The 72,089-nt window shown below is 43.6% G+C and overlaps 1 protein-coding gene across 1 annotated transcript; it reads right to left on the reverse strand.

The window, feature by feature from the left end:
* Window positions 1-14,959: 14,959 nt before the first annotated feature.
* LOC149857115 (uncharacterized) lies at window positions 14,960-53,924 on the reverse strand. Its single transcript, XM_090063423.1, has 3 exons — window positions 53,798-53,924; window positions 25,697-25,760; window positions 14,960-17,627 (listed from the first exon to the last, which is right to left on the reverse strand). The coding sequence occupies exon 3, from the start codon at window positions 17,546-17,548 to the stop codon at window positions 15,923-15,925; it is 1,626 nt and encodes a 541-aa protein (XP_089919549.1). The 5' UTR covers window positions 17,549-17,627; window positions 25,697-25,760; window positions 53,798-53,924; the 3' UTR covers window positions 14,960-15,922.
* Window positions 53,925-72,089: the final 18,165 nt, after the last annotated feature.

A 72,089-nucleotide genomic window follows, 5' to 3' on the forward strand; every position in this document is an offset into this window, starting at 1 on the left:
CACTTTTTTTTTTATTTTAAGTTGCTTTTGCTGCTGTAAAAACATCGATTCTATCACCAAATTGCTGAATTGTTCGTGCTCGTATTTGACTTGATGATTAGATCTTTTAGTTAGTTTATCCCTGGAGATTTTATCATTAATATAACTTTATTGCTAACCCTTTAACTTGCTCCTTTCTGGGCTGCCTACTCTCTTATGGATTTATTCAATACACCGCTCACCTCACTTATTTCAAGGGCTATATTTTAGATTGAGTTATTTGTTTAGAGGGACAGATACCAAATTTCATTTTGTCAGTTTTGCTTGTCTGACTTCTAGTCAGTTTTCTGTAACTAGCCTTATATGAAAGATGAACTTGGAGTCCTCCTTCCACTCTCTTCCCCCAACACATTCACTTTTTCATCAAATTATATCTTAATATCATGCAGATGTTGTCACTCTGCAGAATATTCCATCTCCTCTCTATGACTGAGTGCTTGACCAGAGCAAATGAACACTGGCTGAAGCTAGCAAACTGTCCGGTGAGGCAGCCCTGGAATGGCAGCATAATGCAACCTACGTTGAAGCGTGATGAATATGGCACAGATATTCAAAAAAGCTCTCTAACCTAAAGCACTTTAGTCTAATACCACATCTATTAAGGGTTAACATAAAGCAGGATCTACCACTTTTAAAGTGCTTCTCCCCAGTATCCACACTCTACTGAAATTGGTGTAGTTAAGATGGGATGGCCACCTTTCAAGAATGCCCAACATTCACCTGCAGAAGAAAACCTTCAATGGCAAACTGTCAAATGGAGTACACCTTCGCAGCACACCAAAGAAGCAGTACAAGGACACCCTAAAGGTGTCCCTAAGGAGTTTTGGCGTTGACCTAGAGTCATGGGGGCAAATCACTCATGACCGTCCATCCTGGAGGTCATTGGTCCAGGAGCACTGGCCTTTGAGCAGTGGTGCACGTCAGAGACAGTGAAGAAGCACATGGGCAGGAAAATAAGGACTTCTCTTGACCAATCCTCATCACTTTCCTGCCCTGCAGCAGATTGTTCAGGGCAAAGATTGGGCTTACAAGTCACCTGCATATCCATGTGACCTAGCCTCCACCCCCCTCCTTTCCTCTCTTTCTCCCTTCTCCCTCTCTTTTTCTTTCTTGCTTCCTTTCTCTCTCCCTCCTCTCCCCCCTGCTGGATGCGGTTATCTTTTCTTGCAAAGGACAAACAATAGTGCCATAAAACACTGTTCTGTTATGACTTTAAAGCACTTTCTGTGCACTTAACACAGGTTAAGTGTAATGTCTGTACCTAGCCATAAATGTCATCATTCACAAATTCATTAATTTAATTGCCCACCAAGGTATCCCAGCTCAAAGTCCTCCATGACTCAGTGAGGGCTAGTTATCCTGCTGAACACATGGATACAATTAGCTTATGCTGAGCTCCATGCTACCATGGCTGGATTTCCAACGCCTGAACTACTCAGTTAAAGGTCATTGAAAGAAGTATTTCGACAGTATGCTACAGTTTCCAATGTAGTATACTCTGTTAAAGGGGCTGCCTCCATTTAGCCTTAAAGAATGTAGTTTAGCTGATAGAACTTTGGGAAAGTTTAGATTTGGAAAAATAAAAGATTTGGAGGCAGTTGGCAGCAGCATTGTCAAAGACACAAACTATATGAGATAAGGGAATCAGGAAGTATGGACACCTGCTACACTTGCAGAATTTCACAGCTGAATACATTTTTTTTTCCTGAAGTTCATTAGTATATGTTTAAAAGTTTGTTTTGGAACGCACTGAGAATAAATAATAAAGACGTGCAAAGGCCACGATCATGAAAGGTACATAGCCTCATTGAATGGGATTATTCACATGAATAAAGCTATTAATATGTGTAAGCATTTACAGAATCAGGAGCTCAGTATGCTACTTTGGCCAGTTTTCATCCAATAGGATAAGTGTAGGTTCTTAAGTCAATTTACTTGGTACAGCAGGCATATTAGTAAATAGGTATTTACTGAGCCAACAGTAACAACTGCCAACCAAATGAGGTTTGATTCCAAAGTTGCCAACTGGGTCTTCTAAAGGTGACAAGATGATTTCTGTATTTCACGTTGGGGTTGTATTGCCACAAAGCCGTAAGGATTTAAGATGCTAAGCACTGTTTATTGCATTGTTGTGAAAAACAGCTCTGTTTTATAAAGGGAACTGCTAGGAAATCCTTTGGAACTTTATGCAATATTCTCTGAATAAGCTCCAGTGAGGAAAGATCTTGAATTTTCAATGTCTGGACCTAAGTTTACATAGATGAGTTGGCAGAACTGTGAAGTCTACTAGTAGCTGAATTGGGTCTGAAAGCTAACATTTTGCAATACAAGCAACCACTAATAAAATCTAATATAAATAAAACAACGTTCAGAGGCAGATTGCTAAAATTTACTTATGACATCCAGCGCGTGCGCGCGCACACACACACAAAAAAATGGGAATGGCAGAAACATTTAAATTGACAAAAAATGTGCTTCAGTTTAGTTTCCCTTAAAAAAAAAAATTAAGCACTTATTCAATAAAAACTATTTGTCTGATTTTCAGAGAACCTCTTTTTCAGGCAGCCTATTTTTCAGGCAGTCATTCTATGCTAGTATACAGACATTTTATGGATTAAGACAGCATAGTGACATTTCCAGAAATAAAACATCAAGATAAAGCTCATTTCTGGCTCTCATTAAGGATTTGAACAGAATGAGTCAAAGAAATTCCTAGCAACTGTACTACGGGTGTGCCTTGTGGGAAACAACGTAGAGGAACAAGTCTCCATTTAAAAGGCACTGGCCATCCTTATATTCTGCTGACTTTGTGAGCTGAAGTCTCAGTTTGTTCCAATCCATTATTTATTCTATCACCCCTGGGAAAAAATTGATTACAAAAATCCTTAACAGTTCTGGGACGGAGTAAACTGCCTTTTGACTTCACTTTTACCTATACAAACAAGGGTAGGACTTTGCCCTGTTGTTAACATTTTGTTATTTCAAAGCCAGAGCCCCTACCTCTTCCTCCCCTAACATTTAGGGAGAGCATGGGTTAATGGGCAGGATGTGCAGTTGAATTTGGCATGGTAGATTGCAAATCAAGCATATGGCAAGGAGTATTTGGCAGCTTAATTAATATTAATGATTGGGACTTTGTGTTGAACATGGTTATTTTAAGTTTTGTAAGAAGTAGGAACTTGCTCTGTAAAATCTAAATAAATCAATAAATAATGCAATCAGTTGGTATAATTCAGTCCAAATTATTAATTGTTCATTTAGAAGCCAAATTAAATACTGATCTGATAAAAAATACCTACTTCACTTGCCATGTTTAATGAATCCGCTAGTCGTACAAGTATTCGTGTGTGTGCATTTTTTTAACCAAATGTGATTTCTCAGAGTGTGTATGTCCTGCAAATCAAATTCTCTAAGCCTCTCTTTAATTTCAATTCCTTTTCTGTTATGCATAAGTATAACAATAATTCAAAAGCGACAATGCTTACATTATAAAAAACATTACATTTGCTTTAACCTGAATATTTGTTAATCAAGAAGTACTAGAATTGATTGAATGAATTTTAGCAAGTGCCTTTTTGATTTATGCATTTATTTTAATGCTAGTTCCTTAATAGAAAGTTTTAAGGGTAATTGGCTTAACACGCTTGCTTCTAAACACACTGATCCATCATACAGAAGGGTGAAAGTGGATCATGGGAAAACTGCAGTACTTGAAAAATAGTAGTGGTTCCTAATTCTGATTGCCCAACATATTCTATTGTCCTTGCAGGAAGAATAAAATCATATTAAGAATCCAGAAATCTTCAAGTATCTGACATCAGGCCTTGGTTAAACATCAAACTTCTGGAGAAATTCTAACAACATGTAATCACCCAAATGGTTTGGTGCTGCAATAGTCTGAAGCTCCCAACTTCCTGGTGGAGTCTAAACCTTTCCATTACACACTCAGTGTCGTAAACCCATTCTTGGGGTAACCCCAAGTTTCTCCCTACTGTCCTACTGCCCTTATATTGGACATCATAGTTGCAGCATGGGAAACTGCCTGGTCCACATGGCCTCCTCTAGCATTGATAGAGAATTTTAGGTCCCCCCTTTCATAGACTAGGTTAGCATGGAGTACCACTTGCCCAGAAACCACCCTTTACCACAGGTAATCAAAACAAAAGGATTTATTATAGATAAGAAAAGAATTATACAAGAAAAACTGCCCCCAAGTTCAAAAACAGAATAAAAAGACTAGTAAAATTTCTTACCTTCTCATCTAACTACCACGCAAGTCCTTCAGAGGGACTTGCCAGTATTTTCCAAGATCAGCCTTTCTGGTTATCCTGCCATCCCTGGCTCTTAGGGACCTGGACTCCTCCAAAGCCGGAGAAACTCCAAAAATCCTGTCCACTTCACAAAAAGCCCTTAAAATATCCAGAAGCTTGTACCATCCCCACCCCTATAAGTATTGATCTGATTCCTCCCGAGTATCAGAATCCTCTACAAATTTATCTCCCTGAGACACCTGGCATTCCTCTGGCTAATGAGCCATTTCACTCAGATGCCTTTGTTACCGTGTGGTTCCCCCCCCCCCCCCATTACAAGCATACAATAACTTGGATGTATCCCTCCATTCCTTTGGTTAAATCATGTCTAAAGTCATATACAGACAATGCAACAATCTATACAAGACAAAAAGTGATATATATAAATAAAGCATAACACGGGATTTTCAATGAGACCAGATATGCAACACACACTGATCCATCCTACAGAAGGGTGAAAGTGGACCACGGGAAAACTGCAGTGCTTGAAAAATACAAGTACAACAATACAAGTACAACAAACAGGAGAAAATCTTCATGATTCCCCATGAACCCCCGAAGACTTGGTGGAGTTCACAGCATTTAGGTTCTCAATACTGTGCATGGAGAAAGTTAGGTATCTATGCATGACACCCAAATTGTGTATGAAGAGAGGGAAACTATCTAATACATCCAATAAAAGACTTTGTTTTAGGAGGTATCATGTAGCCTCAGTCTTGGTTTCATGGAGATGTCTATGATAGATCAGGAGCTACAACACTGTACCTTCTGGGGTTAAGATGACCTCACTAGCTAGTTCTCACAAAACATCAGTAGAGGAGGACACTGAGATAGTGACAGCATCTTCCATTATGTCTAACAACTCAGCAGTCATCCAGGATGAAGTCTCTTTGATGGGATGAGAACCCAGAGTTCTCAGCTCCCAGGAGAAAGTGCCCTGACTGCCTGGCTACAGATGTTTTAAAAATGGGGATCCCTCCTGCTGAATCTGTTCAGTTTGTGAAATGGATTAGACCCAGCATGCAGTAACTCAGTGGTGTGGATTCGATGATCCTATATATTCCTATGAGCCCTCTGCATGGAATGATTAGCTATTCCTCAGAGAGAAAGAGACACTATAATTCCATTAACATACGGCGCTCACCTCTGTGGTTGGGTTAATCCCTTGCTTCAGTACCTAATGCATAGGAAACAAGGTTGTGGCACCACTAGGGACAGTTAAATTGAGTGGATGTTTTGAAGAACAGTTTTGGACTACAGGAGGTTTCGGGTCCCTTTAGGTACCTAGTATTCACTCATAAAAATTATCGCTGCCTCTTATGTACATGCACAAAATTCTTTACCCGTGTTAACTTTCACCAACTGAGATATGGTTCAATTGTATTTGTAATTTAGACTGGAAAACAATTATTTCAGTTAAACAGCAAACAACACCTTCATACACAAATGAATGCATAGTTATTTTCTGCTCTCTCATATAATTGTCTATGAAACGTTTTAAAACAAACCTGTAGCCAAGCTGAAATGAGATTCTGTTTGAAATTACTGTGCTTCAATTGCAATTGAAGCATTTCCAACTAAACAAAAGATTGCTTTCAATTAGTGTAATTTGACTTGTCAGATTCAAAGGGAGAAAGCATGGTCAAAAAGTGAAGTAAGCATGATACAGGTTAAAACTTAGGGACCAAATGCTATCCTTGTTTCATGGGGGGGGGGAGGGGGAGAAAGCACAAATGCGCACACATCTAGATTTAAGGCAATGACTTGCCTGTTGAAGGCTTTCAAAATTACAATGAATACTTTGACTAGCCAGGAGAAGAAAAAATTCTAAGAAATAAAAGCAATCTCTCTCTTTCTAAAAGACTTATAGCTCCTTGTTTAATAAGAAATGACAAAACAGTCTCTCTGTTTCATCAACAACCTTAATGTGACAAGAGAGAAGTTTTTTCTTCCATTATTGTAATACAACTCCATAAGACTAGCAAAGAACTAATAGTTTCTTGTTGCCATAACATATTGCAATTTCTGCTATGACAGTAAGAAGTATTAGAATACAACTTACATTGATTTGCTGTCAACGCTTGCATCACAGAGAGAACTAGAAAAATGTGATAGGTTATTAGCAATATGTGAACAGCAATTTCCATTGACATCAAGAATTAGGGTTTTGCATAACCACAGAGTCCAGTACAAAAGGAAGAACAGTACAGAAAATGATCAGCTTCATGAATAAGAGGGCTGCTGGTAACAGATGACATAGAAGTGCTAAGTAAGGTTTGGTTTCTTAGGAATAAATACACGATCCCAGGTGCTACCACTTTCTGGGCTGATGGATTTGTGGGAAGTGTGATGGCAAGAAGAAATCTCTTGTGCTAGTGTGAGGTGTATAAAAGTTTTTGGATTCCCCAAAGTGAAAATATCAAGTCTTACTTTTTGCTTATATCCTATCTTGGGATAGCCAGGCTTTCAGCTGTTGTGGACTGTTGATCAATATAACAATGCCCATTTCAGCAGAATCTGAATTATAACCTTTGTCATAACCACAAAAGATCAGACTGCATTTCTCAGTGAAACAGGAAACACAACAAGGCTTCCCCAGGCACCCCTAGCAGAGGTAGTCAACATTCCAGTCCATGCATTCAAAAGAGCACTACAAATGGGGCAAAGAATAAATGCTGGAATGATGAACTTCAGTTCTTCCCAGTGTTGAACACTGCATGACAAATAAGATGTGGCTAGGGCAATAGAGCCTTGTTTTATTCCTCAGCACAGAATAGGGTTAGCCTTAGCTTTCAAACTTAAGGTCCCAATTTCCTAGAGGGATCTTATTGATCCAGGTATTAACATGAACTTAATTGTGTACAGACTTCATCTTGCTGTTGTGAGGGACTTGTCTCACTCAGATTTCAGCACATAACCACCTTTAATGAGTTCAAGAGGCACATGGCTTTAGTATCATGTCAAACCAGTGCTTTAGTGACATCCTGGTTCCAACAGACTTTGGAGGATCCTGATACAATGTCATCTTTCAGTATAGTCCCTTTTACCACCTGGTAGGACTAAGTCATAGGGCTGTGCACAGCTTCAATTTGGCAGAGATTTGGCCAGATTCGGTGACTGAATTTCCAAATCCAGATCAAATCAGAGGGTCCTTTAATCTCTCTGAATCAAATCAGAACCCTCCAAATAACTTCAGAGAGATTCAAAGATTCAGACATAGAGACAGCTTTAAATGTTTTTTTCTATATACTTCTAGGTAGCAGGTGGCTCGTGAACACTGGTGCTGGGGCACGTGGAGCATCTCACAGAAGCGCGGGGGGCTCCCCAGCGCAGTCAGCAGCAGACCTGGAAGTGGACCAGAAGCACTTCCAATCCACTTCCAGGTCTTCCAGGGAGCGCAATGTGGGGTTCCCTGTGCCTCCCTAGCTTGGTGACTGGTGCCTGCTGGGTCTGGGGTGAGGCACTTGAGGTCCCCTTACAGCCACTCGCTGAGCCAGGGAGGCATGGGGGAGCCACCCAATGCACCCACTGGCAAACCCGGAAGTGGGCCAGAAGTATTTCCAGTCCACTTCTGGGATCGCCGCTGAGCACATGGAGGGCCCCCCCCCACTCCTTTAGGATGCTCCATGCACCCCACTATTGCAGGTATCACGAGCCACGCCCGCTACCCCAACATATGTAGAAAAAACTTTTAAAGCTGTGTCTATCTCCGAATCACTGATTCTCTGATTGAGCATGGAATCTTAGATATGGCCGAATCCAATCAGGGACAGTTATCTGAACTAATCGAATCACTGTCCCTGATTTGGGCCGAATCTGAATCAAACAGGGTCCACTTCACACATCCTGACTAATTTGGTATTGGACCTTTTGTCACCCTGAAGAATCTATCTTTTTTTTTTTTTTCCTTTAATCAGGAAAACTTTACGGAAATATACTTTATAAGCCAAAGTTATGAAATGTCATTTATTTATGGTACTAACATGGCTTCTATCAGACAGCTTATTGCAGAGCACTTAAAATAAGTACATTGTTTTAATTTTGTTTATATGCTCTCAAACAGATGCATAAACAAATTAGAGTAAGGGCTAAATGGAACAGAAAAAAATATTATCTTAACATTTTTAGTACACTGTACTCTATATATTCTGAGATTCTAAGATAATTAGAATTGCACATTGCCTTGAAAAAATCTGTTATCTGTAAAATTGCCCATAATGCATTATAAAGGAATAGTTTAATGTACCTTAATATTTTTCTTTCAACAAAAATCACTTCATAAACACTCATGTCCAATATTCAAATATGCAGATTGTTTTAATTACCATAACTAGCATATATATTAATATAGTAACCAACGAATGCGTTCACAAGTCATTTCTAAATGACACTCTCCAAATGTTAGAATCCTGTCAGGGTCTTACTCTATGTGAGCCTCCATGAATGCTAGAGAAATATCAGCTGTTTTGACTTTCACTTTGGCTATATATATATATATATATATATATATATATATATTTATTTCTGTTGGTGAATGACATGTCCATATTCCTTCCAGGCATGCACATCCACCCTCCACAAAATTAATGTTGGCAATAGCTCTCCTTCATCTCTATGCATAGTGCAGTCACACTGAGGTTGAAGTGATGTATTGTTCTCCAGGATCAATAAGTAATTTTTCACACCTCAAATAATACTTTGCTACTTAAGTCAGAACACTCCTGACCCTGTGCAGGGGCGGCTAGGCTGGTTCGCTTGGTGGCTATATTTATCATTGAGAATGACAAGATGAAAACAAAGATGAAATGCTTGAGGAACCACAAAGCTATACCACCTCAAGACTGTCTCAGGAAGGGCCATAAGTGGGTTCACAGAAATTATGCTGATCCTTTAGTTTGGAAATCCTTCAGGCCAGTGACTGTTATATTTCCATTCTGTACACTGCCTAGCACACGGGTGTCTCAGTTCCCATTTGGGTCTTTGGTTTTAGCAAAATCTAAATATTTAAACCATCATCATGAAGGGATGCAAATTTTCTGTTCCTGTCGTTTCAGCTAGTCTGTTGGAAAAAACAGTTATGAGTCTCCTGCAATCCAATTCCTTAAGCCTATGAGAAGCGGTAAATTTTGCTCTCTTAGCTACTCCAGGTTTCATTTGTACAAAGTTCAATTACTTACTATGTTGGTGAATCCAATGGCTGCAAGATCAGGGCCTACATTTTCAATATAATTACTTAACGCCTCATAGCAGAGGGCATATGGCATTCTTTAAAACTCTTCCTGTTAGTTGGTTCGTACTACTCATTTCTATCTGCAAGACAGACATTTGATGCTTTGTGCATAACCTATAAAGGCCTGCCCTTTATGCATATGAATGTTATAAATGAGAAACTAAGGTTATAAAACTAAATGCATTAACAATACTGCTAAAATGACAGTTAAATATTTTTTAAATGTCTAATTAACCTAAAAAGTGAACATATCTGGATAATATGAGAGCAAAATAGCATGTGGAATTTTCTAAGATCTGGATTCAAGTCCCAGCTGAGGTGACTTGGGGTGAGTGAGATAAGAAGCAAATCTTTGAGTAGGCAGGGACAGCGAAATGAGGCCTGCATTGGCGAGGTCAACCGGTGCTTATGCGTTGGTGCCGCCAGGCAGGCCTTGGGTTCCTTGATAATGACCCATGCTTTTGGGTAGGGGACTTGCTGGGGTGGGGTGGGCTTCACCTCTCTCCTAAAGGCAAGCATGTCTTCTCTTCCAGGTTGGCTGATCTTGTACGGCAAGCTTTAAGTTAGCATCGCCGGGGTAGGGGGCAGCAGGAAGATGAGGAGACACCACCTGAGCAAGACAGGTGACAAATCCAAGTGCCCAGGTACGAAATCCAAGTGCCCAAGTCCAAACAGTCTCCCGAATTGGGGGGTGGCACACGCAGCTAGGCAAGGCCTTAAATGCCTATATACCAATGCTCATAGTATGGGGAATAAACAGGAGGAACTTGCCCTCAGAATACCCAGTTCAGACCCAGCCATAATAGAGCTTACAGAAACTTGATGGGATTCATCCCATGACTGGGCAGTTAGCATTAGGGGCCATAGGCTTTACAGGTGGGATAGAGAACGAAGGAAAGGTGGGGGTCTGGCGCTCTATGTCAAGGAGCAATACATATCCTCTGCCAGCAAAATGGGATCAGAGGGGCAAGCTGAAGTGCTCTGGGTCAAGATACAAGGGGGCCATGGGGAGAGGGATCTAATGGCGGAGCTCTACTACAGACCCCCCCAACCAAGGGGAGGAGCTGGACCGGGAATTTTCAGGCTGATTTGCAGACGCGCTTAAGGCAAAGGATGTAGTCATCATGGGTGATTTAAATTACCCGGACATCTGCTGGGAGGAACAGTCAGCCAAGTCAAACTGTTCCAGAAGTTTCCTGGCTGAGATACAGGGCCTCCACTTCATTCAGGTGGTGCACAGTCCCACCAGAGGAAGTGCCCTGTTGGTCCTGGTCCTGGCCACAGGTGATGACTTGGTAAGGAGCCTCCAGTTCTTGACTACCTGGGTGATAGCGATCATTGCTTGCTGGAATTCACCATCCAGCACAGGGTGTCAAGGGCCTGCAGCAAGGCAGTAGCCCTAGACTTCAAGAGGGCCGACTTCAACTAGTTGAGATTAGTGGGAGAGGCGCTGGGGTTCTTGAGAGCAGAGGAGCTCAGCGCCCAAGATAAATGGTCATTCCTTAAGGAGACAATACTCAGGGCCCAAGGGGTGACCATCCCAACAAAAAGCAAGGGGGGGTAGGAGTGCCCAAAAGCCCCCCGGCTCACGAAGGGTGTACGGGAATGCCTGATTGCCAAAAGGGCGGCATACAACCGGTGGAAGGGGGGTGCTCTCTCCAAAGAGGAGTATACCTCCTCTGCTCGGGCCTGTAGGGGGGCTGTCAGGAAAGCCGAGACGGACATAGAGCTAGGACTTGCGTCCAAAATCAGAGATAAAAAAAGTCCTTTTTCAAATATATAGGGAGGATGAAGAAAGCAACAAAAAAAGTGGGGTCCCTGCAAGATCCTCTGGGCAATCTGGTGGTTGCGCCAGACGAGAAAGCAGACCTCTTTAACCAATTCTTCACCTCCGTTTTCTTGGGCAGAGACCAGGACTTCCCCACCATGATGCAAGATAGACTCAAGGGGAATGCCTCCAGACCTCAGGTTGGGGAGGACTGGGTTAGAGAGCTTCTGGAGGGGCTGGACGTTGAACACGGGAACAGCGGGAATCAGCGGGTTGAGATGCTTTCCACCCCAGGGTGTTGAGGGAGCTAGCGGGGGTTATTGCAGGGCCCTTGGCATAGCTTTACGAGCGCTCATGGTGCTCGGGTCAGGTGCCCGATGATTGGAAGATAGCCAACGGGGTCCCCATCTTTAAAAAAGGGAGGACCTGGGCAACTATAGGCCCGTCAGTCTTACCTCAATCCTAGGGAAACTCTTTGAGAAGGTCATCATGGAGCACATCTGCAATGGGCCAGCCTCAGGGATGATGCCCAAGAGCAACCAGCATGGTTTCATTAGGGGCAGGTCATGTCAGATCAACCTGATTGCCTTTTATGATCAAGTCACAAAAGCACTGGATGCACGTGTCACTGTGGATGAACTCTTTCTGGACTTCAGCAAGACACGGTCTTCCACCCCATCCTCATTAAAAATTGGGTGACTGTGGCATTAATGCCTACACAGTCAGATGGATTGCAGATTGGCTGAAGGGTCGTACTCAGAGGGTGGTGGTGGATGGGTCATATTCAACTTGGGGAGCAGTGGGCAGCGGAGTCCCCCAGGACTCGGTCCTTGGGCCCACGCTGTTCAATTTTTTTATCAGCAATTTGGACAATGGGGTGAAAAGCAACCTGTTTAAATTTGCTGATGATACCAAAATTTGGGGTGAGGTGAGCACACCAGTAGGAAAGGAAAGACTGCAGCAAGACCTGCATAGGTTGCAAGGGTGAGCTAACAAAAACAGGATGCGTTTCAATACTGACAAGTGCAGGGTGCTGCACTTGGGCAGTAGTAACCAGCAGCACACTTAGAAGATGAGAAACTCCCTTCTTGAGAGCATGGAGGAAGAAAGGGATCCTGGAGTCAATAATGACTCCAAGATGAACATGGGCCGACGATGAGAGGTCACGGTTGGCAGGGCTAACTGCACCTTGTCGTGCATCCACAGGTGCATCTCAAGCAGGGCCAAGGAGGTGATCCTCCCCTTCTACGCAACACTGGTCAGGCCACAGCTGGAATACTTTGTCCAGTTCTGTGTGCCCCACTTCAGGAGGGATGTGAACAACATGGAGAAGGTCCAGAGGAGGGCCACCTGCATGATCCGGCGACAACAGGGCAGACCCTACAATGAGAGACTGCAGGACCTGAACCTGTTCAGCCTTCACAAGAGAAGGCTAAGGGGGGGGACCTGGTGACCATCTATAAACTCACTCATAGGGACCAGAAGGGTTTGGGAGAGACCTTGTTTCCCCTAGTGTCCCCTGGCATAACAAGGAATAATGGCCATAAGTTGTTGGAGAGTAGGTTTACATTAGACATCCATAAGAACTACCTCACAGTCAGGCATTTGGAAATGTTCCAAAGTGCCAGCAGACCCGCTTGCATCTTTGAACCCATTTGCCCTATAAAACTTCATAAAAGCACTTGAAAACGCTCCAAAATAGCATCTCCTTACATGAAGTACTCTTGAACTATTTATTGGCAGGGAACACAGGACAGAAAGCAGAAAACAGAGCAGCAGATTGGGCAGGAGAATGGGATCTGGGTGGCATTTAAGGAGGGTGAAGTACTAATTTGTGGTGTGCCTGTTAAAAAGATGGCCCCCAATGATATAGACTGAGAGACAATCAAGTAAAATCACTTATTTTATAATACTGTAGTCCACAGAGTTGCTTGAAAACCTGGAGAGAAGGATTAAAACAAGTTTGCAAGGTTTTCCCTTCTCTTCCCATGGAAATTTTGAACCCTTGAATTTTAAAAAAAGCTTCCTCTTTGGCCCATCTAAAATTGTTGCTGAGGCCGACTTCAGTCCTCTATGGCCCTTGAAAAAGCAAGCTTTCTGTATAGGCAAAATGTCCATGAGGGTTGAGTCAGACTGAAGGAGTAGCCCCCTGGATATTAAGGTACAGTGCAGAGCTTCTTTTTCTTTAATGTTTTGTTGTTATATAGATTGTGAAGAAGGCCTGGCTAGGCAGAGATAATGCACTTCCCTATCTGATCTCTCTTCTAAGGCTGCTTCCTCTCCGGAGGGAATCAATCAGAGACACTAGACATGGAAAAGACCAAATAGGTCATTTAGTGCAGCTCCCTGGAATGTAAGAGACACAGACACGGACACTGAGTGAAATTAAATAGCCCGTGTAGTTTTGCAGCCAAGAGAGGAAAACAGGAACTAAAAATATTTACTTAGTTAAGCTTATTCTCCAATTTATAGAGAGTACCCAAAAGTTTAGTATCAATAACTCCTTAATAATGTAGTCTGTTTCATCATTTAGACTTATGCTAGTCCGTGCACGTGTTCATTATGAGGACCATTTCCTGCCTTTGATTTCTTTTGCAGAAGTCCCTGTTGATTTCAATGGGAATTTAAGCTTATGCAGATCAGTGAAAGGACACGGTCGTTGCTGGTGACAGTTGCTGAAATCAACAGGAAATAAGTAATGGACAGCTGATAGCAAACACATAAACAGGTGATGTGGGCACATATTATCTAAGTTTTTTAAGAATTCTGAAAAGCACTGTTTTGAAAAAGAGAGCCGTAATGTACATAGGGAGCCGGCAAGGAGAATAATAATATCGCCTGGGAAGAAATAAAGTAATAATTTTCCTGAGTAATCTTTCAAGTTGGCCACAGTTTCCTTGTGACTTTTATTTTTTAAGAACATACTAAAACTAAGTGGTATTTGGTGTTTTCCATCCACTGCCCATTAAGTTGTTGTTATAGGAAATTTTACATTAAACATCTGCTTTAGATGCTTCTACTAGATATAAACCATTTCCTATATCATTAAGTGACTACCCTATGCATCGAACCAACTCCGGAAAATTGGTTATTACAGAACTGGTTCCTGAACAGAGTGAGCTGCAAATTGATTGATATCCTCTATATCTGAACCAATAAAATTATCCACGTAGAATCCTATTAAAAGGAATGGCTGCTTTCTATACCTTCATCTCATAATCCCAGGATGCCCATAGAAACTGGATGTTGCATCTTTTCTAATGAAAATTTCTCTATCTCCTTGTTTAATAAAACAGAAGAATGAAAGTTTCTCACTTGTTTGATCCATTAAGCACTTTCTCCCTGCTACATGATCACAAGCAGCTATATAATATTGAGTTGTGACACTGAAAATACATTTTTATATCAGTATAACCTCTAAAGGAAAAAATATACATGTAAAAGTCACACGGTTGCTTGAGACCCGAATAATTATTTTGTCATGGTCAAACATTCTGTCGGGGAAAACCGAAGGATCGGGCCCCAAGGTCACGGTGGGCCGGGGTGGCAATCAGATACGGACAGGTGGGATTAGCGGCGTAGAGTCTGGAGATAGGGACTCGGAGCGGATTGAGAAAGACAGGTGAATTTATTTGACTTACGCTTCGGGCGTAGGCAGAAAGGTCTTCAGTTACAGTTGGAACACAAACAAACAATTAACAACAAAGGGGTCTGTTGGCCCACGAGGTTCAGTCCGAAGACCTAGTCCCAGGGCTGGTCAACAGCTCATAAATGGGGATTACACACAACGAAACAAACAATAAAACGAACTGTAACACGGTGATGATGAACCGCGTGACGCCAGTCCACAGCAATGGACGAATCGGGTGGTCGTATGAAAAGCCGAGGTCAGTAGCCAGAAGATGCAGCAGCGGAGACGTCAGTTGGAGGGATGAGCAGAGTCGTAGGTGGTGAAGGAAGCCGAGGTCGATGATCCAGAACCGGGTTAAACAAAGTCCAGAGGGTGATCCAAAATCGTAAGCCGTTAATCAGTTCGAAAGGTAAGTCAGGAAGCCAGATGATCGTAGTCAAAACCGAAATACAATAAGCAATAAGCCACCGAAGGAGGAGATCAATAGGCCCTGAAGCCTGACTGAGAGAACAGTCCCTGCAGCAGCAGCCTCTGTCTCTAGTCCACGCGATCTCTCCTCACACACCACCACACACACCACCACCACCACCACACACCACCCCGAGGGAGGGGCTCACAGAACTTTTATATCAATTTAGTAGCCAATCAGCGTGCTCTCCGCAGAGAAATTTCTAGTCCGATTACCTCATGTCAGGTTCTGACTGAGCATGCTCTCAGTCAGGAGCTGACACAATCTGAGCATGCGTCTGTGGGGAAAGTAGGTCAGCAATGATTGACAGCTCCGCAGGTCACCCAGGGGGCAAGGACTGGGTGAGCCTTGGAAATTTCCACTCACAGCTTCAAACCGCGCATGTCAGTTTAACCTCTTCTGTACTGGCAGCACATACTCAAAAAATTTCCATGACATGCCCCCTTGCTGTCAGCACAGAAGCTAGAAGGCCGAATTATACCTCCTCCCCCTCGGTGTTGTCGTCGTTCCGAAACTTATCGGGAGAGGGAACGATGGAATACACGTGTACAGACAAAGCTGAAACCTTCCGTGTCAGAATCTTAGAAATACAACTAACAATGAGAACGATAACTAAGAACACGAATAAAAACGATAACAATGGTGTTAACAAATTCGTTAGCCATGACGACACATTAAAGCCCAACCAATTGAATATTCTAGACAGCCATCCTTTTCCTATTCCCGCAATGGAATTGACCTCCTCTGCAATTTTTCGGATTTTGATGATTTGACCTTGTAGTGGGACGCTGACATTAGGGATGGCTATGCAGCACATATCGTGGGACAGATTCAAATACTGGCACAGTCCTCCCTGCTGGATGAGGAGTGCATCTAGCGCCAATCGGTTCTGCATAGTCATGCGCGACACTGCTTGTAGCTGTTGGTCTACGAGGTCAAAACCCGTGGCCGTATGATTTGCGAGTAACTCAACCTGCTCAGAAAGTTGTGCTAATGCTATCCGGGCTTTGGCGATCGCGAGTCCCCAGAAAAAGAGACCCTCAAAACCCCAACTGAGTCCCTGGGCAACTTTTTCCCCACTCGTTAAAGAACTCCACACCGGAGTACGAGATCTTTTATCTCGGTGTGACACAAGGGGACTCGGCGGGTGTGCCGTGGAAGCCTGTAGAGGTGGACAAAATAAAATCGAACTCAAGAAACACTGTACACCTGATAATGTAGCTGGTAGGGTGGTGTACAATCGCCCGTCCGAGCATGCCCATACCATTCCCAAAGGTGCTGGTGTACTCAATTCAGAGCATCGACCTGGGGCAGGAAAAGCATGCCTAGTCCTTTCCGGGGGGCCGGATTGTCTAATGGGTTGTTCCACACCATGGCAGAGAGCACTTACTAACACCGCTCGTAATATGGGGTAATAAAAACTAAACAATGAATTGTTCCCCCTGGGTCCTGGCTGAGTTAGATCAATTGTTAATGATTCGTTCCATACCACCAAGGGAGTAGTCTTTACGAGGGGTGAGAGAACGACCTCAGGGTCGGAAGTTTTCCTTCCCCTGGGAACGAGGGTGAGGTGCCAAGGTGGGATAATTGAGCGGGGGTCCCACTTTAGCGACATGTCTGGTCGAGACCAATCCTCACCTTCGGGGTGTATCCCCCATGGGATAGTGGAACAAGCGCACGGAGCTTCCCTTTCCCAGCACTCCTCACGAGGTGGTCGAGTGATTAGCGAGAGAGTGGTGAGATTAAATCCACGGGGCCAAGTGTAACTAGTCAGAATATAGCCTCCTCCCATCAAGGGGACAGAGATATTGATAACATTCTCCCCACTTTCTGAGACCTTGGTAAACCATGTTTCGATGTCAAACGGTACTGAATATGGGATGAGGACCGAATCCTCTACGGACAGAGGGATTTTAAGACACGCGGTCAATCCCTTACCATTCTCGTCGTCTCCCGTGGCATTAGCCCACATTGACAACAAGTACAGAACCGAATTTTGAGACCGCTCAGAATCTGAGATCGATACCGTAGATACAAAAGTAACATATTTACAACACATCAAAATCCAGAGTACTCCAAAGTCCTTTTGTCTTCTTGGCATCTTTGTAGCCTTGTCTGATTTAAGTTGTCACTCTAATTTCCAGGCTCCTCTCAAATCCTCTGAGGAATGATCCGATAACCTGAAACGACAAACATAAACAAAACAACAGAACGTGTCCTTTTTATCTATAGACCTCTTTCTCCTGTACCTTCCAGCACTTAATAAGGGACAAACAGTTGCCCCCTTGCTGGGAGGACAGGAGCTGTGACTTTAAGTAGTATCATTGGTATGGTTAACGTCTTGTGGTAGAATCGTTTCTGTATTAGAGCGTCTCGATAGCCAGTTGTGGTGGGTGAGTATGGTCCGTCCGCTATCTGTAAGGGTGACCAAGTAGGTGTTCGGATAGCTCTCTGCAGATTGTATTACGCCTTGCAAAACTTTAGGATGGCGATGGTTATGGTCTGGAAGGGAGACCCACACTAACTCGTTGTCTGCAAATTTCTTCTCCCATGGTTCGACTGGTTTTTCCGTAGATTGTTCCCACAAGGGTTTGGTCGCATTCAGATTAATTAGGATCTCATGATTACGGACTGTCCAATTTCGATAACTCCCATTTCCCGTTACTCGGAGCGCTTCTTTATAAAGTCCTATGGCCCGTTCCACAACCCCATTGGACTGGGGATGGTAAGGAAGATGATGATGCCATGTGATGTTATATGACCTAGCGAATTTTTCAACAGTGTTTGATGTAAAAGGTGGCCCACCATCCGATTGTATTGTGGTGGGAACTTGCCACATCGCGAAGACGGCGGTTAAGGCTGTAGTAACTGCTGCGGCGTGGGACTTCCGAAGGGGTACGACGGTCATTAGCCGAGAGCCGAGATCAATAACGAGTAGCCCCTTATTTGGGACTGAGGCTCCAGGTAATGGCCCAAAAAGGTCGACTTGCCAGGTTTGACCTGGGTTGAAATTTTCTTTTGCGAGGGCTCCTTGTGTGCTCCTCGTTGGATGTACTTTCTCCTTTGCACAGGCTGCGCAGGCTTGGACTACGCGCCTCCAGTCACGATGTAAGCCATACTGTGGCTTTTCTACTATGGTCTCACGCCATCGGGAGTAGCATGCCTTGGGGCCTGGATGACTCCATCGCTCGTGCAACCAAGTGAGGTAGGGGTCAATACAAATGGGTTCGCTCGTTTCGTCTAGGGTGAATACTTCATCATTAGTTACTAGTCGTGGCCTGGGTTCGCTCGTATCGTCTAAGGGGAGTACTTCATCAGTAGGTACTAGTCGTGGCGAGGGTTCGCTCGTATCGTCTAGGGGGAGTACTTCATCATTAGGTACTGGTCGTAGCAACTCATCGATTGTAGCGTGTACCGGGTCGGTGTCATTCCTATGGGAACGTGTGTGGCGGACTAGTGGTAGGATCGTGAACTGCGACAACAGTCGGTATGTGTCTTCCCAAATGTCAAGGTGTTCAGTCGGATTAGTCGTACCAGTTATTATCTCGTAGATGTAATGAGAATCAATAGCGATGATTGGGACAGGGAGAGTCGCGTCGTGGTTTTCTAAGCAGTGCTGTGTAACTGCACGGAATCCCAGGAGTTCATTACGTTGGGCTGACTCACAGCCGGGTTTGATATCGTGTATGCAGCATGGATGACAATAAAAACCATACTTCCCGCCTTCACGGGTGGAACCATCCGACGCCATCCAAGCCGGCTGGGTTGTTCCGTACAATGTGAGGTGTAGTGTTGTGTCAATGATCGGGGGCGGCGGTAGATCCTCGTACTTCCATGCATTCCAATGGTATAAGTGATTTAAGACTAAAGCACTCCATGTGGCTGGTTCTCCATGGAAACATGGATCGGGTCGGTCGTGAGCTAGGCGAGGTATCAAAGTTGCTCCTACTGCCTGCAATCGCCCTTGGCCGACAGCGAGTGGTTCTGCCAGCTGAGCGGCTAGGAGGGTTTTGCCTATGGCACCATATCGATGTTGGTTCGTGCGGATGGTACGATGAGCGAGAAATACTAAGTTTCCATCTGTATTCTTTACCGTGGTGAAAATGTGCTCTGTTGTAAATCCCACCGTGACCGTTAATGGCGAATCAAAATCAATCGCGTGAAGATTCGTTCCCCGAATAGATATTACGAGGTTGTGTAATGCTTTATCATCCTTTGGGGTCCAGGGGGTTTGGCGCCTGGACTTCTCTCGAATTTGCCTCTGAATCCGAGCTATAACTGGGAGATGATCAGGAGTGATGAAATGTCGGACCCAATTCAATCTTCCCAGCAGGGATTGAAAGTCTACCTTCTTTGATAATTCTTTGTTTTTCCATAAATCAAAGGAGAGATCATCATGGGCCACGCCTTTACGGAGGTCACGAGTAAAGGTAGTCCCTAAGAACGTGATCTCACTCGTCGGGTGCAGTTGAGATTTTTCTTTATTTACGATCCATCCTTCAGTAGTTAAATGTTGGATGAGATCGGTCGTGACTTGGATTACTTCGGTTGCGTTCCTCCCCATGATGGCGATGTCATCGAGGTAAGCCCAGATTCGGATGGACTTGGCGATTTCGTTGCTTTTGGTGAATCTGTCAAGGGTGTCATTCATAGCACTGGTGGCTAAGGCTGGAGCATTTCGATAGCCCTGCGGACATACGTTCCAGTGAAACATTTTCCCTCTGATGCACATGTTGAGGATACCCTCAGAGTCGTCGATAGGTATGGAATAGAACATGTTCTTCAGATCTATAGTCGTGCCCACCCAGTCATGGGCTTGATAATTGGCCATCTCATATAGGTTCTGTGGCAGCGTACTCGATGAAGGTTGGGTCAGTGCTACACAACGTCTATTAACCTCACGGTAATCCACAACGAGGCGTACGGCGTCTGGTCTTCCAGGCTTTGGTATCCCCCAACCTGGGGAAAGGTAAGTACTCGCCTGTATTCGCCTGATGGAGCCTTCACGGACCAAGTCGTCTAGCAAGGTGTCCAGAGGATCCTGAAGATGCATTTTCGTTGGTATCGGAGTATACCGCCATAGGGAGTGGATTTTTAGCGAGGGTGTATGCCACTCTGGTCTAGGTACAGTCATGATAGGTAGGACTTCTGACACCTTATGTTTCAGTTCCAAAGTGCGAATGCCAGGGATTCCTAAAATGTTCACGTTCCCGAGGACCGCATCCAGTCGTTTGGGATGGCCCTTGACGGTAAATTTCACACGAGCTGTTGCAGTAGCAGCATTGAGGCCTTGAACCATCATTACCTTGTTGGTACGATGATGTGGGATCGACGGTTTGATGACATTAACCTGGGCCCCTGTATCTAGTAGGAATCTTGCCGTAGTGATGTCGTGTGGATCATCGGGGTTCTGTATCTCTATTGAGGCGTACGGTCGAGGATCGCTATCAAAGAGTTTCATGTGGTTCGTCGCTACCAATATCTTTTGTTTTCCGGTTCGGGCTTCCATGTCTTTTTCTCCAACCCTCTCCTGTACTCCTTCAGACAAAATAGTTTCCGTTACGCTTGGTTTTTCTTGGTTTTGTTTCGATTCGTTTTGTGTGGTTTCGTTATGCTTCAGACTTTGTTTCGTTTTGGTACGTTTTGGTTCGGTTATCACGGTTTCTTCAAGTTCGGTTTGTGTTCTTCGCTTTACTTCGGTTTTTTCATTTCGTCGTTTGGATTCGCTTCGTTGAGTTTCGCTTCGTGTAGATTCGTTACGCTTTGGTTCGTTTCGTTCTGGGTTACGCCGTTTCAGTTCGGTTTGTCCGCTTAGTTTTGCTTCATCACGTTTAAGTTCGCTTCGTTTCAGTTCGTTAATCGTTTCCTCGTTTGAGTTCAGTTTAGATTTGTCTCGCTTACGTTCGTTTTGTGTTACTCCGAGTTTTGAGTCCGTTTGTCGCTTTTCTGAGCCGGTCAAGCCATCGATCGCCGGACTTACGCCGATGGCGATCACTCGTTTTTTGGCTTGGTCTTCTCAACAAACCCTAGAGCTCTGGCAAGAGCTCGCTGTCCCTCATCTCTTAGGGCTCTCAGTTGTTCCTTACTTAGGCCCGACTTGTCTAGAAGGAACCCAAACATGGCTCTTTCTAGAGGGGTTCTCTGCGGCGGTGAATAGCTTGCTCGGGCTCTTTGCTGTGGAGGTGAAGAGGTTCGGGTATAATACTTTTTCGGAGTTGTGGGTGAAACTCGGGGTTGCTTTCGGGGATATTCCCTTCTGTCACCCCCTCTTGAGTGGTTGACAGGATTTTCCACTGAGTAAGCACATTTTGATTCCCATTCCCTTTCCTCCACAGAATGTACACTCTTTTGGGGCTTCGATTTTTCCATCGCCCCTCTCAGCTGATCGAGTTGACCCAGGGTATGGATTACGGGTCCGTTTACTGATGTACTTAGCAAGAGTCTTGCTGTTATACTTTGACTTCCTCCGTATATTTCCGTGGCTGCATCAACCGCTTCCTGCAGACAGGGTACGTCTCCAGATGATAATACATATCTGTGAGGCCATGCCCCCTGCACCTGAGCAGGTGTCAGATTTAGAGCTTGGTGGGCTGGGTTCCACATGGCATATGAGGCTCCGATCACTGTATACACCAGTGAGGTAGCACTCGCACGACCCGCATGTCCCTCGTGCCAGGTGTGGATCTTCCTCTGAAGTGCCTCGGTAACCAGAGCTGGAATGGGTATTGGCCAATAATAATTTGCCAGCACTGGCACCGGGTCCACTACTTTAGCTCGGCTCCAAGCTGAATTGCGCACGAGCTGCAAGGCTTCATCTTGGTTGATGGTCTCACTCCCTGCTTCTGCTACTAGACGCCCCAACCAGGCAATCGGTGTTTCATCATTTCGTATGCCGGTTTCCTTCTTCAACTCATTCATCTCAGAACGCGTTCTGGTTCGTGTCGTGATGGTCTGTCTTGTCTGACCCTGAGGATCAGTTACCCATTTTTGAACTGCAATGGGAAAAGCAGACACTAATTCTTCGGTGTAATCGTTGTGTTGTTGGCTTGGTTTATTTCGTGTTACTCTTATGAAGTCGTTCTCAGTTTCATCAGCACTTATAGTTTCGTTTGTATAATTCATCTTGGTTACTGGTTTAGTCATTTCTATTAATCCGTTGCTTGTGTTTGTTCCGATGGTACTCGTTTTAATCGTTAAGCTTCTTGTTGTTACATCATTCGTATTGGTTCCAATAGTATTCGTGCTCACTCTTGATTTCCTTATGGTTACGTTGTTAGTCTTATCTTCTCTTGTTGTTTCAGTTGTTTCCGTTCCTATGCTGTGCTTAATTACTTTGTTGCAGTCTTCATTGTCCGTTTGGGTGCAATTCTCGCGTACGTCCTCCTGGTGGCGCTGGCTGACGTACGGAGGCGGTGGCTTGCGTACAGCAGGTGGCGCTGTTGCGGGAGGCCGGCTCTCGGTGGGCGGAATCATAGACGGGGTTTTCCCGGAAGGCAGGCTCGGGATGGGTGGAGCTGGGCGTCGTGACGTCAGCATCGGTTTTGGCGCGCTGACAGTTTGGTCGGTGCCATCTTGTAATGGCCGCTAGGCCAATTTTTGTGTCACAGCTCTGGTTGCTGCCATGAGCTGGGCCCTAGTGTCAGTTAGCTCCCTCAGTAAGACAACATACTCCCGGAAAAGCACATTTATTATACGGCCTTTCTTCCAACGGGGTCCCGACCATTTTATTTTTCTGCCGTCCTTCTCCAGGCACTCTCGTAGCTGGACCAAGAGCTCATGCCCCCTAGACCCGATGGCAAGGGTCGGGCAGTTAAACCCGTCAGGAGGGGTATCCTCACCACCCTCCTTCACATACTTTATGCACCGGGCAAATTCTCGATCCGGGCCTGAAGTTGCCATGCCCGAAGGTTTCTTACGGGCCAGGGCTACGGTCCCGGTCTCTCCCCTTGGGCGGTAAACGGCCCGAGGGTCCTGGATAATGCAACCCAGCGCACTTGGGGTGAGCCGAACGGCCCATTCTTCCCCACTTTCTCCCCGGAGGGACAGGTACCCGCTCACAGTTCCTTCAGCCGGTGCGGCCTGATGGAATGCTATGTGGTCCCATAAGTCCTCGGCACCGATGGTCTGCCGGACTCGGTTGCTCCATGGGCAACTCCTTATAATCTCCGACTCCAATACGCCTCCCATTGATCCTGTTCGTGACGCCATGTCGGGGAAAACCGAAGGATCGGGCCCCAAGGTCACGGTGGGCCGGGGTGGCAATCAGATACGGACAGGTGGGATTAGCGGCGTAGAGTCTGGAGATAGGGACTCGGAGTGGATTGAGAAAGACAGGTGAATTTATTTGACTTACGCTTCGGGCGTAGGCAGAAAGGTCTTCAGTTACAGTTGGAACACAAACAAACAATTAACAACAAAGGGGTCTGTTGGCCCACGAGGTTCAGTCCGAAGACCTAGTCCCAGGGCTGGTCAACAGCTCATAAATGGGGATTACACACAACGAAACAAACAATAAAACGAACTGTAACACGGTGATGATGAACCGCGTGACGCCAGTCCACAGCAATGGACGAATCGGGTGGTCGTATGAAAAGCCGAGGTCAGTAGCCAGAAGATGCAGCAGCGGAGACGTCAGTTGGAGGGATGAGCAGAGTCGTAGGTGGTGAAGGAAGCCGAGGTCGATGATCCAGAACCGGGTTAAACAAAGTCCAGAGGGTGATCCAAAATCGTAAGCCGTTAATCAGTTCGAAAGGTAAGTCAGGAAGCCAGATGATCGTAGTCAAAACCGAAATACAATAAGCAATAAGCCACCGAAGGAGGAGATCAATAGGCCCTGAAGCCTGACTGAGAGAACAGTCCCTGCAGCAGCAGCCTCTGTCTCTAGTCCACGCGATCTCTCCTCACACACCACCACACACACCACCACCACCACCACACACCACCCCGAGGGAGGGGCTCACAGAACTTTTATATCAATTTAGTAGCCAATCAGCGTGCTCTCCGCAGAGAAATTTCTAGTCCGATTACCTCATGTCAGGTTCTGACTGAGCATGCTCTCAGTCAGGAGCTGACACAATCTGAGCATGCGTCTGTGGGGAAAGTAGGTCAGCAATGATTGACAGCTCCGCAGGTCACCCAGGGGGCAAGGACTGGGTGAGCCTTGGAAATTTCCACTCACAGCTTCAAACCGCGCATGTCAGTTTAACCTCTTCTGTACTGGCAGCACATACTCAAAAAATTTCCATGACACATTCAAGGCATGTTCATAATATGCCTTACAATATATATATATATATATATATTAAATTTCCTTTAGCATCTCTCATATTTTTACTTCCTGAAGATTTACCAAATGACATCATCCCCACTTTTCCAAAATTGTTTTTAACCTACAATTATCATTTATAAAAAATGCCTACTTATCACATGAACATATACAAATAAATATGTTGAAGAGACATATGTGAGTATCCATCTCAAGACTTATTTTAGTTTGCAGAATTTGCAATGCCTAGTCTCTTTGACATATGGATATTTTTCCAAACCCAAAGATATCAATTTTAGTATAACTGGGTGCATCTACCCATCTGCTTTACTGCAGAGTTGACTAATTAGCTCCACAGTTAAACATTACTGGGTGTGTCTACACATGGGCATTTAATGGACATTAGGTTAATCTGAGACACATTAAAGATGATGTGATACTTGCTTTATGCAGGCATCAAATTTAGGGGCGATTAGTTTAAGCATATTAAGTCACATGTAGATGCATTAATGTACATTAATGCAAGGCCTCCTGCTGCGTTCCTGGGCACACATGTAAACACTGTGCCTAGGAGCAATAAACTCCAGCACAAACTGCACAGGAGTATATTGCTACATGCTAACTGCATATTTAGATGCACCCATTGTTTACGAACTATAGAGCAAATATCATATGTTTGAATTTTCAGTACTTCAGTAGCTTCTTGAATGATTTATATGAATGATTAATTTATGAACAGCTACCATGCAATTGCTTTTCTTAAATTTTAACTTAGTATCATGTTGAACAGTAATATGAGGTGCTAGCTAAATCACACCGGCTTGAGTTAAACATCAGTCATTACACAGAAAACTGTTTACTTCACACATTACTTCTGATCTATCTACAACAGTCAAATATAGGCAGTCTACTGCAGATTTGCAGTTGTGTCAAGAAGTTTAACCTATTGGTGCTAGAAATTTTGGAAATGTAGGATTAACTCACAATTTGAGACAGAATTGAAATCCTTGTCCTCAGAGTAGGAGTGGGTGAATTCAAGATGTTATTTCTTTACATGACAGAAGTTTTGAGGAGGAAAAATAGAAATAAGAAAAGTTTTAAAAGCTTTGATTTCATTTAGTTACATCAGAACAATTTTCTGTATCTACCTAGAAACATCACGGTCACGTGATGTTGCTACGTAGAAATATCATAGGTCATGCAGAACATCTGCATCTTCCATGACCTATGGCTTCTCAGTAATACATTACAAACTGGGAACAGAACTAGATCTTCATATTTTAAAGAGCACAGGCTGCTCACACTGGATGGACTGGAGAACATGTTGGTTCTGCTTGGCAGTTTGAACTCATTGGGCATTGTGAACAGTTCTGAAAATCTTGATTCAGGTAATGACATCTGACAAGTCACAGGTTTTATTGGGCTGAATAGAGCAACAAGCATTGAATTTTGCTAAACAACCTTATTTAGATTTGGAGAGCGAGAGAAATTGGGTTTAGTTGCTGGCCCCAACCCAAGAAAAGTGAAACATTTTAAAGGCAAAAAACAGTGATACCGAATTAGAAAATGACTAGGATCTGTTGAAGGAAGGAGTTGGGGGAAAGTAGGTACAGTAGAAGCTTTGTGGGCTTTGAATGGGGTAATGAGGCTGCTGGTTATCTAAAAATTCTGGTTATCTGAGAGTTATACCTGCCCCCAGCCTGCAGCAGCAGCCTGTCCTGCCCCACACAGATCCCTTTCTCCTCCCCCACCCCACAGACTCCCAGCAGCTCCTCTATCAGCAGCATCACTAACTCATGTAAACAACAGAAATCCTTGATGCACATGCTGGATAGACTCAGCAAAGATTCTGGTTGCTAAAATGAGGATTTGCATTAGGGGATATTGGAAATTCCAGTTAATAGACTATTTCGGTTAGTAAAATACCAGTTAACACAGCTTTTACTGTAATTATTTTGTTAGGAAAGCAATATATTTCATTAGGATTTGCCTGGATATCATGTTAACTTAAAGCTGTAAGAAAAGGACACACTACCAGCGTGAACCTGAATTGAACTAACCTCCTTCACGGAGTTTTGCAATAGCTATATAGAAAAGACTGGTATGTTTTACATAAAGCTAGAGACCATTCACCCTACAGTTACCTAAACCCAAACACTCAGCACAAGAAAAACTTTCCCACATTGCCTGTACTCTTGCCAAGCAGAAATACACTCCTAGAATGTGCATACAAATTATGGAGCATGACTGACAGAATACACACAAAAGATGCTCTCTTTTCCCTAGGTAGTCTAAATAATAAAGGTATTATTTTGAAGCTGGAAATTCTGCTTTGATCTACCTTTTTAACTATAGAGAATATAAAATAAACAGCATATTATCAGATAGAAAAAAAATAATCAGGGGAAACTGGGGTGGGGGGGGGAAGGTTTTGGTTATAACTAGGCTAGGGAAGAACACACAGAACCACAAACATACCTGTGGGAGAGCATCTTCCTTCCACTTTCTATATTTTATAGCTGTTACTTATTGTGTCATGTTTACCATGAACTTGTGCAAAGGAAATAATGCTATTCTGGTTTATCATTACCCTGGGCCCTTTATAATAGTAAAGGGGATACTAAATACTACTATTCTGGGAGGGTAGAATTTTACATCCATTTGTCACCATTATAAATGACTAGCTGCTGAACAACAGACTATGACTCAGCCTTAGTGTGCACTGTATTTCTCTGGCAGACCCCCTAGCAGTGTCTGCTACATCTAAATAATAATATGAGACAGCTTTAATATCTTTTGGAACATGCATAACTGCAAATAAGAAAATAAAGCCAGTAAACCAGAAGATGTTTTTAATTTTGTTTTGGATGAACCCTTAATTTTGAACACTCAGAGAATAAATATTATCACAAATATTTGAATACCAGGAGTTTTCAAATTAAATACCAGGGTACAAATTAAATACAAACAAGTCAAATAGGATCCAGTACTTTTCCCACTGATGTCAGCAGCAAATTTTAGTAACTTCAGGAGAAGCAGAATTAGGCCTATAGAGATACTACTCAATCTTGATAAGCAATAATACATACTGAAATTTGTGTCTTCACCATGAATAGCATTAGCTAAGTAGATGAAGATATGATAAGAAAAGTGAAGTTGTTAAAAAATGAAAGACAGATAAATCATTTATAAAATTGCCAGCTAGGATTTTGTATCATCGCTGTGGCCTTTATTAGTCAATTAACATTTCTAACAATAAGACTGACATTGAAGATAAAAATCACATTTGGCTTTACCAGATCTAACACTTGTGTCACCTGACATAACTCTAAACTACTACTATTCAGCCTTCAGCTATTAAAATACTCTTAATTCTTTGCCTTCCTTCCACTGACCTGACATTGCAAGTTACTTGCCTATCACCTAACCGTTGTGTATTCCCCCTACTAGAAATTATTCATTACAGTGAATAACACAGTATATCATCTATTATCTCCAAATGAAAGAATATGATCTACCCAACCTGTTCTCCCTTCCCTTTAATCTTTCTGTTGAAAGCTCCTACATCTCCCTGCAGATGACTATGAGGAATGATTGAAATATTTCTTTTAGGCTGATGATTTCTTTGCCCATACATTGAATGCATGGGAGCATTTTACTTGTCTCTATAGCTGCACAATGCTGAAAGTTAATCGCATAAACTATTTCTTCAGATATAATGCTAAGAGCTAAGTTACCAAAGTGCCAACAGTGCTTGCACATGCAACCAGGCCAAGTTCATTAAGTAATTTTCATGAGGGATATATCTATATCTATCTATATCTGACTATTCAACTTCATATGGCTATTTTAGGAGTAGTCCAATATCTAGATATATATATTAGATATTGGACTACTCCTAAAATAGCCATATTAAGTTGAATAGTCCCAGTGGGATGTCATGTCCAACACCAGCTGATCATACAGGACAGAGTCCTGCTGAAAATATGGTATTTAAAGGTTTGTTCTGGGGGGAGGGTGCGTACGTGTGCGTGTGCACACTATATCTATATATGCATTAGAATGGTTTAGGGTGGGCAGCAGGGGTTTATTCATCTCTAAAAGCCTGGATCTCCCACAGTATTCTGAGCCATCAGAAGCAGACAGGCTGTGTAACACAACAAGGCCAATGGATACACACAGCCTGGGAAAGTGGGGACATGTACTATACTGTCCCATAACATGACATAAGGTGGTATCAACTCGCAAGACCCCAGAGCAGGGTGCTGGAGTTTTTCAGTTTTGGGGGAACAGACCCAATTACGAGGACACTGGTAAAGCCACAAATTAGGATGTGGGCAGGTGAGAGGTTTATGAAAGTGGAACTTTGGCTGACAACACGGAATATGGACAGTTTGATGAACGTAGAGAGTCCAGTCAGCAATAGCCACAGATGAAGTCATCAGGAGAGAAGAAGTATACAAAAGAAGGACTTTGGAGCACCAAAGGGTCCTCCTCCCCTTCTCCACATCCTCCCCCCTGAGAGGGTCCCTCATCCCTGGGAGGGTTCCCTGAGACCTTTATGGAGAGGGCACACCACCAGCCCATCTCATCCATCCCCCTGGAGGGGGGTGTGGTCCTTGGCATCCCACCTCCAGGTTGCAGACATCTGCCACATAAGAGAGAGCCTTCAGGGTGAAGCCTGCATCCTGGCCACATGTTTCTTGACCGATAAGACCCCTAGGATAAGTAGATATATAGAACTGCTAGATTGTTTGTATCATTTCTTTTCTGTTTTTCACTGTGTATCAAAAATATTGCCTATTATCAAATGGAAAGGTTGCGGTCAATCTGAGGGTAGGTCCTCTGCCCCCACCCCCTTCCAAAGATGGCATCTGGATTCTAAATCAAGAGCCAACAGTAAACACCTAATTTTTTCTATGGTTTATGAAGGCAGCTTGTTATACTTATTTTTTTCTCCGAGACTGGACTTTGCCCTTAACCAAGGTCTGGCTTTTTCCAAAGCTGCTTAGAGCCTTAAATCATGCTCTTCTTCCATTCCTGCCACCCCTAAAAACAAAATGTCATCTAAATAAATATTAATACCATCTCTATCATCCATAATATTGTGTATTTTTTCAGATGCGCAACAAAATCCAACAGCAATCTGTGGAAATTTTCTTTCAAAGGGCATGTTTAATATGAATTCTCAGGTTTTTTTTCTTTTTCTAAAAACATTTGTCAGAATCCTGCTGTTACACATCGAGTGCAGAAACATTTTCCAAGATCAGCCATCTCCCCCAAACTTTCAGCTACTTTACATATGAGGAAATGTTCTTTATGAGAACAGCATTGGCTGTACCAAGCACTGTTTTCATGCTGTACACCCAACCTATTATGCCATATATAATATTTCACGAAGGAAAAAACTAGGCAGTTACAAAAAATGTAAAGGGCGTGTCCTATAGTTTTTCCTGGAATTTATGTGGATTTTATTTTCTCCATTTTTTAGCTAAGTCAAGTGACAGGAATGCCGAAGCTTGATTGTTTCCATTAATTTATGGACATCTACCTTTTGGTTTGTGAACAAGGAAACTGCTAAGGTTATTATGGACAGATTTTTCTAGATCCCTTTATACAAAGCCTGCATCATCCACAGTTCATCCCAAAGCATACCAAACTCATGTTCAAAATGCTTTCTAAGTGCAAACGTGCGACTGCAGTATTCATGGCGAAAGTTTCTATGTTATTTAAGCTTATATTCTCCCTGATGTTGATCTCCCCAGTCACCAAAGCACTTCACTAATTAGGTCCCAAATGCTTATAGTAACCAAAATAACATAGCTATCTAAAGCATGGTTCATCATTTTTACAATACAAATCATGATCTACAGTGTTATATCTCTGAATCTAAAGTATATAGTGAATATGAATAGGCATTAAAAACCAAATACAAAAGCCATATACAAATCAAACACTAAACAGTTTTGGGAAAATACTAACCTTCTAATTTAATTTTCTGGTAACTTTTGAAAACAACCAAGCATTTTTAGCATTTTCATAGCATCAGCAAAATTTGAGTTTAAAATATAAAGGATTAAATTAACAAGCATACTTGTGAATTCAATAAGCATTAGCAACACTTCACAGGTTGAAAAACTGAAGGAAAATGTACTGACAAAAAATCAAAATGAATAGCAGAACCAAAAAACAGAGTCCTGATTTCAAACCTATTCTTTTAAAGCAACAATACAAAATTGTTACATCAGTGGGATCACAATACTGAATAGTTAATTTTGTTACATCTCTGCTTGCATAGATTAGCTGATCTCATTTGTATTCTGATGTCTGGAGTAGACACACATTTCTCCAAAACTTCATATTTCCACAGCTCAGCATCTGGTTACTCAGTGAGAAAAATAAAGTGATGAAGGTTAGAACATCCCTAGGAGGATCAGCAACATCTGCTGAAGTGAGATGGATATGTGGCCCAGGTGAGAATTCACAAGGTGCCCCATTATAAATAACAAGGCACCTTCCTAAGCTAATTATTTACACTGGCTTTTTTTCCCTGGCGATATTTTTTATGTATTATAGAGTGATATCTCATTGTACACAGAAAAAACAAGATCAAGGAAATAGCAGAGACCTTTAGAAAACAAGCAGGTAACTGACGAAAATGGAAAAAAACTGGCTGAGTATATTTTGAGGAATGTTAACAAGAGAGACTATAAACAATGAAAGATACTCTAATGCATCTCCAAGGACATATTTTTACAATCATGTGGGCCACACATAGACACTCACTGGGTTCTTCCAAATCAATGTTGGAAGAACTCAGGAACAACAGGGTTTAAATTGCTACTGAAAGGTTTCTTCTGGGAGACTGACCATCTGCACATTATTTCTTGGCTTAACTCCTTCTCGTGACTGGAGTTCCTGCTGCAAGAAGCAGGCAGGGGCTTTGCCACACTAGTATCTCTTCTCAGCTCCCAGGCACTAGAAGCCAAGTGCAGGAAATATAGACCCTGCTTACTTTCCACTTGCCCCAGCCACCAGCTCAGCTGAGCAGTGTGGGCAGCGAGTTGGGCTTGCAAGGCTGGCTGTTGGCCCTGCCAGTTTCCCCTTGCCTTCTTGTGCTACTGGGCGGGGGAGGGGTGGAGACTGAAAAGCAGGCGTGGTCATAGTCAGGCTTGCAGACCTCACTTTCAGCTATACAGACTTCCTCTTGTGCCCTCCACTCCCTACCTCCTCCCACATTACTCAGCTGAGGCAGTGACTTAAAAGCTGGAAGCCAGGTGTGAGGTGGCTGTCCCCAAGCTGGGGTCCTAGCCCTTGATAGCTTCTCTTTGCCACGCAGCTAGTCTGCAACAGAGAAGGATGAGGTAGACCCCACATAGGTCTGGGTCAGCCTGAAGAAGTGTTGGATAAGGCAGGCTGCCATGTCCCTATGGCAAGTCATAGCAACTGGGTGCTCTGTTGCCTCTCCCCCCTCCCCTTTCATCCCCAGCTGACTCCAAAGGTGTAGAGGAAGGTGGGAAGAGGAGAGGAGGGTTATTCTGCTGGGGAGAACCAGGAAGGTTCTCAACATGAGAAAATTCTCCCTTCCTGCAAGTCATCTAATGGGTGGGATGGGAATGGGGGTGTGGAGAGAGGGAGGGGAAAGTGGGGGTTTGTAGGGAGCCAAGCATAGGCATTCTCCTGTGGGGGAACTGCTCTGTGGCAACTACATCTTTTCAGCAGCTGCCAACTGCTACTTAGCCTGCACCCTTCCCAGGCAGGGAAGAGGACAGACTGGATGCATTTAATGCACAGAAAGCTTACTGATCAGTAAAATCCTGTGCAGTAAGCTTTTTGTGAGAGCATGTCTACACATGCACTGGTCAGGAGTAAATTTGCTCCTGACAGGAGGAGTTCAGGGCAGAGATACTCCTGCCTTACTGTCCTGCCATATGGCAGCTAGGGGGAGCTCCAGGCTCCCCAGGTGCCAGCCCCAGGCTGGTAGAGCACAACAGGGTCAGGCCTGGGCTGCAAGGGAGAAGCTATTTCACAGCCCCATGCCCTGGGGCTGGGAAAGTGTCCCCTCCCCGATGGCCATTTCCCAGGCTCTTCTGATCTACTGATCATGGCAGAGGGCTGGAAAATTGTCCCCTTCCCCACAGATGTTTTCCATTCCTCTGCCCCAGTCTGACAATTGGGGCAAGGAGCTGGGGAACAGCTGTAGGGCAGTGAACAATTTCTCAGGCCCCTACCCTAATCAGCTGGTGGAAGAGCTGGCAGTGAGCCCTTGCCTGTGCAGGGAATTCCCACCTAGTTGGGGGCTCACTGCCAGCTTCCCCACCAGCAGGACACCTCCCCGCCAGCCTCTGGCTGAGTGGGGAAGCAAGAAGTCCTGAAGCTGCTCAGCTCTATGCTCCTGTGGGGAGCTGAAGTCCCCGCAAGACTAGTAATGGGGCGGGGGTGCAGTGTGGGATCTGCTCCCCATGCCGAACATCTCTTGGCTTCTGGAGGAAGCCCTGAGCTGAGCAGCACTAGAACTAACATACTTGCTGGTGTGGCAGACCAGGAGCCAATTTTTTCCCAGTCAGAGTCTACACGAGCTATATTGTGCAGTAACTACTGTGCAATTAGTGTAGTGCCTGTATTTACTGCATATCAGAGCAGACTGGATTAAGCGAGTCTGCCAGAGAGTGGTAATTACTGTGCTCCAGCAGACTCCAGCATCTTGTTTATCAGCACCCTTCCACTGAAAAATAGCAGGGATCCCTGCCGCCATTTTTCAGCATGGGGACACTAATACACAAGATTTTTTGGAGCTGCTCTAATTAAAGCACCCCTCCCACTTCTAAAACATATACAAGTGCCCTTAGTTTACTGCACAGTAAAGCATCCCATGTGGACACACCCAATATCAATTATTAAGTTTCCAAAGGGCCCTCTAGTGCACCTCTGGCTGGAAAGCTTGCCTATTTGTCAAGAAACTTCTATACAGCGATAGCTCCAGGGCCATTTTTCTACCAGAAGACATTTCTTGCTGTAGAAATGGACATCAGTACATAGCCATCACATCTTTCCAGAAACCATACATTGAGGAAAGAGTTTTAAGCAATGTTGTAATTTTTCATCATAATGAATGAGGAGAATGTTATTTATACAAGCTTCATTAGCTATTATCTGGACACTATAGCTGGCAGCCCTCAGGATGAAAGTGTTTTATGACAGTGATACAGTACTTTTACCATCTATATTACTGAATTCTGTCAGCAGAGATTAAGTTGGGTCCAGGTCTTAACAGGTTTAGTTTAGAGCTGGGTGTAACAACCATTTATTTAAACAGGGTGCACACAAAAGCGCGGCAGAAGATGCACAATCAAAAAGAATAAGGGATGAAAGGGTATTCCCTCACTAGACATAACCCTAACTTTTAATTCTGTTACCAATGTTTAAATAAAAAAGTTCTGGAAATCTTAGAAATGCTGGTTTCCATGTATGCTAACGCCATTATACACAGCACTGGCTTCCATGAAAACTGGGGCAGTATTACTGAAATGATTCCTTGGAGGACACACCTCAACTTTAAGTGGACTCTCTCTGAGAAAAGCTTTGTATATACAGATAGCATACATGAAACGATCTTATTGTCACCAAACATAGACTACAAAGTGGAGCCCAGCTGTTCATTCATTTCAGACACAGCACTGATCTTAGTTTATGTAAGGTTATGTTTCCAAAGCAATTTCCAAAGGAAAAGATCTAGGGACACTCACTCTAAAATAAAAAACTGGAAGTTCCATTCTGTGGGAATATGAACTATATTGCCAAGGAGTTCAAAGACCCCTTCAATCCATGTGAAATACATTTCTACAGCAAACTTCATTTCTGTAAGAAAGATCCATTTTCAAGAAAATGCACGTGAAGTTGCATTCTCAAGATTGAAAGAATACATCTGTGGAACCTAAGTTATTTGCACATGCTTTCTAGACTCCGGTACATGTGAGAATGGGGCTCAAACTTTTTGAAAATATGGGAATTAATTCCAAATTTCCAGGAATGCATGTACCATAGACTGATCTGCACATTGAAGGATATTATTGCAAGTACCAGGCTTTATCATTGCCTCATTTCCTTTCACATTGACATGACTGCATCAGTTATTTGGCCTACCAGCCAGCTCTGAGTGACAGAATAAAAGACAAGTGAAGTTTTACTGAAGCAGTAAATATTCTATACAATATTGGAGTAAGAAACTAGTCACATCTGAGGAAGATTTACATTTATAGTAGATGTAAATGAACTGTCCAAGAAAATGAAAAATACAGATGTCTCCATAATTTACTAGCAGACCACCTTGAAAAGTTTTAGCATACCCTGAAGTGATTACCAAGATAGCCCTGCAGATGATAGGGGTTTTGCATTTGCTAGAGATATTGCTTTCTACCTAGATCAGGGAAAGAATAAATAATGTAATCTAAGAGGCCATTCTCATTATGTTAAAAATATGCAGAATAAGACAGAACTGACAAACTAGGAGAAGACAGCCTTATAAGAGGGAGAACATTAATTAATATCTAAATAACAAGGTTGATTGCAAGAAAGATTATTGATTTAATTACTTACAATATGCGCCACTAGTTCCCCTACCTCGAAAAAGGAATAAAACTCTGAAGTGAAATATGTAATTAGAGAGATACCTGCTGATACTCCTCTCGTTGTTGCAGTCTCCATTAAATGAACTCCTTTTTTGAGATACTTATAACTTTGTTAAAATGAAATGTATTCCAGTTAATACTTATGCCTATATGCTATCTTAGTTCTGTGTGTGCAATTTCCACTGATATCAATGGGCATGTGTGTAACAAAAGGTGTGCGCACAGCATGAAAGATCACTGCATGAAAATCTCAGCCACAGAGCGAGCATATTTTTAAATATAGGGGGGGGAAAAAAAAAAAAACATAATTTTTGGGTCAGCTTACTTTGATTTTAAGTTTAAAATTGTGCACCATGTTATCCATGATATAGTCCTTCACAACATGTTGGGTGACAATTAGCCTGTCTTGATTGTTTAGATTCACAGAGAGTTATCTAAGACTTCACTGGTTTCAAATTTGGTCAAGTTACACCGCTTTGAGCTTTTTTAATATAGGAAAGAACAAAAAAAAAAATTATTAAAAACTGAATTAATGATCAAGTTTCATCCCCACTTGGTTTAAAAAAAAAAAAAAAGCATGAAACCACAAGTCTTCTTGTCCTAACTTGAGAGGTTACATTTACCCATGGTTTCTAAGGTAATGGGCAGCCATTGCTTTTCTAGTGAGAAATGCACTGCAAAGAGAAACAGTGAGACCATTCAAGCCATTTGTCATGGAAAAACTCAGTGGTTCCATGACAAAATGTTAGCTCTTTCCAACTGCAACTTCTTGGCAGTGCAGTAATTTCTAGTGCCATATGTAATATGTGTACAGTTATGCAGCATGCCACAAGTCATGACTCAGTCCCCTAGTAACCCAGATTTTACAAGCAAAAAAAACACTATAGCCAAAGTGAAGAGAAGACCTATCAGTCTTCCTGGAAGCAGAGACTGTAGGATGGTGCCATGGGTAAGATCTGTACATGCTTAATGCAGTGACTGACTGCTGTAAGTTCACAAAGGCCATCGCTGGGATAATAGGGAGCCCATAGAGACTGCCTCCTGAAGTGGGGCCAGCATTACATCCTCTGCCCTGCTGCTGATCTCCCTGGGTTGTTGAAGCAGGTGAATCGTGATGCCAATAGATGCCAACTACCTAAGGACACCTCCTGAACTCCCAGTGTGGACTTTCCTATGACAAACTTGAGACCACATGTCCAGAGCCTCAATTATGTCCTCATGGCTGTACACAGGGCTATGCATCAGTACATGTAGGAGCTGAATGATCTCTTTGAGTAAATGATATCAGGCTTTGACACTGTGCCAGAACAGCAATACACATTGGGTCTTCTAGCACTGCTGGATCAGGAGCTGCAGAACATGGTAGCACTGCTAAATGCTTGCAAGTGAACCAATGAGCATTTAGCAGTGTAAATTTAGGTGCACCATGACTCTGTGCTCCCAACATGAGAGACGAGGGGGGTCTTAGTTTCTAATGAGTGTGGCTGCCTGGGAAGCCAGTCCTTTTTCCCTGTGCTCAGGTGTCCTGGGGAGCCTCCAGAGATGGGTGCTCTTGCAAGGCATACTAGGATCATTGCATGCCAGCCTCTTGGGTGTGGAATGCTGGCAATACATATTCTTGTCATACTCTGTGACACTCTAGTTGACTGGGTACCTGCATGGGTACTCATTTCAAGTTACATTTTTGCAGGGAGACAAGATTTCTCAGAAATTTTTAGTGCTTCAAATGAATGCCTGCCCATCCTCCAAGACCCCTAATCCAAGAACTGTTGCAGACCGCTCTTGAGAAAGCATTACGTCCCAAGTTAGGACACTGGCATTTTAAAGAAGCAGGGAAATGATGGGCTCTGGACTCTATTAATTTTCCTCTTGTATTATATTTGTTAAAATATAAAACACAACATAATTTTATTACTCTGAAGTGTTCAGTCATCCTTCAAAGGTGCAAAACTCTAGGAACCAAATATTTCTGTCACTTTAACGGCCATTTACCCCTTGGTTTTTGCTCATAATCATGCAATTCAGCTTTTGGTTTTCATCTTGACATGCAGTTTCAAAAAACTGCATACATATGGTAACTTACAGGGGGAGGAGAGAGAATCACCTCTGATGGTTCCCAAGGGTGTGACCTATTCTCAATTTGGTGGGATGGGTAGGCAAGAGGGGGTGCTGTGAGAGGGATGCCAGAATTTCGAGCAGATCCCTCTTTCCTCTACAGAGTTAGCCCAAGCCCAAAGTTTTTAACTATATAGTTTTTTATTTATAATATAATCATAAACCTAAATATCATATACATATATTTACACAGTGAACATTAACCAATGAACAAGGTCAAACTCTAAATAACACTATTTACCCATCACAATACAACAATTTCAGCAGCATCAATACAATACAAAGTTTCAATTACAAAATATAATGCATAAACAGGAACAATCTTAATAACATTTATTCCTTGATATAGTCTCTGACCCATGGCAAGGGACAGTCCTCCTTCCAGTGGGGTCCCTTGGGGGGTGTTCAGGCAGCACCATGGGCCCCCTCTCCTTAGGGCCTTGCCTATGTGGGGTGGGGCTGCTCACCCAACCCCCTTCTCTGGGTTTGCCCGCCCCAAACATCTAATCTCCTATGGGACCCAGGGTCTAATGACTCACACTCCCTCAGGTGGTGGTGGTGGTGGTGGTGGTGGTGGTAAGGGCACAGCTTGATGGGGTCTCCTCTGCTGAAGTGCCTCTCCAATCCTCTTCTGTCCCCAATCCCCCAGCCCCCACACGGCTGCCCTCCCACCCCTGCTCAGTACTTTAAAAAGAAGCCCTGGTGACATACCAGCTGCTAGTGGACAGGAGGGCAATCTCTGCTACCCCCCCACTGTCCCACACTGCATGGGGGCTCTTCCATAAGACCTCCTCCCCTGCTCCCTCAGCCCCCCCAAGGCCAACTCTAGCCCTTTAAGAAAAAAAAAAAAAAAGAGCCCCAGGACTCATCACTCCTGCAGCAGCCTTGGGGCATCGGGGGGATCATGCAAAGCCCCCCACATGGCAGTGAAGATTGCCCTCCACTGGCAGAAGCAGCAATTCTGGGTTTTTTGGGTTTTTTTCTTTTTTCCCTTAAAGGGTTGGAGCTGTCCTTGGGCTGGGCACCTATGGGGGGGCTGGGAGGCTCATACAGACCCCCCATGCAGCATGGGGCAGTGGTGGGGCAGCAGGGATCATCCCCTCCAACCCAGCAGCACCAGCTGACTCCGGGCTTTTTTTTTTAAAAAAATGCTGGGAGCTGGGGTGGGCGGGGCAGCCATTGCTGGGCTAGGAGAGTGGGCAGTGGATGGGCCTGGCCTGGCCGAATCCAAATCAGATTCAGCTAAAATCGGTTCAGAACACCAATTCCAATCACTGAATCGAATTGCTGTCCCCTGAATCCACCGAATCCGAAACAAATACTAGACCCTTTGCACAATCCAACTGCTTGGTCTCCCTGCTCGGCCACATAGGAAGGGTAAAGTATCACCCATCTCTTAACTGAGGTGCCCAGTACCCAGTGTGCAGGGGAAAAGTATAAAATCCTCAGAGAGCGACAGAGGCTGGAGCAACAGGCTCTTCCTTGCACTAGGTCTTGGTGCTCTAGGTCATGACCTAGAGCACCAAGTGATATGGTGGTAGTGTTAGATTCTTCTGTGTAAATACTGTACAAACTCATTTGTTTTGTGAAGTCAATTGGTTGTTACCATTGTTGATCTTGTAGAACTTATTTTAATACACACTTTGTTTAACTTTATTCCTGAGTCACGTGTTTATTGGTATACTTGCCCTCCAGAGGGGACTAGGCTGCAGATCAATACCCAGAGAAGTACCCTTTTTGGCCTACCAAAAAAAATATATAAGCTGGTAGGTTAAAAGAGAGGCCTAACAACCCTCTCTATTCTTTAATATAGAGACCCTGCTGGCCTCTTTTGAGACCAAGGGCTTTACAAAAATCCCACCTTCAACTCCTTTCACTTTGTAGGGGAAACAATTGAGGTCCAATTGTGCCCTGAGCTATTAGGCATTTTACTGAAGTAAAAAAACCTAAAAGGGAATGTTATTTCACTCTGTTCACATCCCTGAAAATCCAACACCTCGCCTAAGCTGAATATTAGCAAACAGTGTGCCCCTCTCGTGAGACTGGGCTGCATTTGTAGGAGTGTTGCCAACAGACTTAGGGAAGCAATTGTTCCCCTCTATTCAGCACTGGTGAGGTCACATCTGGAGTACTGTGTTCAGTTTTGGGCTCCCCATTACAGAAAGGATGTGGACAAGTGGGAGAGAATCCAGTGCAGGGCAACTCAAAATGTTGGGAGGTGGGGCACTTGGCTTATGAGGACAGGCTGAGAGAACTGGGTTTATTTAGTCTGGAGAAGAGAAGACTGAGGAGGGATTTAACTGCATCCTTTAACTACCTGAGAGGTGGTTCCAAAGAGGCTGGAGCTGGACTGTTCTCAGTGGTGGCAGATGACAGAACAAGGAGCAATGGTCTCAAGTTGCAGCAAGGGAAATTTTGGTTAGATATTAAGAAAAAAAATCTTATGAGGAAGCACTGCAACAGGCTACTCAGAGAGGTGGTAGAATCTCCATCCTTAGTGTTTTTTTTAAGACCCAGCTAGACAAAAGCGTGGCTGGGATGATATAGTTGGGAATGGTCATGTTTAAGCAGCAGGTTCGACTAGATGACCTCCTGAGGTCCTTACAACCCTAATTTTATATGATTCTATGTTTATAATACACTTATCTTATCTTTGAAACTAAGACAAAAAAACAAACAAACAAACAAAAAAATCACCAAGGAAGAAGCGGAGGCCTATCCACCTTTTGTAATAACGGTTTTTCCGGGACTTGAGCAAAGTGAAATAGGATCACAGCTGGTTCCTTAATAAGCATAGTAGGATCTGGCCCCTAAAATAAAATTGTGCCCTTAGATGGAATCAGAGACAGTGAAGACAAGTGTTGGCCTCAGCCTTATTATCTTATACTGTAGGCATAATATCATGAAAAGCATTTTGTTTGCTGTTATTTTTTTTCTACAACTCTTGGATGCATTTCATCCGATTAAAATCCTACTTTTTAAATGTGTTTTTAATAGTTAATTAAAAATAAACAAGCACTTTCAAAGCAAAATATGCAACATTTTTGCCTCAGGGGAAAATGGGCTCTCTTTCTCCTTCATAACAGATAAGAATTAATAAATGTTTAATAGTTAGATAAGTATTTTTCTCACTGTTTAATGTTTAATGCGTATACATTTATAGGAATAATTTATTGGTCAAGGTTTCTAAAGGATTTGCAACAATTGGTATACTTCCATACCATTTTATATAAACAGAAATGCAATGGCAGTTTATCATGCAGTTAAATAAGAAGTCTAAGTGTGCATCTTCCTGTAACTTCTCAAACATACTCCTGAAAAACTGAAAACATTTTTTTCTCAGTTTTGGTAATGAAAAGTTAAGCATTATGTCAATAATATACTACTAATAGTTAAGTGCTGGATGATAGATAACATGAAATAATATATAAACAGCATTGTTAACAGGTCCATGATATTTAAACGCTTAGGGATTTTTGTGCAGGTTACTCACATTGCATTTCCTCGAGTTCTATAAAACTATTTGTACATATAAACACCATATAATTGTATACCTACATACCATTCAGTTCAACACCTTGCAAAATTAGGTCTTTACTATTATAAACTTTAATAGGTTCTTTGCATAGCTAATATAAAAATTATCTATACTGAGATGTACTACATAAATATAGTAGAAAACTATATATACACACATCTCTTAATAGACTTGCATTTGTCAAAAGTCTTCATCAAAGTAAATAATATGGCTATAATTAAATTTTATGGTTTCTTAAAAAATTCAAGTCACTTTCTAAGCCATCATTTCTGATCTATGATGTTTCTACTTCCAGGTAACTATCTGGATAAAAAAAAAATAAAAGGTCAAACTTTGAACAGAGCCAGGGGGCAGGGCCCCCAAGTCTCTTCTAGTGTTTGAACCTGGACTATTTTACTAGATGTAGGGCCACGTATTGAAGAGCATGACCTAATCAAGTTAAAGCGGGATAGAAACCAGCTATAGAGCTGCTACAGCTTTTCAACCACTATCTTTGTAGCTGGTTGGCTCTTTTTATAGCTTAATAGTAATTTTTTATGGTATGATAATTCTTTTGCATGTAAGGCTGGTCTTACTTCACACATGTGGCCCGTCTACACTGTTTGCACCATTAACTGGTTAATTGCAAGCTATGTAGCATGCATCAGGGACCATAGTAAGTTTGCATTGCAAGAAGCAGTACTAGGATTTCTTTAGAAAAAATAGCCTTGTTATGCTTTGTTTCTTTTAATAAAACATATCTTAAAGATTTTTTTTTCACCTAAGTTCTGAAATTCAGTGCAAAACCTGAAAATGATTGAATTCACTTGTTTTATCTGATTAACAACAAGATAATAGCAAATAGCAGAGAATTTTGCCCTACCTTTTTTGATTTGGAATAATTTTTAACACCTCTCTACAAACATAGTGGGGGAAAAAATACAAGTGCATAAATTCATTCTAAAAATCTTACTAAGTTCTTTTTCTGACACTGCCAGCAATTTATCGTGGCTTCGGTCCTTCTCTTTTTAATGGGAATTCACATTCTATCAGTAGAAACAAGATCAAGCCCCATGTGACAAAGACCCTAGTTAGAAAAGCCCCTGCAATTGCTGGCTGGAGAATCTGGGAGTTCAGGAGTGATGGTGCCTCTTCAAGGGAGTAATCCTCTGCTCAAAAAGAGGCCATTCCCATGAGAGCCAAAAGTAGAAAAGGAGCCAAGAGACCCGCTTGGCTCAACAGAGATATTCTGGAACTTTTGAAAAAGAAAAAAAAGACACATATCAGCAATGGGAGAAAGGATCAGCAACCAGAGAAGATTTCACCTTGGTTGCAAGGTCTGCAGGTATGAGATATGGAAAGCCAAAGCAGGTATGGAGATCAAACTAGCATCCAAAATTCAAAGACAACAAAAAAAAGAGTCCTTCTACAGATATATAGGGGGCAAGGAAATAAAATACAACCCCCAAGCTCCACTATAGAACCCCTACTAAATAAATAGGTGCAGCCCACATTAGATTCCCATGAAAAGGCAGAGCTCCTAAACATTTACTTCACATCGGTATTCCAGCAAGCTAACAGCTGTGCACCTGTCCAGATGCCTAGAGAATATGGGGAAGTCAACATAACATGAAGTCAGCCCCAAACAAGCGAGGGTCTTCTTAGGACAATTGGACATTTTCATGTCCTCTGGACCAGATGACCTCCATCCAAGAGTCCTAAAAAAATGGCTGAACTCATAGCAGGGACTTTGGTGAAGATATTCAAAAAGTTGTAGACCTCAGGAGTGATCCCAAGTGATAGGAAGAGGGCCAACATAGTACCCATCTTTAAGAAAGGGAACAGGGAGGACTCTGAAAACCATAGACCAGTTAGTCTGACTTTGGTCCTTGGAAAAACTTTTGAAAAAATTGTTAAGGAGACCATCAATCACCAGCTTGTAACTGACAAGGTATTAAGAAACAACCAGCATGGGTTTGTGGAGGGTTGATCATGCCTAACAAACCTGGTGTCCTTCTACAGCCAGGTAACTAACCAGCTGGACAAGGGATATAAGGTAGACATTTACCTAGACTTCAGTAAGGCCTTTGACTTTGGCCTCGAATCTAGTTATCCACCCACCTCACCATAAGCTGGTCAGGGCCTGTACCCTCCAGTTTATCTCAGAGCCTTGTAATCAATGAGACGGCCTCATGCTGGGGGGCTGTCTCCAGTGGTGTTCCACAGGGATCAGTGCTTAACATATTTCTTGATGACTTGGATGAAGGGGTGGAATGCTCTATGATTAAGTTTGCTGATACTGCCAAGTTGCAGGGATATGTGAGCACACCAGAGGATAAGGTAAAGATCCAGGGTGACTTACAAGACCAGTTTTATGGGTTGATCAGAATCAGATGAGGTTCAACAGGGAAGTGTCAGGTCCTTCATCTAGGTAGGAAGAACCTGCACCATAACTATAGGATAGGTGGTAGCTGTTCAGAACTGTTACTGTCACAGAATCTGAACGGGACCTGGGGCACAATCAATCAGAAGATGAGTATGACCCAACAGTGCAATCAAGTCAGCAGGGCAAACAGAACTCTAGCATGCATCACCAAATATGCTGCCAACAGATGCAGAGAGATGCTTCTCTCTACTCAGCCCTGGTGAAGCCAATGAATAAGTTTGAGAGGGTGCAGAGAGGGGCCACCTGCATGGTTAGGGGGCTGGAAGACGGACCATATGGAGGAGAGACTCTGGGAACTAGGCTTGTTCAGCCTGAGTAAGAGGAGGCTGAGAGGTGACCTGATAGCCACTTACAAGTACGTCAGGGGGAAGTACCAAGATCTGGGGGAACATCTCTTCAGGAAGGCACCCCTGGGGAGGGTGAAGACCAATGGTCACAAACTAGCAGAGGGAAGATTTAGACTGGACATAAGGAAGAATTTCTTCTCTGTAAGGATAACTAAAACTTGGAACACACTTCTGGCAGAGGTGGTGTGGTCGCCATCCTTGGAGGTGTTCAAGAGGAGGCTGGAACTAGCACCTCTGAGCTAGTTTGAGCTAATTAACCTGTCTATGGCAGGGGACCAGACTTGATGATCTCCCAGGTCCCTTTTGGTCCATTGAGTCTCTATCTCAATTTTGCCATCTGTGTAATTCATATGGATCATTGTGTTTTGAGATGCTTACAAAAAATTCCCATATTTTCATTTTATAATGCAGTATGACTAGTCAGGAACAAGGAACCCATTGTGTTCACTGCTATACAGCGATCAAGGGTATAGTATTATTATTGCTAACACCCTATTCTAAGCTCTCTAGATTGCAGAAATGTCCCTGCACTTCCTAAATAATTCAACACAATATATTAGTAGAAATCTGCCTGGGGCTTCTCCAGAAATGCCTGGTTTTCATGTATTGTGCATGCTGAGCACGCTGCATGCTCTTAACTATTAATCAGTCAGCATTATTGCTAGCATCCAAGGCTAGGGATGCCTTGGTCCTCCTCCTGCAAGATCCAGAGGATGAATCCTTCCACTTTCAAGAGCATGCTTTTAAAGGGAGAATCTTCATCCAGCAATTCCCACCCCTCTATGGGAACAACAATGCAATTCTGCAGAACCTATATGGAATAAATACTTGTCACAAAAAGCCTTTTCCTTTGCACTATCAGGATTGAAAGGATCTTTTGAGACAGAGGAAAGTGCCTTTCCTAATCTGAAAAGAGGCTGCCTAGAGATAGCCCTATCACAATTTATCTGTGGAAAATGCTTTACTATTCATTTCATGAAAAGTCTATAACAAATTCAAACTAAAAGAAAAATTCCAAGCCAGAAACACCTATAAAGGTCAGTCAACAAACTGAAAATATTATAGTGGTCTCACTGTTCACTGGCAGAGAAACCTTGGTTTAATTACCTTTAAACTGCACTTCAGGGGCAGTATAGAGATTGCATTACAATACAGAGGTATGATTGAGTGATGCGAGATTCAGTCCACTATTCTAAAAATTCTAATTACTTTTTAACTTTCGGACTTTTTTATTGAATTTATACTTTTTATGTGGGTTGTGAGTGATTGAATTTGCTATAGTGTTCATTAAAACAAATAATCAGATATATTATCTGCTCCTTTTCCCCCTTGGCTAGGCAAATGACTCAGTTGTTAGAGATTTTGTTTGTTTGTTTTTTAATAAATAATCCTGAAGAAGCAGTAAAACATTCAACTTAATTGTCTTCACAAATCTTACTCAATCTTTTTAATAATGGCATCCCTAGGTGCCAATGTTTCAAAGCCTGCATGTCTTGGAAGAAACAATTAAAATGTATGCAATGCAACCTGTGAATCTTACTAGGGGAATACATCTTTCAGTTCACATATGCATATGTGACAGTGGTATTATATACGGCTGCAATATTATCACACATAATAAGGATAAGCCACTGTAACCATTTCTTTGCACTACAATAATAAGACAGCAACTATACCTTCCAAAAGCAATTGGGCAAAATATTCAAAGATGTTCCAAAATATTCCAGAATAAATATTCATTCTGTGAAAATTCTTAAATTCACAGTGACAAATATCTAAATTTTGGGCCTGTGCGCCCCAGATCCTGACAACCAAGCACTTAACTCGCTGCTTATTCAGGAAAGTAAAATCTCTGCTACCAAACCTGGACACTATACAACAGCATGTATGTAATAATTATGATTTTCTAGAGGGTTCATCGTGGTATATAGAGACTGAATTCTTAGCACATGTGATCTAGAACTAAAAGAGAAGACAATGAACTCAATTTTAGTCTGGCGCGGGCATGCCATGCTGCTTTTAATGTGTGCTAAGCCTGCTAAAATAGATGCTGAAGGTGCAGACAGACGTGACAAAAGTTATGGCTGCAGACTTCATGGCAAACGTGAGTGCATGGATCCAGACCACTTTAAAGGAGTCCTATCCTGTAAAAATCTGAGCCCTCATTCAGATGGAAGTGCTTTAGAACAGAACATACTTTGTAACTTGTGTCTGCAGAGTTTCCAGCCTGTTGCTGTTTTCAGAATGGGAGGAGGGGAAAGGGAATGGAAGGAGTTTGGTCTGGGTTTTTTTCAGTTTTTTCTTGAGGGTGGAGTGGGTGGATTGGAGCCCTGCCCGAAATGGGGGGTTCCAACCCAGCCTCCAGCAACCCCAAGAATGAACTCCCTCTGCTCCTTTCCCTCCACCCATTCTGAAAACAACATCATGGCTAGGAGGGGGAGTAGTGTTGCTATGGAGACTGGGATGCAGGCTTGCAGCAAGCATCTGGAATCCCCAGCTCTGACTGAACAGTGAACTTCCATTTGGTCCAGGGGATCATTGCAACACATAGCACTTCCTGCAAAGCACTATGAGTTGCTTTTCTGTCTGTGCCCCAAGCTTAAACTTGAAAACCTTGTTTCACACTGAAGTACACACTGCCTTGTCTAAAATAGCCATTACACATTCTAAACATATATCATACTTGTATAACAAACAGTCCATCTGTCTGTTTGCCTGTAATATTCTTGCAGCACTCTGATTGGTTAGTGAATAACCAGAGTGTGGAGAGGTGCCATGATGGGTGGGATGGAGGGGATGGAGCAGGGTGGCAAGGCCAGTGCCACTGGTGTCATCCCCCACTCCATGCCTGCCATCATGGCGATGCTCCACCACCTCTGGAGGAGCAGATCCAGGGGGCGGGGGGCACCAGGACAGCGGTGCTGGAGGTGGTACTGGTACATGGAGACAGAGAGACAGTGGGGCAAGCTTCCCCCCCACACTCCTGGGAAGTGGCAACAGTGCCGGGTGGTGGGTGGCTGCGCTCCATCCCCACCTGCTGCCTCACCCCCTCCCATCATTCTTAATGAGCAACTTGCTAGTCTCCAGATAAGACCCAGTGTCATGGAACCAGACAGAAACACTCTAGGAGGATTCTCTCGCTCCCCTTAAGGTAGCTGGGCATTGGGAAGGCTGTGTGGGATGTTCTGGTAGGAGTGGCCATTAGCTATGGCTCCTTGTGAGGAGAGGGGAAATGGAGTCAAGGGATCAAGCCATGACTGAGAAGAGGTCGACTCCAGGAGATTTTCATTGGAAAATTGATTAGGACTAGGTGGTAGTCCAAATGCAAGATAGGGATATTGTCCATTCTGTTTTACCGTACTCTGTTGTCAAAGCATTTGATTGCTTTTTCTTTTCTATACCTTCTTCTTCCTTATTATAAAACAGCTTTGTTTTTCTGTTACTTCACCACAGTGCCTGGGAATGCCCATTCAGCAGAATGAAGGACCAATAGGTCCAGATTCTCCTGCCTAATACTCCATTTCAGCAATTCTCATCCTGCTGCACATGATAGTCTAGCCAAAGGGAGTGACTTATTGAGGAGGCAACAAGATAGGTTCAGGATAATCTCGTGTGAAATTTCCACCTCCGTATATGTTCCAATGTCACGCAAACCAGGTCACACCACAGTAGCAGACACCCGCATCTTGGGCACAAGTGCTGAAATGTTATGCAGAGGTAGGAGTGTTTGCCTTCTGCCCCACCCTTCAAAAAACATCTGGGTGCACCAGTGAGTAAAAAAGTAGCAAACACCCATGAGAAAGAGGAAACATTTAGAATACTTGGAGGACAGTGCTTTGTTTCACAGTAAACTACTGCCTTTATGTTCACATCATCCTGACAGCCATTTTATTTCATCTCTTGCAATGAGACAGATAATATCACAGCCTGCCATGAAGACAAGGGAATGAGGGGGCAAAAGGGAACCAAAAAAAGAAGTTAGTTTATTGATTTCTTTAGAACTCACATTTTTCCCCCTCTATTGTGAAGGAGCAATTGATGACTTCAATGGAAAGGGGCGTCCTAAATCTATGTTTTTCTCTCTCCTGCCTGTCTTTAGATTGTACTAGGCTGTTCTATGGTAACAGATACTAGAAAATAAGCTTTAAGAACAGTGTTAAAATATTTTATCATTAGCATTAATGATAAACTAGGAATAGTTGGTTCTTTAAGGGAAGTGACTCTGCACTGTTTGCTAATTTTGTTTCCTTTTGTTGTGCTGTATTTTAAAGGGAGTGTTAGCACTTTCCTAATTATACACAAGTGCAAAATAAAACACTCTCTACAATAAACATATAGGGGGACCAGTCAGGGGCCTTCCATTATTTTTGTAAGCTTAAACACTGAACCCAACAGGAGCCTCTGAGTTTCCAAAATGTAGGTATTTTGCATAAGCAATGCTTAGGGGGGTACGGGTGGCATGGAGGGCATGTGCCCCCCCGCCCAGATTGGCTACCACCAAAGCTGTCATCAGCTTCCACAGGCAGTTGCTGCTCACCGCTCGGTGCCATAGTACCTGCCTCCCCCCGCCAGTCTTGGGAGACAGCTGTCATTTATGCATTAATTTTAACTTTTGAACATACTTTAGCAAGCTCAGATTACATCTGTTGCCATGTCCATAAAAGACAGACTTCAAAAGCATGAACTATTCTTTTCATGTGCTATTCCCAAACCAACCAGAGAAGCAAGAGCTAGAAAATCTAGTGGAAGCCAAGGATTGCAAAGAGCTGGAATTTATGGAGCGGCCATCAGTTGATGTACATGGATTCAACTTTGTTGAATTCAATATAGTTTGAAGATCAGGGCCAGCCAAATATCAGGCTTTAATGGTTAAATAAACCTGTATGAGGAAGACAGAACTTCTTGGTTCTCGTCACAGCCTTTTGATTCCCTCTAGTATATCACTAGAATTTACATTTATAATGTCCCTTGGAGCAAAAACAAACAAACACACCCTTTCCTCATCTGACTTCACAGTAGAAACCTAGCAGGTTTCAAGTACTTAGAGAATTCATTTTGTATCACATGGCTTCTTTGGCCCATCAAATCCCCACAGATGAAAGGCCGATAGGAAAAGTGGAATTTTACTTAAATCAAAACCACCAACTTGATGGAGGTGCTCACCCCTTGCTACTTGCTGTTCTCCATACTCCACCCCAACTTCTGTGTCAATGAAGGTCATTGGAGAGATATAAAATGATAAAAATCTCACTTTCTTGTTCTAAGGTAGAAGTTTGGAGCTGAAAATAACAAGCTATACATATATATTCTAGTCTTAAGTGTGAGTTGCCACATCTGTTTTAAATTAATAACTAACTAAGACAACGGTTACATATCTTACTTTAAAACTAAACCGTACGTCAATGAAACACTAACTGTGGAGCCAACAGTCTACAGGATATACAAAGTACTAGGAAATTCTCAATCTCTTTCAGTATCTTGGGAGCTAATGAAAAAACTGACTGAAAATTCTGTAACCACAGTGGCTAAGGGATGAACATAAAACAAATATTAAGATCTTTACAAAGAAAGAGATATGCTAAATACATTAAGACTAATGCAAACATATGAGACCACAAGTCTTCAGAGATCATGCTGACTGAGTCTGTAGCTGCCATTACTTGCCACAGATTATCAAAAACATCTTCAAGGGCTGCCTGGGAGGAAAGGAAGCTACATTGTTAGCTTCACATCTCACTTTTTTCTGTATAAATTTTTATTTTCCCATGCTGTACTATACATTCTACCAACTTATGTACTTGGTTCCAAATTTCATTCACTTTAAACAGACAGACAACCATCCTGTATATTGAATCAATAAAGTTTTCTAGTATAAATTTTACACTAGTTTTTAAAATCATTTGTCTTCTTTTAATGGTTTATAAATTATTACATAAACCAAGAATTCTGTAGATTTGTTTTATGAAACAAAGTCTCGGAGCCTTAGTTTAGCTCGTATTTATGCTTATATAAAGCAAAACTAACAGCTGAAAGTAACAGAATTATATAGGTATAAAATTATTAAGAGCAAAAACAATCAGAATTTTTTCCACTGATATAATGTTAATGAAAAAGTCATTTTAGATATAGAAAGTTTAAGACTAATTCAATGAAACCATAAATGTGCTGGGAAGAGTTCTAATAGAGTATTAATATTTTTATTGAATCAATATGTCTGGACCATACTCTTTTTAAATAAATAAAAATCTGTTGCTGCCATGTTTCAGTAATGAAACTGCACTCATTTATCATATTCAAGCACCATTAAAAACAATCCATTAAGTAGGTATTCTTAAATGACAATAGGTCATTCTTTAACTGAGTGATGTGACCAATAATAATGGCTAGCAGTTTAATGTCCTCACCTGTAAATTAAAAGATGTTTCTTAACAGTTTCTAATCCCTCACCAGATACAGTTATTTAAAAACTATGGATGAGAAGACTGAGGCACAAAGATTATATTATTTGCCCAAAGTCTCTTTCTACTTATGTCCTGGGTATGACTATAAACTGTATCTGAGTGGAAGGCCTGGTAGCAACATGGTGAGGCTACCCATGGCAGGGCAGCTCCTACAAAATGGCAGTGTTGCGATCTCCAGAGTAGGAAAAATATAGGGTGCCTCAAAACCCTAGGCCCCACTGCCTTGTGGGTACTCCTTGGTTGGAGCAAGGCTAAGGGACATCACTCCGACAAACTCACGCTTGTTGAGATGTTACGTTAGGGGTGGGCAAAGTCCGGCCCATAGGTCAAATCTGGGCAGCAGTCCCTGTTCATGCGACTGGGGCCAGTTTCCATGGAGACTCCAGCTGTACTGTGATAACTTATACTTTCTAGGGTCAGAAGGGACCTGAGTAGATCATCAAGTCTGACCCCCTGCCATGGCAGGAAAGAGTACTGGGGTCAAACGCCCCCAGCAAGGTGTACATCAAGCCTCCTCTTGAAGACCCCCAGGGTAGGAGCCAGCACCACTTCACTTGGAAGTTGGTTCCAGACCCTAGCCACCCTGACAGTGAAGTCACGCCTCCTGATATCTAGCCTAAATCTACCCTCTGCCAGCTTGTGACCATTATTCCTGGTCACTCCTGGCGGTGCTCGGGGGAACAGGGACTTCCCCAATGCCTGCTGGTCCCCTCTGACTAGTTTATAACAGGCCACTAGATCCCCCCTCAGCCTTCTCTTGTGGAGGCTGAACAGGTTCAGGTCCCATAGCCTCTCCTTGTAGGGCCTGCCCTGCTGCCCCCGAGCATATGAGTGGCCCTCCTCTGGACCCTCTCCATGTTGTCCACATCCCTCCTGAAGTACAGTGCCCAGAACTGGATGTAGTACTCCAGCTGCGGCCTGACCAGTGCCACAGAGGGGGAGGATCACCTGCTTGGACCTGCTTGAGATGCATCTGTGGATGCATGACATGGTGCGGTTGGCCTTCCTGACCACATCCCCACACCACTGGCCCATGTTCATCTTGGAGTCAATGATGACCCCAAGATCCTTTTCTGCCTCTGTGCTGACAACAGGGGAGTTCCCTAACCTGTAGGTATGGTGCCAGTTGTTCCTCCCGAGGTGCATCACCTTGTACTTGTCTGTGTTGAAACCCATCCTATTCTCATTCGCCCACCCCTGTAACCTGTCTAGGTCCGATTGTAGCCTATTCCTCCCTTCTAGCATACCCACATTCCCCCACATCTTACTGTCAACCCCAACTCAGGGCTGGGGATTCCATGGAGACCACCCCCAGCAGTGCTGACATGCAGCAGCAGCTCCAGCCTCTTCTTGGACACCACTATCAAGGGGATCAACAGTTGACTACTTTCTACTCATCTTTTCCAGCCAAGAGCAGAATTGCAGGCGTCTGCCCTGAGTGTTCTTTATCACTTCTCTAACCAGACTGAGGCATTTGGGGAAAAAAAAAAATTTTGTTTCTAGTACTAAGCTTTGTTAGTAGCTTCTAGAGATGTACCAGGTTTTCTTGGCTGCAAGTGATCCGATATATGCTTGTGGTTAAAATCCATCTCTTACATTAACAGATGGATTTTGCTCCATGTTTGAAGCCTGAGTATTAAGAATGTTTGAATAATGCATTATAATGAGAAGAACTGGGAAAATAATCCAACAGATTTCATGTGCAACAGATATCAGATCCAAAATATCATTTAGATGCCCCTCTATTCCAAAAATTAATATATCACTTTAACTTGCCAAGACTCTGAAATCAAAAAGAGTTACACGCCTAAACGCCTTTTGGATTTAGTTAATTGGTTTTCAATCTTTTCTGGACTGAAGGTACTGTTCATTAGACTCAAGGAACTCCTCAGAAAATGCTAGCTCTTAGCTTTCCCTCATTTTTAAGTGTGGAAAAAAATAGAGCAATTTCTCTGTTGCAAAGAGTTAAGAAAGACTATAACAGGTAAGAATGTTTCTGGTGCTATGGATTCTTCTCCGAAAGCTCTGTGCACATCTCCACAAGCAGGAATGGGCATTCCTCGGGGGCACCTAGCAGCAGAACATATTTGTGCCTCTGCTAGCTGTCCCTAGGAAATGCCCCTGAGTGGTTTCTCTGGCTCATGGCAGCTTGCCTCGGGTGGGGTAGGGAAAGCTGAAGCCAGAACCTGGTCTGGCCCAAGAGGCCTTACCCGGGGTTTTGGGAGCCTCCCAGGGCTCCAGCAGCAGCGACTTGCAAGTGCAGAGCGTGGACAGCAGCTGGAGTGTAGCATCGGCTGGCCAGGCTCCGGTTTCAGGTGGCGCTCCCATCACATATGCTGCACCTCACTTTTTTCTGGCACAGCTTTTTTTGACACCAGGATCTCCTAGTGAAAAAAAAGCCCTGCTGCACTGAAAAAATAGCAGCACAACAAACACCTGCATGTAGACAGCACGTGTGGTTTGTGGTACCACAGACCAGTCTGTGGTGCAGCAAACTGCAAGTGCACACTGATCTGGATGTGCCCTTTGAGTTCATCTTGCAACTCACGTGTAGGTGCTTGCACACTGAATAGTGCTGATATTGCACAGAACCCTTAACAGGTTCTTTTGCCAAACCTGGTTGAGAAGTATTGACATAGGTCAAATTTTTGACATAATACCTAGATATAGAAGACGGCCCATCATTTACTCGTTTTATACTTGGACACAAAACACGAAGCTAAAAAGTAGGACCAGTACAAATAAATTCCTTGTAAAACCATCCATTTGGACTGCTCCCCTATGCTTACATTTTCCTATTACAGCCTTCTCAAATTTATCCCATGTTTACCTTCATCATGGCCCAGATACCCTGCTGTCACAAGTCAGCCAACTTGTCCTCAACAGTTTTGATGAAGATTCATAACTTCCAGCAACGTGCATAATAAGAAGCCCCAAAAAGGTCACCAGGACAATCATACACTCAAATGGGATTGTTCAGCCCCTATATGGTCCATTATTTCATTGTTAATGCACATTGCTCAGGAAGTAAAGAAAATCTTAACCCCTGGGCTAGAAGAGATGGAAGGATGGAATAATTGGCTGCACAACTGTGGCCTTTTGTATAGTGACAGTATGTAGGTCCCCAATATCGACTGTTACAGAAAAGATCAACAAGAAAACAAGAACAATATTGTATACAGTAGGTGAAAAAGGATATATGGCTGGTACAGATTCTATGTAGAATAAATGTCTCACAACACTTCTAAATGCTTAAACCTATATGATTACAGCAACCAAGGGGACTATTATCAGATGAAGAAAAACTCAGTTAAAATTTTGCTTCATAATAGGCTAAAAACAATGCATTAAACATTCAGCTGTTTGTTTAAAGGAAGTGCAGGTTCTTGTAATCACTCTCTCTCATGCAAAACACATAATGTGTGCTCATTGTAACCAGATCTAAATAACTGAGATCACATAAATGGAAAGCATTCAGGTAAATAGAGGGAGAAATGGAAAAAGCATGCATATAAACAAGCAGAAGGTTAGTATTTCCTTTACTGGAGGTATTTCCCAGATAGGGCCTTACCAGATAGAAATGAAACCTTGGCCTATATTTCAGTACATCTGGCACTTCCCTCTTGATACTTCCCTTTGAATCGGGTGATATAGCCTGAGGTTTACCATTCAGGGATGTATTTTATCCCATAGAACACTGAGTTAATGAGCAGATAAAGTATATTTTGCTAGGTTTAGTTAGGCTATGAAAAAGTTGTGCAATAAAGTGATTGGAGCAGGCTCCCCACACATCTGTAGAAGCCCAATAAGTTTATAGAATCCCAGCCTATAAAATCTAGAAAACACCAGAATAAGGTTCCCAAACCAGAAGTCTCCAAAGAAAAATCAGAGAGTAACATAACTCCTTCTTTAAATCAAAATACCCTCTTAAATTAGTTTCATTAAATGACATACATCTGTAGTGTATTGGGAATACTTAGTTTACTTCCATAAATAGTTGGTCACCATTACCATGATTTGTGCTGTACTTTGTGGGTTCCTTATCCTGGGCTTCAGGAAACAGCAAAACAAAGATATTTTGCATCAGAGTGAGCCTCTAATAAGTAGTAATTTTTGTTTGTTAATGATTAGTGTCTTTGTAGACAAAATAATTAAGTCAAGTATTTTTTATATGCCAATGTAGTCTTCACAGGCCCTAAACACTGGTTTCCATGGCACACCTAGCATGAAAGAAGATTACAACATTTATTTTGTATATTGTCATTTCCATAGGAATTAAATAAATACCATCTATATACTTCCTCAAATGATCAATCTTTCTTTCTAGTTGAAACAAAATCTTTCCATCTCTTCCTCAAAAAGCATAACTTCCAAGAGAAGTGGTGCTAGCTCCTACCCTGGGGGTCTTTACGAGGAGGCTAGATGAACACCTTGCTGGGGTTGTTTGACCCCAATACTCTTTCCTGCCATGGCAGGGGGTTGGACTCCATCTGCTGAGGTCCCTTCCAACCCTACAAACTATGGAACTATGAAACTAGGTTGGCTTTGTCGTCTGGTGTGGTCACCAGATTTCCTAGCATATCCTGCAGTGGCCCCATGTTACCTGGTACCTTCTTTTTAGCCCCTATGCATTTAAAAAAGGACTTCTTGTTGTCCTTGATCCGGCTCGCTAGTCCCACTTCCATCTCCATCTTAGCCCCCCACTACAACCTCAGGCAATGGCGGTATAATCCTCCTTGGTGATGGCCCCTCCCTTCCATTGGGTGTACACCTCCTTTTTAGCTTTGAGACATTCATGGATGCTTTTGGTGAGCCATGGGGGCTTTTGAGCACTCCTGCCCCCTTAGATCCATGTACGGATTGTCACCCTTCGGGCTTGGAGGATCGTCTCTAAAGAACTGAATTGCTTCAATTTTCCTGACAAACTGATAACGTCATTTGCACAATATTGTGCACTTGCTGAAAGAATGCTTTTAAGAACAAGTTAGAAGTGTGACTCATGTGAAATGTGTGCAAGGAATGATCAAACTGATTCCCTGACAAGTTTTCAAACCTTTGTACTTCCCATTTCACAGACGTCTCTCTCTTTGACCTGTGTTTGGAAGCTTTCAGCAAGATTGTAAACAATGCAATGACACACGAAACACCTGATGAGATGTATAATAGTTCCATAGTCTATTTCTAAAATATTGCTTTATTTTTTTCAAGAGCCTAGTTAACATTAAGATGTTCTGTGTTAAGTACTGTATAAACACTAGCCCATAGCCATCCACATCTCCCTTCCACACACATTTCTCTCATTCCTCATCTTTTGATACTTCATTCTTCCTAGGCTTTCAAGCTAGCTACTCTTCTTGTACCCTTCCTCTCATGTTACTGTTTGATCCATGCTGCCTCTTGTAACTAGGAGCATTCTTTGGGAAAGACCTTGACTGCTGAATTTCTTTCCTGTTGTTCAAGTGGCTGGAAATTAAACCACTTGGTGGCTTCTCTAGTATTCAGCCACACCTTGTAGAGTCATGATCCTTGTAAATGGTGGGCCTAAATGCTGAACCACACAAGCCAATGCAAAGGTTATCGTGTAGAGTGCAAAAATTAACCTAACAAATCTGCCTTGCTTTCCTCCATTGTTATTTTTCTTTTCAATGTCTTGCTTTTTTAAAGCCATCACTTCTGATAGGAGCTCATGAGTGAAAAGCTTATCACAAACGTGCAACGTAATTCACTTTATGTAGTATGTCATTTTGTATATCCATCTTAGATTGCCTGCTTCTTCCTATAGAGACCATATTGCAGACGTGTACAGTGCTGAAGCACATTGTCCCATCATAAAACAATAACATTCATGTATCATTTATAAGCAGCAAAAGCTGTAGTTCCCAACCTTTGCTGGCCCATGGGCAATGATACCAAATAAGTATCACATTCCAGGCAACATCATAGTTTGTGCTCCCTGTCAGACCTAGTCTTTGCTTTTTAATTTCCTGTGCCTGCAAGCAATGGAGAGTCTCATGGGCAACATGGTACATGTGAGCTCAGGATTTGAGAATTAATTTAGCGTTTTAGAGGCAATGCAATACATTTGATGCAGGTTCATAATCCTTAAATATTACAATTAAAAAAAAAAGAAAAGAAATTCAGGATTTACTAAGTTGAAAGGACTTTGCTTTTTAAAAACAGCTTAAAATGTATTTTTATTCTCATTGTTGTTCTTATATTTCTTGTTCCTCCCCTTTGCTTCTGAAACTTTCCCACAGTGTGAGGCCTTTACAGCTGAAATTAAAATAATTATTTCACCTGATGTGCTACAAACACAACAGAATTTTTAATACCTTTATGCAAGTAAAGTGTCCTTAAGCTCTTTAATTTTAAAAAAAATCTTGTGTGTTAACAAGAGTTGAAACACGTGGCTTGTCCTGCTGTAAACAAATCATCTACTAGTAGTTTAAGTTGGACCAGCTGTTAGACTGCCCATATTTAAAAATATGTATTCAGATTAGCTCCAATCCATTTAGCACATGTATTTTTTTTTTTTTTTTTTTTAAAGATTTTACCAATTTCTGTTTTAAAAGGCTTGAAAACAAATGTCAGCTGTAGCATCTTCGAACAGCCTAGGTATCAACACAGCAGAAAAGTTAAGACCTGGAAGTAATAAAAGAACACATATGCCGAGATGCTGTAGTCAAAAGAAATGAAATTAAAGGATTACTGTACTTAACTTTTTTGTTCTCAGGCAGTATAGAGAGCTCCAACATTGTTGATTTGCTGCCAACAGTACTTTTGTCATTTCAGCATCTGGAAGCTTGGCTGTTTAATAATCAATATTTATTATTAAATAAAAGAGCAGCATTCACTAAACTGTCCTTGGGGTATTTTCTAACAGGCCCTACAAGTCTCATTGTTAATAAAAGCCCTGTGTACTGCTTTACAAAAGTTATCATATTTGCAGGGAGAGTATGGAGGAAGCGTCCAACTTAACCCTTCGACAAATTTGGCATAGCCAGTTATATATTAAAGGACTTAAAATGAACATATAACAGCATGTAGCACCTCTGTAAGAGTTCAGTTATTCCATTTCTGAAAACAGAAGTTTTGTAATCCAGTACCAGTTAACATAAATAGACATTTCCATTCATTTCAACAAGGGCAGGATCAGGCCTTAAAAAACATATTTCTCGAGTCTCTTGTTTAATGTTTTCCAGAAGCCAACATTGGCTTTCATTTCCGAGCGATATAGCATACAGTTTTTAAACACTTCAAAGTTATTCTTCTAATTTCTTCTTTGTCTCAGGTTAATAACATTTTTAAATTAGCTTATCTCCCTTTCTAGATGCAGTTGTGTTTGCGACAGAGGGGGTAGGAAGGGGAACCAAGAATTTTCCAAATACTCTAGTTAAAGAACCCCACATCATCCTCAAACTCAGAAACGTTATGAAACTTCTTCCACAGCATAATCCTTCATTCTGTATGTCTTGTTATGTTGATAGGTTTGAACACAATTTTGGGCCAATTTTAGCTAGTGGGAGTTTGTAAAAGGCTTTTAGCAATATTGTTGCCCACTTTAATCAATACAGCCCTTACGAGTGGATCCAGAACTTTGTAAAAAGTGAGATGCAAAAGCAGTGACCAGTGTCCCAAGGGTGGCTGCATCCAGTGCTCCTAGCTTCCTCCCACCCTGCCAGGATGGACAGAGCATGCCACAGCAGCAGCAGCAGCTGGGGACTTTTTACTTTTAAGTCCCTAAATCAGGTTAGAACTTCTTCTGTCCCATCTGTCCTCAGCAGCACTTCCCCTCTCCTGCCCACCACCTTCACTGCTCCTGCTGTTACTCAGCTCAGGGCCATGGGGACCTCCAGAGCCACTCCTGTTCCCAGATTGTGTGGAGATCCAGGAAAGCAACAGTGGGGGCAAGTTCCTCCTCCTCCTGAGGTCTGCTCTTGGGCTGGGGAGGAGCACCCAAGACAGGGACCAGGCAGGCAGAAGGAGCCTGTCCCCTGCCACTGCTTCTTCTGTCTCTAGCTGTGCCCAGCTTCCTGCACAGACCAGTTGGAGTGGGGCAACCAGAGATACCAGGGACAGCGGCAGCGGTGGGCAGAGGAGGGAAGGCACTGCTGAGTTTGGAAGGGAAGCAAAGATGTCTTACTAGATTCCAAGACTTTAAAAGAGCCCCCGTTTGCTGTTCCTTCTGGATCTGCCCCTAGAGCACTCTTTTGCATTCTTCTTTCGGACGCTATTGAATTGACTGATACACCCACCTCTGTGTAGAGGGATATAGAGAATTAGGCACCCAATTCTCATTCACATTTTGTGGGAGTTGGCACCTAACACACATTGGCTCCACTAAAAATCCTAGTTTTGATTTTTTCAGGCGTGCTCACCTTATCTGAAGTGAATAAATACGACGTGGGACGAGCACATCGTTAGTCTAGTTCTGCTAGTAACTGCAATGTTAATGGTCTCAGAGCCTGGGTGAACAATGAAAATGAACCACATGCCAGTTCACCTCCCACCACTTTTGGAAGACCGAATTGTGGATCCTGTATGCAACAAGCAAGGCATTGTCCCCCACTGGATACAAGGAAAACTATAAGCAAAGACATGCAGTTTGAGGTACAGCTCCCCCCGAGGCCACCCTCCCTCAAGGAATCTGTTCCCCCTCAGGTCACTGTCACTGAACAAAACATTAGCTTTCTAAAATGCTGGGAACTCCCAAGTTCAGGTTCTTCCTTTTAACATTTTCCAGCTGTCTCCAGTGAAAGTCTGCTCTGCCCTGGTTCTGCTCAGTTATACAAAACACCTTCCTGCTGTAGTCTGACAGCACCTGAACGTGGTGCTCCAGAGAATTCACAATGCAGTTAAACCTTGCTAGACTTAGCTGAAGGCCAAGAAGCTCTACAGGACAATTAATTACATGCTGCAGTCCAAAGGAATGGCATCAAGCTGACTTTGAGGCTTCTACTTGCAGAATTACTGTAACAAGAAAGTCTGAACAGGGAAGTGTTTGCCATCCAACATCACAAATCCTACACATTTAGGAATGAGGCAGCCTTCCTTCTGGTCCACCTTTGTAGGATTTTGTAATATAGGCTTGCTACACTGAGATAACATAGTGCAGGATCTGGCAGTCCTGCTAAATGCCTCCAAATGACAGACAGAGCTGACATCACCTCCTGACACATGCTCTGCTTTCCCCTTGTAACAAGGGAATATTTAGGGTGAGAGAGGTGGCACACACCATAAATCCCAAAGAGAGGGGTTAGAATGAATGACTGTATTTACAGAAAATCCCAAAGCTTTAGTAACTTTACTGTCACTGAGATGCGAGGCTTTAGGAGCTTTACTGACTCTGCAGTAATCAAGATATTCTGTAAGTCAGCCTTGCAGAACTGTCAGAAAGTTACCAGCTGAGCCACAAAATCTACCCGCCTACTCCTTATTGGGATGGTTGATGATTTTAGGGGAGTAAAAAATAAATAAATAAATAAATAAAATACCTAAGGACACACACCCCTAAAAATGTTGCTTAGCTCATGTGAATGAGCAAATAGCTTTTGCAACTTTGTTCTCCAAAGGTGGACATTTTGCATGATAGTCTGTAGGAAAATGCCATGGTCTCATTACTGTGTAAAACTGGTAGAGAGCAAGTGGCATGGTTACAGCTCAAACTGTGCTTTAGACATCTTTGCAGTCCCTCTTAAGTTTACCCCTCTGGTTATAGTCTTCATTTCCTTTATTTCTCTCAAAGGGTCAAACCCATGCTTTGGGCTACAGCCCACCCCCATTTTGCAGCTCTGTTAGTATAGCAACACAACAGTATGGGGCACCCACAAAAAATTTCCTTCAGAAGGCTGCTGCTAGTTAAACACAGACAAAACCAAGCTTCTCCAAAACAAATGCTTTATTCATCCTGGAGCGTATAGCAAGAAGAAAAAAGGCCTCTTCACCCAGGTAGGCTTTACCAAAACTTTCAAAATTCCTGCTTAAACTCTGATGCCTTTAACTTCTGTGCTTTTCTGGGACAGTTTGTCCATTGTCAACTCTTCACAAGCAGTTGCTAATAACTGCGATATCAAGCGGATCCATAGGCTGGATGGACAATGAAGATTGCACGTCCTTTCCAGGCTAACTTATTCCTCTCCTTCCTATCCATTTGGGGGGGGATTTATAAGAGGTTTGCATCTTTTCAAAGCCTGTTGTAGAACAATTATTTGAAAATAAGGGGTAATTTTCGGCTTCTGAAGTTCAGATTTAGGCAGAATGGCCTAATATCCCAGAAGGCCCCATGTTGACCTTGATGGGCAATAGTACAATGGTGGGACGGACAGTGGGGCAACTGGAACAGCAGTCACAGGTACCACTTAGGTAGAGGACACAAAAACAGCTTCTACCATAATAGCAGCTGACCACACCACCATAATGACTGTAGCAGGAACCAAGTTACTCCACAAATCAGTGGCTGCCCTGGATGCAGACCTGCCCTGCTAATAAGATCTCTTGCATGCCAAGTACTTTTGAAATTAGGAGTCTAAAATGCCCTGTTTTTGAACATAAATAGCTATTATTATTACATCCACTTTGGATTGCTTGTACCAGGGAACACAGTATACACATCTGGGTACTTTTCAAGCACCTTCATTAGATTATATCGGTCAAAGGTTTCCAGACATTTTTCACCACATGCTCATATTAGTCCTGTATGATGAGGGTTGGCTCAGGGTCTGGATTGGCATCAACAACGGCCTGTTCTCTGTCCAGCATTCGTTGGATTAAACACACATTTGCCAAGGAGTCCACTGGGAAACCAACAACTGTTTTGTCATACAAAATCATTTTAAACCTGGAAGTAGAAGCCCAGATTCTACTGCCCTCTGTTCCCATCCTCCTTGATGAGAAGAAGTGGGTTAGATAGGGGGCAGGATGGCTTGAGGAGGCAGAGGGGGCAAACAGTCCATCAGGTCAAGGGATTTGGGCAGGACTGGGGAGGTGGGCAGATCCAGAAACAAACCTGCTCTGTCAGTGTGTGCATGTGTGTGGGGGGAGGTAATTAGAGGGCAAAAATAGCACATTCAGGGTGCGGGGAAGGAAAAATACAGCCCTGGGGCTGGGGCAAATACAACCCTGGGGCTAAACTCCAAATGTATACAGACGTTTGGTTTAGCACAGGCATGGGTTAGCCTGACCTATGCAGTGCCCCTCCTTAGGAGAATTAAGTTAGATCAGATTCGCCATTTCCTGCCCAATCTAAACCCCATGAACATGTGCACAGCTCAGGCTTTCAATTGTCCTACCTCTAATTACGTTGATCCAAGTGTAATGTCTATGTGTACCCACACATGCCCCCTGCTCATATTCCTTAACACAGGGAACCACAGAGACATCCTGTGCTGGCTCTGAGCCATCTAGGGAAACTCCCATCTTGGTAGACATTTCCTCCATCCGCCAGATTCTCTGCACCACTAAACTGGGCGCAGTAAATGTATTTAATTTCTTTAGAAGCCAGATCTCAGCAAGTACTCATGAGTGATAATATAGGCACAGGAGTATTTATAGGATCTATATTTTATTTACAAAACTCCTTGCCTCTTATCTCCATGTTCCTCCCCACCCTGCCCCCCCACCCCAACACTCAAACACTTTCTGACAAGTTTTCCTGCATCTTGAACTAAATTCTCAGCAGTGAATGCCATGCCACACTTCAGTAACCATATGATCTCATTGTATCATCCTTATTTCATCCCTTGACACCACCCTATGACTGTCAGCTCAGTCTGTTGTCCTTATCTTAATTTAGGAATAAGTATTGCAGTGTGCCTGACAGTAACCATTCACAGGATCAGGCCACTCATTTATAAACACTTCTAGGAAGGGAGTGATGGTTTTGTATAGCCCAATGCATTTTAAGGCCTCGCATAACAAATCGCCATACCAACCTTTGGCTGAACATGCAAAATTTGTGGCGTTTCCAAGTGAAATGTTTCCTTTCACCTTTTTGCATGTGTGTGTGCGCGTGTGCAAAGTTAGCAAAGAAATAGAGTATTCCAGTTTTACCTTTCAGGAACAGGTCTAGTATTAGAGGTATTAAACTACAAAATGTGATGTGAAAGATCTAGAATTATTTTACTGAAAATAATATTTTCTCCTTTAAGTAGTAAATTTGTTTGAGCTAAGTTGATAAAAGCCAGCATTGGCGACACAGTGATTTAATGCAACTCTTGCTAACAACTTTCAGACATTTATGAGTATGCTGTAATGATATTGCTGGAGGCATTCTGGAGTCAGGCTGGACTGATAACTACAGTGTTGTGTAGCCGAGCTTTGACAGCTATTTTATTCCTGATTAAAGGGAGCTTGATTTATCATGCATTTGATTTAAGTATTTTTCAGATGTTTTTCACTCCGGTTCCCCATTCCCCGCCCTAATTTTGGGAATAAATGTGATGCTAATAAGTTTGAAAAGCTAAAGCTCTTGGTTTGCAATCAGCGAGAGGGAATGGTACACTAACTTTCCCTAGAGTGGTGTATTTATACCTTATTTTTGACCTGCAACTCACTTAAGTATAACCAAGTCTCGCCATGGGAACCAGAGCTCAAAATACATATTCTAATATATAAGGCTTGTAGGCTTGCTGGCTTGTAATAAGGGGCAGATACAGAATGGGATTAAAGGAGGAAACTGGTTTGTACGTAAAACTTACTCAAGATCCAAACTCTACACTCACGAGTCAAAAATCTACTTCATTAAACTACCTGCATCATGGAAGCCTGCTATTTTGCACGTGTTACAGATATGTCAATTAAATTTTAACATCATTGCCAATCTCTTTCAATTATGCTACTATGTCCACAACTCCAGAAACTCCCCATATGTAAGAGAAATTTCAAGAGGCCTGCCAACTTTATTTTATACTTCCACAGTGGCAGCAAGGGACCTTATTAAAATTAGACTTGGGCTGAACTTCTGTAGAATGATGGAAACGCTGTGTGAGAAATCCACTCAATTAAGTTACACAGCCATTCCACTTTGGATTTGCTCTGCTAAAATTTTAAAGTTATAATATATATACCTCCAAATATGTAGTGTCCAACAGCTGCATTAAAAGCATGTAGCATTATAACTTTTAAGCTGAAATGATCCCTATTGGACTTCCTCAGCATTGCGGGAAGATCCTGGAGAACATTTAACAGTCAAGATTTCAGTTTCAATTTTGAAGACAGCACCTCTAAACAACACAGAGTCACCTAGAGCTCTGTCCTGTATCAGCAGCCCTATGTTTTAGGTAACTTAGCACATTGTGCAAGGGCATATTCATAAGCTTATCTTGGTTTTCTAGATCCGTATATAATTTGCATGAATGGGAGAAGTTCCAATACCAATGCATCCAATTACAGAATCAAATGCATGGGACACGACAGTTGTGTGGCATGGGAAAAAGAAAAAAGCTCTTTACTTGTGCACTTGACTTAACCATTCAAGCATTTTAGCTGGCAGACTCTTTCTAATCCCCTGACAGCACCTGGAGGGGTGCTGGTATAACACCAAAGGGATGGTGGAAAGATGTGACATATGACACTGGGGCAAGATCTGAACTCAGACAAATGAAATCTGTCAGGCAACTCCTCAAAGGCTGCCACAGTTTTTATCACTGCTTGGTTGAGCTGGCTTGATACATAGACGTATTGTATTATTCAGCTGGTTTGATTTTCCTTGTTATGACAACCCTACCCTAGAGACCATCCATCTCATTGCAATCTTAGAGAAGGACTATAACCGAATGATATTTCAATATAATTTATAAGCATCGACTGTAAACACAATAACGGTTGCTTCATATTACTGTTAAGAATGCTAATGGGTTAACCTGAACCCTTATTTTAGAGAAAAAAAAGTGATCTTCCATTGTACAGCTTAAATTTAATACAGCGAGCAGAAAAACCTATGAAAAAAATAAAGAGAGGTATTTTTGTTGTTCCAGAGTGTACTGCCTATCAGTTAATGAGGCATATGAACAACTACAGCTGCAACAAGTTATTTGCCAAAAAAATTTAAATAGTAGTTATTACCAGCTTTCTGGATAATGTCCTGGCATGAAGAGCTTAGCAGTAAAAAGTTGGGCTCAGGTGGAACATCTGAGTCTGAAAACCATCCAAGACTCTAGTAGATAACTTGGATGCTAAAATCCATTCACTTTAAATAAAAGCTCAAGTGAATAAAAGAACACACAACAAAATAAAGGCAAACATAGTCAGTGGAAGAAATATCTATTCATGCCTTGCATCTGTCTGGCACTTCATTTTTTTAAACAGCACAACATGGATGCGAAATGGTATCCATCTGACTATTCCTAAACTGTCTTTGAACTCACTTGTTACTGGTATAACCAAGTACCTACTAAGGATTACCCAATGGCAGATTTCTTCCAGAAATGCCTTTTAAAATTTATTTTATTATAATAAACAATACTGGTTTCAGGTCTTTACCATATTTACTTTCAAAAAAGGAATCTTCCAGAAAAAGAGATGACTTCATTAAAAAGCCATATAATATGAGAAATTGTATAGAAGAGATATAGTTTCATAGTTTCATAGTAGCTAGAGTCGGAAGGGACCTAGGTAGATCATCTACTCCGACCCCCTGCCTTGGCAGGAAAGAGCACCGGGGTCAGATGACCCCGGCAAGGTGCTCATCTAACTTCCTTTTAAAAATCCCCAGGCTAGGAGCCTGCACCACTTCCCCTGGAAGCCGGTTCCAGGCCCTAGCCGCCCTGACTGTGAAGTAGCGCCTCCTAATATCTAATCTAAACTTACCCTCCGCCAGCTTGTGACCGTTATTCCTGGTCACTCCTGGCAGCGCACGGGGGAACAGGGACTCCCCCAATACCTGCTGATCCCCCCTGACCAGTTTGTAGCAGGCCACAAGGTCCCCCCTTAACCTTCTCTTGTGGAGGCTAAACAGGTTCAGGTCCCGTAGCCTCTCCTCATAAGGCCTGCCCTGCTGACCCCTGATCATACGAGTGGCCCTCCTCTGGACTCTTTCCATATCGTCCACGTCCCTCTTGAAGTGTGGCACCCAGAACTGGACGCAGTACTCCAGCTGCGGCCTGACCAGTGCCGCATAGAGGGGGAGGATCACCTCCCTGGACCTGCTCGAGATGCATCTGTGGATGCATGACAGGGTACGGTTGGCCTTCTTGACTGCCTCCCCACACTGCCGGCCCATGTTCATCGTGGAGTCAATGACGACTCCAAGATCCTTTTCCGTCTCCGTGCTGGCAAGAGGGGAGTTCCCCAACCTGTAAGTGTGGTGCCGGTTCTTCCTCCCCATGTGCAACACCTTGCACTTATCAGTGCTAAACCCCATCCTATTCTCATCCGCCCACCGTTGCAACCTGTCAAGGTCAGCTTGTAGCCTATTGCACCCTTCTAGTGCACCCACATCCCCCCACATCTTAGTGTCATCAGCAAACTTGAACAGGGTGCTTTCTACCCCGTCATCCAAGTCACTGATGAAGATGTTGAACAGTGCGGGCCCGAGGACCGAGCCCTGCGGAACCCCACTGCCCACGTCCTTCCAGGTCGAGAAGAACCCATCCACTACCACCCTCTGGGTGCGGCCCTCCAACCAGTTGGCGACCCATTTGACCGTGTGGGCATCGACACCACAGTCTCCCAGCTTTTTGATGAGGACAGGGTGAGAGACAGTGTCGAAAGCCTTCCGGAAGTCCAGAAAGACTACATCCACAGCAACCCCTGCGTCTAATGATTTGGTGACCTGATCATAAAAGGCCACCAGGTTGGTCTGACAAGACCTGCCACTGATGAACCCATGTTGGTTGCCCCTGAGCATACATTCCCCCGCAAGGCCCTCCTGGATGTGTGCCAGGATAATTTTTTCAAAGAGCTTACCCGGGATTGAGGTAAGACTAACTGGCCTGTAATTTCCCAGGTCCTCTTTTTTTCCCCTTTTTGAAGATAGGGACCACATTGGCCCTCTTCCAGTCCTCCGGCACCTCACCAGAGCACCACGAGTGCTCATAGAGCCGCACCAGGGGTCCCGCAATGACCTCGGCCAGTTCCTGTAGAACCCTAGGGTGAAGATCGTCCAGACCAGCGGACTTGAACACGTCCAGCCTCTCCAGAAGTACCCTAACTAACTCCTCGCTAACCCCTGGCCCAGGCGTGTCTCTCTCAGGGCCCGAGGGGGGCCCAGCAGGGAGGTGGCTGAACTGGTCCCTACTTAGGAAGACAGAGGCAAAGAAATCGTTAAATATGTTAGCTTTATCATCTGGCATGATGACTAAGTTGCCCATCGTGTCCTGCAGGGGCCCCACATTACCCGGGACCCTCTTTTTACCCCTTATGTATTTGAAGAAGGACTTCTTATTGTCCTTAATCCGGGAAGCTAGTCCTATCTCCATCTCTGCCTTCGCCCTCCTGACTGCCCCCCTACATCCTCGGGCGACTGTAACATAGTCCTTCTTGGTGATGACCCCATCTCTCCATTGGGTATATGCCTCCCTTTTAGCAAGGAGACATTCCCGGATGCTCTTAGTGAGCCATGGGGGTTTATGTGCCCTCCTGCTCCCTTTGACCCTTGTTGGGATTACCTCCCTTTGGGCATGGAGGATCGTCTCCTTAAGGAGCAACCACTCACCTTCGACATCTGATTCCCTTCCCCTCTGGGTCCTCAGCGCTTCCCCAACGATCCTCCTTAGCTTGTTGAAGTCAGCCCCCCTAAAGTCTAGGGCTGTTGCCTTGCTGCAGCCCTTTGCCACCTTACGCTGGATGGTGAATTCCAGCAAGGGATGATCACTGTCTCCCAGGTGGCCCATCACCCGCAGCCCCCTCACCAGGTCATCACCCGTGGCCAGCACCAGGTCCAACAAGGCGTCTCCCCTGGTGGGACTGTGCACCTCCTGGGTTAGATGGAGGTCCTGCACTCTGGCTAAGAACCGACGTGAGCGATCAGACTTGGCTGACTGCTCCTCCCAGCAGATGTCTGGGAAGTTCCCCCATGATGACCACATCCTTAGCCCTCACTGCCTCTGTAAGCTGACCTAAGAATTCCTGGTTGAGCTCTTCTCCCTGGTTGGGAGGTCTATAGTAGACTCCCACCGTTAAGTCTCTCTCCCCTGGACTGCCTTTTACTCTAACCCAGAGCACCTCGGAGTGCCCCCCCTCTACCCCCTTGCTAATTAACGAGGAAGTATATTCCTCCTTGATGTAGAGTGCTACTCCTCCACCTTTCCTTCCTATCCTGTCCCTCCTGTACAGCCTATAGCCCTTGACACTCACCGCCCAGTCATGCGATGAGTCCCACCACGTTTCTGTGATCCCTACTATGTCAGGGCTGGTGACAGCTAGGAGGAGGGCGAGTTCCTCCTGCTTCTTCCCCATACTTCGAGCATTCGTGTAGAGGCATTTGAGGCCTCCAACGGTTGTGCCTACTGACCCCCTAGTCTCAGCAACGCCCCGTCCCCCATCACTTACCTGTTTCTCCCTTTTGACCATTGGTCTGGGCTCGCTGGCTGTTGCTGGGCCTGGTAGTTCATCATCTCCTCTGCCCTCATCTTCCCCCTCCCCCAACGAGACTAGTTTAAAGCCCGCCAGGGAAGAGGTATACACAGCGTGTGCTGCGGCTACTTTTCCCTGGGAAACGTCCACACATGGGCACTCTGGTGCATGGCATGTTGCCCAGGGTGGGGTAGGGGAGACTTGGGCCAGAACCTGGGCTGGCCACAGCAGCCTTATAGATTCATAGATGCCAGGGTTGGAAGGGACCTCAATAGATCATCAAGTCCGACCCCCTGCATAAGCAGGAAAGAGTGCTGGGCCTACATTACCCCAACTAGATACACATCTAGCCTTAGCTTGAAGACCCCCAGGGTAGGGGAGAGCACCACCTCCCTTGGGAGCCCGTTCCAGACCTTGGCCACTCGAACTGTGAAGAAGTTCCTCCTAATATCCAATCTAAATCTTCTCTCTTCTAGCTTGTGGCCATTATTTAGGAATAACGGTCACAAGCTGGCGGAGGGTAGGTTTAGATTAGATATTAGGAGGCGCTACTTCAGTCAGGGCGGCTAGGGCCTGGAACTGGCTTCCAGGGGAAGTGGTGCAGGCTCCTAGCCTGGGGATTTTTAAAAGGAAGTTAGATGAGCACCTTGCCGGGGTCATCTGACCCCGGTGCTCTTTCCTGCCAAGGCAGGGGGTCAGACTAGATGATCTACCTAGGTCCCTTCCGACTCTAGCTACTATGAAACTATTTCTTGTAACCCCCGGGGGGGGGGCCTTGGTGAATAAATACTCACCAATTCCCTTCTGTGCCCCCCAATGAACTTATAGGCAGCCACCAGGTCGCCTCTCAACCTTCTCTTGCGGAGGCTGAAAAGGTCCAGTTTCTCTAGTCTCTCCTCGTAGGGCTTGGCCTGCAGGCCCTTAACTATACGAGTGGCCCTTCTCTGGACCCTCTCCAGGTTATCCACATCCTTCGTGAAGTGCGGCGCCCAGAATTGCACGCAGTACTCCAGCTGCGGTCTGACCAGCGCCCAATAGAGGGGAAGTATCACCTCCTTGGACCTATTTGTCATGCATCTGCTGATGCACGATAAAGTGCCATTGGCTTTTCTGATGGTTTCGTCACACTGCCGACTCATGTTCATCTTGGAGTCCACTAGGACTCCAAGATCCCTTTCCACTTCCGTGCCACCCAGCAGGTCATTTCCTAGGCTGTAGGTGTGCTGGACATTTTTCCTCCCTAGATGCAGCACTTTGCATTTCTCCTTGTTGAACTGCATTCTGTTGTTTTCTGCCCACTTGTCTAACCTGTCCAGGTCTGCTTGCAGCTGCTCCCTGCCCTCCGGCGTGTCCACTTCGCCCCATAGCTTAGTGTCATCTGCCAACTTGGACAGAGTACATTTCACTCCCTCATCCAAGTCGCTGATGAAGACATTAAAGAGTATCGGTCCAAGGACCGAGCCCTGCGGGACCCCACTGCCCACACCCCTCCAGGTCGAAGCCGACCCATCCACCACGACTCTCTGGGTGCGACCCTCCAGCCAATTCTCCACCCACCGGACTGTGCAGTCATCCAAGTCACAGCCCCTTAACTTGTTCACCAGTATGGGGTGGGATACCGTATCAAAGGCCTTCCTGAAGTCCAAGTATACGACATCCACCCCTCCTCCTGCGTCGAGGCGTTTTGTGACCTGGTCATAAAAAGAGACTAGATTGGTCAGGCACGATCTGCCTGCCATGAACCCGTGCTGGTTTCCCCTCAGCATAATTTGTCCTGCCAGGCTCTCACAAATGTGAGCCTTGATAATTTTTTCAAAGACTTTGCCAGGGATGGAGGTGAGACTAACTGGCCCGTAGTTGCCCGGGTCCTCCTTCCTCCCCTTCTTGAAAATGGGAACCACATTGGCCCTTTTCCAGTCCTCCGGGACTTGACCCGTGCGCCACGAGCGTTCAAATATTCCCGCCAGTGGCTCTGCAATGATGTCGGCCAGTGCCTTCAGTACCCTCGGATGGAGCTCATCCGGGCCTGCCGACTTAAAGGCATCCAGTTCTTCCAAGTGACCCTGCACCACCTCAGGGTCCACGCATGGAAGTCTGGTGCCTTGCTGCTGCCTCCCTACACTCCCAGTGAGAGACTTGTCATGCCTCTCGCTTAGGAACACTGAGGCGAAGAACTCGTTGAGGAGTTCAGCCTTGTCCCCTCTGTCCGTCACCAATTGTTTCTGCCCATTTAGCAGAGGTCCTATTCCTCCCTGGGCCTTCCTTTTACTCCCTATATATCTAAAAAACAATTTCTTATTGTCTTTTACTTGGGTTGCCATCCTCAGCTCCATGGTAGCTTTGGCCTGTCTAACTGCCTCCCTACAAGCACGAGCAGAAGAGGTATATTCCTCTTTGGTGATCTCTCCCTGTTTCCACTTTTTATGTGCTCCCCTTTTGGCCCTTAGTCTGCCCTGGATTTCTCTGGTCAGCCAGGGAAGCCTCCTGGCCCCTTTCCCTCTTTTACCTCTCACGGGGATCGTCTCGCTTTGTGCTCGAAGGATAGTTTCCTTAAGGCACAGCCACCCTTCTTGGGCTCCCATCATTTCAAAACTACTACTCTGCAGTGCCTGGGGTCCTCTAAGGGCTGCAGCCACAATGAACTGGCAGGAAGGAGCCCAACTGGCAGCTAGAGCCATGGCTGGCCAGGCTCCAGTTTCAGGCAGCACACACTACCACCACGTGCACTGCCTTGCTTTAAAAAAAGGTGTGGGTTTTTTGATATTGGGATTTCCAGGTATCAAACCCTCCACAAACTGCAAGTTAGCAGCGCAGGGAATGCCCGATATGCAGTGCCGCGTAAACGCACGTGAAGGAGGCATCCAGATGGCCATGAGTATCCAGCTATTTGAAAATCACTCTGCCCCCACTAGAGCTGTACTTACTTAGCTAATTTTTGGGACTTTCTAAATATTTTATTGCTATTGTGGATGTTCCTCTTAATTTGTATATGCATGTACATGGGTGGGGCGGAGAAGGACAAGAAATTTTGAAAAAGTAGATAGATCCCAATAAGAGCTCTTAAGTTTCTGCAAAAGTTACAGGATTCTATTCAAACTCCTTCTGCAAAAGCGAACAGCATGTTCAGCTGGAGTAAACTTTTACTGGAGTTTTAACACAGGAATCAGTATGAAGTAGTAAAGGAAGGGGATGCAAACCAAACAAGGCTCATTCAAATTCTGCGGGAATCCAGATCCATAGCCAAACTTTAAAAGTCAGGACCCTCTTTAATATAGCTTGAACCTGGATGTGAAATCCAAATACTTGCAGCTTTCACAGTAGTTTGAGTCACTGGAGAATTCTTTTCCCCTTAGAAAAATGAGGAGACCTGAATTTTGTTAATCTCCTTCAAACAAGCCGGCATGTTAATTTGTCTTGTTTGCTGGCTCATTAATATTTAGGACTCTGCAAAAAAAAATCAAAGCTGCCTATAGAATATTCAGAATCCACATATGCTCTACCTTTTCCCGATTCGAAGGAAGACTCCTTCCTCCATTTTCCCTTGGCTTCTTTAAGCCACCCTAGGCAGAGATTAGATTTTCCCCAGGGAGACCAGTCTACTTCAGTTTGAAAAACACTGTACTGGAGTAAGTGAGAACAAATTCCTGGCGAGGCTGTTGTACTGAATATTCTTTCATTAAGCCAACCTGTTGCTTTAGAAAAAAACTTCAGTGACAGTATTTGCCACCATGCATTTCCCTGCTGTTAGCTCTCATGGGTGTTAAAACTACTACTCTGCCTCAGCTGTGCAAGGGGAATGAGAGCACACAGGATCTCATGCTTTCCTTTGTAGTTCTGCATAAAGACAGAAAACAAACTTGCTTCCTGGTTTTCGGGTCATCCCCCCCCAAGTGCAAGGGTGAAAAGATGTTCAGTAAGCCTGTGGGAACAGAAGACAGAAAGCAGCAAGGTAGAGATGGGTGTGCATCAGTCCTGAGGTATCACTGGCCATTACTGCCTATGCAGCTTTATATTTCTGATAGAAGACCTCACCTTTATTCCTCAGAGGGTGTGCGTGGCTTAGAAATAGGCCCACTTTGCTGAACATGTTGTTATGAAGTAAGGTGATGCGCTGAAGGAAAATTATCCCATATAGAGAAAGTATTCAGTCAGTTGCCACTAGCTCTTAATGACTCTGCACAGACTGCATGAACAGTACATTTGAGCTTCCAAAGGAGTCCCTTGCTGCACTACCAACCACTAGATCATGATGGGTTATTCCTGCTGTTAAATCTCCTTGGGTGCATCTACACTTGCCCCTACTGCGCCATTGTAAATGATAGCCCAGTAACAGCCTATACAGTGCCGTGCCA

The sequence above is a fragment of the Crocodylus siamensis genome, chromosome 9, assembly GCF_052110815.1.
Source record: "Crocodylus siamensis isolate JL-2025a chromosome 9, ASM5211081v1, whole genome shotgun sequence".
Lineage (NCBI taxonomy): Eukaryota > Metazoa > Chordata > Crocodylia > Crocodylidae > Crocodylus > Crocodylus siamensis.

What these genes read in the sequence shown, in the direction of transcription:
- LOC149857115 (XM_090063423.1), bottom strand. Translation starts at nt 17,548, where the DNA reads ATGCCAAGAAGACAAAAGGACTTTGGAGTACTCTGGATTTTGATGTGT.